Source organism: Plutella xylostella, chromosome 19 (genome assembly GCF_932276165.1).
Source record: "Plutella xylostella chromosome 19, ilPluXylo3.1, whole genome shotgun sequence".
Taxonomy (NCBI): Eukaryota; Metazoa; Arthropoda; class Insecta; order Lepidoptera; family Plutellidae; genus Plutella; species Plutella xylostella.
This window is the reverse complement of record NC_063999.1, coordinates 1,371,154-1,443,242: the sequence shown is the minus strand read 5'-3', so window position 1 is coordinate 1,443,242 and position 72,089 is coordinate 1,371,154. Positions and strand designations below refer to the sequence as shown.

At 36.2% G+C, this 72,089-nt stretch overlaps 1 long non-coding RNA gene across 1 annotated transcript; it reads left to right on the top strand.

Annotated features, from left to right (window-relative positions):
- Nucleotides 1-51,080: 51,080 nt before the first annotated feature.
- Nucleotides 51,081-53,538, top strand: LOC125490005. The gene is made up of 3 exons (XR_007267393.1): nt 51,081-51,794; nt 52,148-52,287; nt 52,532-53,538. It is a non-coding gene; the product is annotated as an uncharacterized LOC125490005 (long non-coding RNA).
- The last annotated feature ends 18,551 nt before the right edge of the window (nt 53,539-72,089 follow it).

Genomic DNA, 72,089 nt, shown 5'->3' with positions numbered 1-72,089 from the left:
GGGGAGGCCTTTGCCCAGCAGTGGGAAACTCTCTCTCTCAGCCTTCTGTAGTCCACTGTTGGACATAGGCCTCTCCTAACGATCGCCACCCCAAACGGTCACCCGCCATCTGCATCCAGCGGCTTCCCGCTACCTTCCGCAGATCATCAGACCAACGGGTTGGGGGGCGACCGACACGCCGTTTGCCGACACGGGGTCTCCACTCCAGAACCTTTCTACTCCAGCGGTCGTCGGCTCTGCGGGCTACGTGGCCAGCCCATTGCCACTTCAGCGTGCTAATCCTTTTGGCTATGTCGGTAACTTTAGTTCTCCTGCGGATTTCTTCATTGCGAATCCTATCTCGCAGGGACACGCCTAACATAGCCCTTTCCATAGCACGCTGAGCAACTCTGAGCTTGTGGATAAGCCCTTTGGTGAAGCACCACGTCTCGGCTCCGTAAGTCATCACTGGCAACACGCACTGATTGAAAACTTTTGTTTTCAGACACTGAGGTATGTTTTCAGTGAAGATGTGTCGTAATTTCCCGAACGCTGCCCATCCGAGTTGGATTCTACGAGCTACCTCTTTATCGAAGTTGGATTTACCTAATCGGATCACTTGTCCTAGGTAGGGATACTGATCGACAACTTCGATGGTGACACCTCCTACAGTTACGGGCGATGATGAAACATGTTCGTTCGACATGACCTTTGTCTTGTCCATGTTCATTTTCAGCCCAACTTGTTTAGAGGCATCATTGAGGTCTGTGAGCATTTCGCCCAGCTCCTCCAGCGTTTCCGCCATAATAACTATGTCATCAGCAAATCGTAGATGAGAGATATATTCGCCATTGACGTTAATGCCCAGTCTTTTCCACTCTACAAGCTTAAAAACATCTTCCAGTGCACAGGTGAACAGTTTCGGAGAAATAACATCTCCCTGTCTCACGCCCCTTTGCAACTGGATCGGTTTTGTGCTATGTTCGTGTAATCGAACTGACATTGTGGCAGCATTGTACATACATCTCAACACCTCGATATAGCGATAGTCTATATGGCACCGCTGAAGGGATTGAAGCATCGCCCAGAGCTCAATAGAATCAAAGGCTTTCTCATAGTCCACAAACGCTAGACATAAGGGTAGATTATACTCCTCGGTCTTCTGTATAACCTGCCGAAGCGTGTGTATATGATCTATGGTACTATAGCCTTTTCGGAACCCGGCTTGTTCGGGTGGCTGGAAGTCGTCGAGTCTTTGCTCGAGACGATTCGTAATAACTCTCGAAAACAGCTTGTACACATGGCTCAGAAGTGCAATGGGTCTATAATTCTTCAATAGGGCTTTGTTGCCTTTCTTGAAGAACAAAGTCACTACACTTCTGCTCCATGCCTCCGGGCCTGTGCCTTCGAGTATGACGGAATTAAACAGCCTCCGAAGTGCTATTAAAATCGGTCTACCGCCGGCTTTCAGAAGTTCTGTCGTTATTCCATCATCTCCCGGAGCTTTGTTGTTTTTTAGCTGTTTGAGAGCCATACTAATCTCGTCTAGACTGACGTCCGGAATATCTTCGGTATAGTGTCGGGTGAGTGGCGCTCGGCTGTCGTGAGCACCGCTGGTAATAGGGTTTTGTGTTGTGGTGTATAACTGTCCGTAGAATCTCTCAATTTCTCCCAGAATTTCGGGCACTGATGAAACGGTGTTGCCACTGTCGGTCTTCAGTTGGGTCAACAGAGTCTGTCGAACAGATCGATCTCTAGCAAAAACTTTGGAGCCCTTGTTTTGCTCAATTGCGTCTTGAATGCGCTTGCAATTGTAGCGTCTCATATCGCAACGTCTTGCTTTGGCGATCTGTCTGTTTAGACGTCTGTATTCGACCATATCAACTGAAGACTGCAACCTCATTTCTCTCCGTTCTCTTATGAGACTCAGAGTCCCATCTGAGAGTTTTTGAGATCCTCGGTTGGTTCGGGACGAAAAATATTTCGATCCTACCTCTTGGACAGTTTCCACAAACCTATTTTTTAAATCGTCAACTGTAACGCAATTCTCTAAACATATCAGGCGGTCGCAAAGCTCAGACTGAAAGCTTTCGGGATCTTGAATTTGAGCAGGAGTAGGACGGAGCGTGGACTTCATTAGACGGGAGCGTTCTATTTTGCAGTTTATATTCAAAGTGCCTCTTACGAGTCGGTGATCGCTGCCGGTCTTAACCCTACTGATCACTGAGACATCATTGAATATGTGCTTCTTATCCGTCAATATGAAGTCGATCTCGTTTTTAGTCTTCCCATCGGGGCTAATCCACGTCCACTTCCTTTGTGGCTTCTTCTTGTAGAAGGAGTTCATCATATAGAGGCCTTCCTTCTCCAAGAAGTCAGCCAGCATTTGCCCACGATGGTTCCTGACTCCAAATCCATGTGACCCCACTTTACAGCAGTGGGAAACAAAACAGGCTAATTAAAAAAAAAAAAAATATTTGAATCAGTAAAATTGTTTTAAATTTCTTCTCACATATATATTTATGAGAAAAAGTTAAGTAAGTACCTGTGGACTAAAAAAGATGGAAATATTGAGTGTGCTCATTAATAATATAGGCAATTACATTATAATAATTATTAGACCTCGATAGGATTATCGTTATATTTTTAGTTTAGATTGGACATCTCGAAATCTCCAATACCGTACATAACAATAAATAATATCTTAGGTAAAATAACTCTCCACGATCCCAACCACAAGAGTAAAGAAGTAATGTCACCTGGTATATGACCTACCTACTTCTTCTTCTTGTAGTGACTCTCCATCATTACCTAGGTACCTACTTAGTAGTTTAGAATTGAGAAAGACAATAATCCTAACTAATATTATAAATGCGAAAGTAACTGTGACTGTCTGTCTGTCTGTCTGTCTGTCTGTCTGTCTGTTACTCTTTGACGCCAAAACTACTGAACGGATTTGAATGAAATTTGGTATAAATACGGTCTAGACCCTGGGAAAGAACATAGGCTACTTTTTATCCCGGAATTCCCACGGAAAAACTTTTTAAGGCGAAGCGAAGCTCGCGGGAACAGCTAGTAGTCTATAAAATATAGTGGTGCGCCCTGGTCCATTTCTGCTCTACTTTAAATATTTATTTCACTATTCCTCATACATTATTATGCTAACAAATGTAACTAAGTTGTACTCAAGATGTTTTCCTTCGCTGAGAAAGCAAGTCATAAAATATGGCCGCCATTTTGAAAATACTTCCAACAGTAACATTGCTGCTCCGTACGGTCTCCGACAAATATCAATGATTCTTTGCAACTTGTATTTGTAAAACATTTGTAACTCTTTGGTGGATTGAACTATCGAGAGTGACCCAAGAGGTGCCAGGTTTGATTTTTTGGTGAAACTAGTTGTTTTAAAAATAGAATATTACAGGTATTTAAAAATATACATCACATAAAGTACCTACATGTCCTACATGCACAATCACAATTAAAAGTTGATTAAGTACCTACCTAATAGATTGAAACATAGTGATATTACCCGATATTCTTTTATTAGGCACTTAAAAAGCTTAACTATTAAATCTGCAACAAAGATTAAAAGATAACTGAGTCAGATGCGACATAATACTTAGCTCGCAGTTAAACTCTTAACACTTGTGTTTAACTAACACCTATACTCGCACATACGACAACGCTCACTCGTTATAATGAAACTGGTCAAAGAATATCCAATTTCAGATGTGACAGTAGGTAAGTACCTATTTAACTTGACCGCGCAGAGATTTCTGACATAGTGAGTTCAGCTACCGTACCACCACCAACATATTGCCAAAACAATCCATAAGCAGCGTCGCTCTCCTGTCACACATTTGATAAGCGAGCGACGACGTTTATGGTGTGTTTCTCGCAAATGTTCGGTGGTGGTAACTCCATTGATATGGATATCAAGACTATCGCTATTCACTCTTACCAAACGGTCTGATACAACACTGAGGCATAAGTATGTCTATAATACACTGCCGGGCAATGAAATAGTTCCACCTACAAAATGCCGACAAAAACCTTAATATGTCCTAAGATATAGAACCTAGCTTCATGAATTAAAAAGTTGAATGAAATATAGTTTATTATGCAAAAATTTTTAAATGCAAACTCTTTTTAATAGTGTTATTTTCGAAGCCATGGATAAAAAAAGATAAGAAGCAAAATTTTCGGGTTTGAAAGTTTAGGAAAACATTTGCTTCGTTTTTAGTTTTGCTTTTTATTTCATTCTTTTTTTTGTCGTTGTGAAATAATTATGAAATTGTAAAGTCTTGCGGCTCTCGTACCCGTAAATCATGCCTGTATCACGCGAGGATTGTGCGAAAATCATCACCATGGTGGAAATGGGAACCAGCCAAAGAAATGCGGCCAGAATAATTGGCGTGACTCATACTACTGTACGACGAGTGATCTAAAGGTTTAGGGAGACTGCATTAAACCTGAGAAGACCAGGTACTCAACAAGCCAAGGTGCACAACGGTCCGAAAAGATCGATTCACTGCGGAAATCATGTTAAGAAATCGACATCAGACGGGAGTAGCCGTTCAACAACAACTTCTAGAAGTTCGAAGGGAGCCAATAAGCGAGTGGACAGTCAGGAGACGTCTTGCCGAAAGAAGATTAAAGCTTTACAGGCCAGCAAATGGCCCAAAACTGGAACGGCATCATAAAGTTGCCCGATTGCGATGCGCCCGTAATCATACAGAATGGGGTGAGGACCAATGGGGCAGAGTGATGTTCTCAGATGAGTCATAATTCATGCTGTACCATCGTGATGGGAGGAAAAGAGTATACCGACCACCAGGAGAACATTTTTCACAAGTATGTTTTGAAGAAAAAGTGGCACACGTCGGAGGCAGCTTTCGCGTGCGGGCGGGTATCTCTGCAGAGGGTCGAACAGCGTTAGTTCCAATCGAGAACGGGAACCTAACTACTGTGATATACACCAATGAGGTCCTCAATGAATATGCTGGTCCGTTTTTGGCCAATATGGGCGAGAATGCAATGTTCATGCACGATAATACACGGGCGCCTACTGCTCAAGTTGTAAATGAGTATCTTCATGACGTAGGAATCCACAAAATGGAGTGGCCTGCAAGGAGCCACGGTTTGAATCCCATTGAGCATGCTTGGGACGAGCTTGACAGACCTGTGAGAGACCGAGTTCCACCTCCAATTACACTTCGTGGCTTGAAAGGCGCGCTCATCAAAGAATGGGAGAACATTCCTCAGCATATGCTGAGGAATCTGGTATTCAGCATGCCCAATCGCGTAGAAGCTGTATTGAGAGCACGTGGAGAAAATACCAAGTACTGAGTTATCAAAATACCACGTTTACACCTAATAAACGCATAATTACAGATTTTGTTTTATTTGCCAAATGCCTCATTTTTTGAAAAACATTTAATTTAAATTTTTATTACAATATTTAAGTTTTTACATAACAAAACATGTCATTGTGAATCTAGATGATTATTATTTTTACTTACTGAAGTCTGTTACCCAATAAATTTCTTATTTCTTATTTCTTATTTCTTATTTCTTATTTCTTATTTCTTATTTCTTATTTCTTATTTCTTATTTCTTATTTCTTATTTCTTATTTCTTATTTCTTATTTCTTATTTCTTATTTCTTATTTCTTATTTCTTATTTCTTATTTCTTATTTCTTATTTCTTATTTCTTATTTCTTATTTCTTATTTCTTATTTCTTATTTCTTATTTCTTATTTCTTATTTCTTATTTCTTATTTCTTATTTCTTATTTCTTATTTCTTATTTCTTATTTCTTATTTCTTATTTCTTATTTCTTATTTCTTATTTCTTATTTCTTATTTCTTATTTCTTATTCTTATTTCTTTTACATGGGAATATTCTGATGCGCAATTAAATATTCTTCAATATTGCAGAAGGCGTCATTAAGCTAGCATTTTCCGTTTAGGATTAATTTGGTGTTATATCAGTGGAACTATTTCATTGCCCGGCAGTGTAAATAGGCATCAAGTAGGTACTCTCTAATTTTTAATTGAAAAGAATTCTGACATTTTATAAGTGATCCTACTAAAAAAGTTCTTTACCGAAAAAAGGAAAAATTGCGATCCATTTCTGGGCAATAATTTTTTCTTAATATTTTTATACAAAAAGATAAATCTAAATATTTACTTGCTCAAGTAAACTAATACAAAAATAATAAATATTTCAATATAATAGCTGTTCCCGCGAGCTTCGCTTCGCCTTAATAAGTTTTCCCGTGGGAATTCCGCGATAAAAAGTAACATATGAGTTAATCCAGGGTGTCAGCTAACTCCATTCCAAATTTCATTAAAATCGGTTCAGCCGTTTTGACGTGAAGAAATAACAAACATACACACGTACATACATACATACATACACACATACACTTACAAACTTTCGCATTCATAATATGAAGTAGGATCACGACTCACGACCAATGTATCGAAATAATTTTAATTGCTTTATTTTATTCTTTAGCATGGCATCACTTCCTACTAAATTCAGGGATAATAAACCTTTTTAATCAATTTCAAAAAAAGATTGTCTATTCGGTAAGTACATATATGTTCGGTATGTATGTAAGATTATTGGAACTGCACCATATTGACATATGACAATATATTAGGGCTAATAAACAAATATTCAAAATTTTATAAATGTTTATGTACCTATGTATGTTTATATGCTTGTTGGTATGTATGTTTGTCCACGCATACCTCCGAAACGATTGATCCGATTGTCACTATTCTTTTTGAGGGTTCCGTACCTCAAAAGGAAAAAAAAGAACCCTTATAGGATCACACTTTGTTGTCACCACCTTTTTTCTCGGAAACGGGTAAAGATATCAAGCTGATATTTCGTATAGATGTACATAATTATGATGAAATTAAAAGGAAAACTACCTCAGGTAATTAAGTAGACTTGTACGGAACACTCAGTGCGCGAGTCCAACTGGCTCAGTCGGGTAAGCGCCCGCTTCTCAAGCAAGAGATGCGGGTTCGAATCTCGGCGCTGACATGTAGGTAACAATGAGTTCTTTGAATTTAAGTACAATGTATACCATCGCTCTTACGGAGAAGGAAATCATCTAGATGTGTGAACCCACCAACACCGCAGTGGACCAGCGTGGTGGGAAATGGTCCAAGCTTAAGAAGGCAGTATGGAGATGCTGGAGGCGCTTCCCCATGGCAAAGGGAGGATCCTCCGACCGTAGGAACCAAGTGTAGGTTTCATCAAAATCGGTTAGTGAGTTTTCAAGAAAGATTTTCATTCGACTTCTTTGAATGCTCGAATGCGCTCATATGTTCTCAGTCTCAGTGTAATTTGCTTCTATTTCTTGTCTACATCTTGTTATATTTGTTAAGTTTCTGTTAGGTTTTTCCTTGTTGACTTTTCGCGTTGTGATCGTTTGTTGATTTTTATAAACGTTATGGAGCCACAACCTGGCCCTTCCCGGGAAACAGCCCCAACTGACAGAGCACAAGAGTCAGACTTTCTCTCTCCCAGAAAAAAGCGTCCTCGTGGTTCTTTTTCGCCAAACGAAAAGACCATCATTCTAAATATTTACAAATATAATATAGAAAATTGGCCGGAAACAACTGATTGGACTGCAAAGGAATGTGCTAAAAAGACTTCCGAGATGATTGGCGTGAGTCTGTCAAGTGTCTATAAAATTATCAAAGAATATAAAGACACAAAAGAGTTTCAGAAACCGAAAAAGAGTGGTCCGCAACTATCTTTCATACATTTTGATGACTTTACTTTTACGACAATTCGACGAAAGGTTCACGCGTTTTTCTACAGGAAAGAAATTCAGACTATTGCAAATTTTTCACCTCTATTCAAATACGAACGCAACATCGGCCTGACATCGGCGTACTACGGCTACCGTTTCAAAAAGAATTACTAGTTGTTTTTAGATATATTTTCTACGACAGCGATAATTATATAAGATAATTGAGATTATCTTTAATTGTATTTTTCACTGTTTGTGATATATTTAGGTACGGTAATTATTTCTCACCGTAGGTAAATCCCCTTTTAATTTGGAGCGCCGCACTTAATAAAATGGATACAGGGACTAAAAAAAAATTATTATAGTCTCAGATGTCCAGACTCGTATTGAAAAAGTGCCCAGCCCAAAAAGGTTTGTGATCTCTGATTTGTCTAAAATTGATAACTGTCAGAATTCCGTAAGAATACTAATTACAGTGTAGGTATATCATATAAAATCAGGCAGTATATCCGTTTCAACATTTCCTGAATAATGAAATTCACTTTTAAGCTCAAACAGTCTTGGAAAATAAAGATCCGTTTATCTTTATTTTCCAAGACTGTTGTGAATTGGCAAGTTTTACGAGTAAGGAGGCTATTATGTCATCTTACAGTTGTTTCAAGTGGCTGGGGACTCGTATTTTTATGGCGAGATAGTGTTACTCTATTTATGCGAGTCTTATGGTGCTTGTTGGGTGCAAATAAAACATAAAAACTGTGTCGTTTTTTTTGTAATAAAACTGTGTTGTGGGACGGCAATAATTTATGGCGTGTTTATTTCGTCATTCATTTTAGATAAACACAAAACATACCTATTCTGATTTTTTATAAATAAAATTATCATAATTGTCATCAGATAAAAATCAACAACGTTAGCAAGGTGACTATCACTGCACATTAGCAATTAACAATATATAGAGATATATAAGCGGATACAGGGTCTAAGCAGCGTCGTTCGTGTTAAGTCTGACTGGTATTAGATTTTCGATTCTTATCCTAACTAATATTATAAATGCGAAAGTAACTGTGTCTGTCTGTCTGTCTGTCTGTCTGTCTGTCTGTTACTCTTTCACGCCAAAACTACTGAACGGATTTGAATGAAATTTGGTATACATACTGTGTCAACCCTAGGAAAGAACATAGGCTACTTTTTATCCCGGAATTCCCACGGGAAAACTTTTTAAGGCGAAGCGAAGCGCGCGGGAACAGCTAGTTTATTATAATTACTAATATGTCGGTGCGTGGTAATACGGTAGCAGGTCTCAAGTTATGTGGTCACTTACTAGAGTCAACACTGGTTGTCTCGTAAACATAACCTATTTGTGTTCCTCCAAATAAAATTATTTATATGTGCAAATAACCTGTGAAAGTGCTCCAAATCTAGAAAGTTTCATCCAAGGATGCAGTGAGAGTGTTATCCTGAAGTGTTCTTCAAGTTTTGGACATAAATCGAAAATTTTCGCAAAATACAGTGACAGATCATACCCTCAAAAAAAAAAAAAAAACTAAGTTTTAAAATGATTTTCAATCTAAAATAACAATGAGTTTGGACAATAAGACTAAACAAAACAAGCCCCCAAACCTGGTGCAACAGGTTTTCCATCCGGGTCTATTCAACACCAACATTCAATGCAACAAATCAAATACATCTGCCTCTGATCAAAGTCAACTCAAGCCAGCAGTAGATACAAACAACCATGAGAGTACCCCACTGAAAGCTAATACAATGACCCCCAGGCAGCCCACTTGGCAACGCTATCCCTCAGCACCCAACAAAAGACCATGTCCCTCAATGTCACCTCCGTCTCCCACCTCGGCTGTGACTACTCAAAACAAGTATGATTCTTTGCCTGTCGATATGGTGACGGATTCCCAACCATCCACCAACACCCATAATAAACCACCACCTATTATATTATATGGTATTGATGATGTCAATGAACTATCTATGCTACTAGAATCTTCAATCAACCAAAGTAAGTTCAGCTTCAAGATAGTAAATAAAAATCAGCTGCGAATTAGCTTCAGCAGCATTGAAGATTACAAAAACGCCCTTAATATATTAAGGTCCAAGAATCTTATTGGTCACACATTTACTCCCAGAGAAGAAAAGTGCTTTCGCATAGTTATAAAAAAACTTCACTTTACTACACCTCATGAAGCCATCTGCAAAGAAATACAAGCCACTGGAAACCAGGTACGTGGTGAAATAATAAATGCTAGGCATGGACCAGAGAAAAAGCCAACATCGAAATTCTTTGTTAACCTTGAACCTCATATAAACAATCAGAGAGTAAAAGAAATTAAATACATATTCCACCAAGCTGTTGAAATAGAGGATCCAAAGAAAGCCAAAACAGTTGTGCAATGCCACCGCTGCCAGCAGTATGGTCACAGAAAAAACAATTGTATGCGTCCGTTCCGATGTGTGAAATGTGGAGACAGCCACAAAACCACCCTGTGTCCTAAAAAAGACAGGTCCACTCCAGCCAAGTGTGCCCTGTGCTCTGGTGAGCATCCTGCCAGCTACAAAGGCTGCAGTGTTTACAAAGTTAAAATGTTATCAAAATATAGGTGATGAGCCTACAAGGTGAAACTCGTATCTATTGTCTATGTGTGTACTTTATGAATAAAATAGTCTGTTTAAAAACGTCAACCAACGACTTTCATTAGAGGTTATGGGCCACCAAATTTTGCAAAGAAAATTAAAGTTATAATGTTAATTGAAAGGATATTGTTAGATTTTTAGTTTATTTTACGCGTGTGACATCAGAAAATCAAGATGAGCTCAAGTTTTCTCGCTAGTGTACCAAAGCTCAAGGGTCGTGAAAATTATGACGACTGGGCGTTCGCCGTTCAAAACTTGCTAGTTCTTGAGGACACGGACAAGTACCTCAAGCAAGAAGGAGCGACGACAGATGAAGCACAGATAGCAGCAGATGCCAGAGCACGCGCTAAATTGATCCTGACTATTGACGCATCATTGTTTGTGCATATAAAGGAGACGAAGACAACAAAGGAGTTATGGACAAAACTAAAGGCTCTGTTTGATGATTCGGGCTTTTCAAGAAGAATAACCTTGTTACGTCATTTAATCTCCAGCAGACTAGAAAAATGTGAAAATATGACCAGTTACGTTACACAAATTGTAGAAACTTCGCAACGATTAAGTGGAACTGGATTCACAATAAGCGATGATTGGGTTGGGTCATTGTTACTGGCCGGTTTACCAGATATGTTTATGCCAATGATCATGGCAATCGAGCATTCCGGGATGAAGATCACCGCAGATTCCATAAAAACAAAATTGTTAGATATGGAAAATGGCGACTCATTCGTAGTGAACGGAAATGAAAACTCAGCATTCATGGCGCCAAGTTGGCAAAAGAAGAAACATGGTAAGGTTGGCAACAATAGCAAACATGGCGGACCGACTCCGAATGTCTATGGCCCGAATACGTTAGTGTCAAACTCAAATGACAGAACCAACAAAACAATAACATGTTACAAATGTAAACAAACTGGACATTATATGTCTCAATGTCCACTGAAAAACGACAAAACAGAGAAGAAAAAGCAAACAAATGCATTCAGTGTTGTTTTTCTGAGCGGAAACTTTAATAAGTGTGACTGGTATGTTGATTCTGGAGCCAGCACACACATGACTGCAAACGAAAGTTGGTTGACAAAACGAATGGACTCGACAAGTTTACCTGAAATCACAGTAGCAGACAATACAACAGTGCCAGTGTTATGTGCCGGCGACGTAGAAATCACGACGAGTTACGGTTACGAGGTCACTGTGAAGAATGTATTGTGCGTACCGACACTTGCGACGAACTTGTTATCAGTTAGTGAATTGATAAAGAATGGAAATAGTGTTGTGTTTGAACCCGACCGATGCCTGATAAGAAACAGTTTAGGTGATATAGTTGCTGAGGCGGAACTTGTCAATAATGTATACAAGTTAACCGTGCAAAATGAAGCCTGTTTGTTATCATCACCAACAACAGATGGAGAGACATGGCATAGACGGCTTGGGCACTTAAACAGTACAGACATGAACAAGATGAAGCAAGGTTTAGTCAGTGGAATGAATTATCCAGACAAATTTGTGACAAGTAAGACTAGCTGTCAAGTATGCTGTGAAGGAAAACAGTCAAGATTACCATTTCCGATTGGTACACGAGCCAAAGAAATGTTACAGATTGTGCATTCAGACATCTGTGGACCGATGGAATGCAAATCAATAGGTGGTGCAAGATATTTTTTACTGTTTGTTGACGACTACACCAGAATGACCTTCATATACTTCCTGAAGTGCAAAAGTGAAACACTGACTTGTTTCAAAGAGTTTAAGTCAATGGTGGAGAACTATCAAAACAAAAGAATAAAAATATTGCGAACAGACAATGGGTGTGAATATTGTAGCAATGAATTTCGAGATTTTCTGAAGCATGAAGGGATTATTCATCAGAAAACGAATCCATACACACCGGAACAGAACGGGCTCAGTGAAAGGAACAATCGGACCATCGTGGAGAGAGCTAGATGCTTACTTTTCGAAGCAGAATTAGACAAGAAGTTCTGGGCGGAAGCAGCTAACACTGCTGTATACCTTAAGAACAGGTCTATAGCTTCAGGTATGGAAAAGACTCCATATGAGATGTGGTTTAGTAGGAAACCTGATCTGCAACATTTGCGTGTATTTGGGAGTACTGTAATGGTGCATATTCCTAAAGAAAAGAGAACAAAGTGGGACAAGAAATCAATGAGACTCATACTTGTTGGTTATTCTGACAATGTCAAGGGCTATCGAATTTATAACCCAGTAAATAACCAAGTTTCTACAAGTAGAGATGTTGTTATTCAAGAGAAACCCAAGCGTCCAGATACAGTGACTGTTTCCCTAGAGAGCACAGATTCAGTGGGGGAATTAGAAGAGGAATCTGTGGTGAAACTGGGACCTTTGAATGACTCAAGTTCTTCTGAATCAGATAACTTGAATGTCGAGGCAGAAAACATAGAGTCAGAATCTTGTGCAGAAGATCTGAACATAAGACAAGACAGTTCAGTGCCGCAGGATACAGAAAAAGCTTCAGAGATACCTGCTACACCGGTTCAAGAAGTACCAATAGTAGATAAGCGACAAAGGAGAAAGCCAGATAGATATGGTTTCGCTAACATGTGTGCTACAACAGGAGATGACGAACTGACATATGCAGAGGCTATCAGTGGGCCAGAGCGACAGATGTGGTTGCAGGCCATGGCAGAGGAGCTGCAGTCATTTGAAGACAATCAAGCGTGGGAAGTTGTCGATACTCCCAGCAACGCGAGTGTAGTGCAGTGCAAGTGGGTGTTTAAAAAGAAATATGATTCAGACAATAAAGTGAGATATCGTGCACGGCTTGTGGCCAAGGGTTTTACCCAGAAGGCTGGTATTGATTACCAAGAGAGCTTCAGTCCAGTGATTAGGCATAGGTAACTGTGAGGCAGAATATATGGCTTTGTCGGAGGCATGTCGTGAAGCGATATATTTACAGAAATTAGAACTAGAAATAATTGGTTCTAGTAATAATTTTTTTTATGTATAATGATAGCCAGAGTGCATTAAAGTTGGCAAACAATGATCAGTCACATAAGCGGTCCAAACATATAGATGTTAGGTACCATTTCATAAGAGATGTTTTAAGAAATGAATTAATTGAAGCTAGGTATTTGTCAACAGCTAACATGCCCGCTGACTTGCTAACTAAAGGTTTGCCAGGTATTAAACATTATAAATTTATGAAAGATCTTGGAATTGTTAATTTAGAATAGCCAAGACAGAGCTGAATACTTTGTTTATCATTGTATGTTGAAATGTTAAGTTTATGTGTAGTTTTGCCTCCCCACTGTTTGTAATTTGCTGAAAATTTTGTTATTTTGATAAAGTGGGGGTGTTAAAATGTTATCAAAATATAGGTGATGAGCCTACAAGGTGAAACTCGTATCTATTGTCTATGTGTGTACTTTATGAATAAAATAGTCTGTTTAAAAACGTCAACCAACGACTTTCATTAGAGAAATCCACTCACGGAAATATGGTAGATCAGCGCCAAAGAAACCAACTCTCTCCGCCGAACCCGCCCCTATGCCTGCCGCAACTGCAGCCACTATTCAACCATCAATCTCGTATGCAGAAAAACTAAAATCACTTCCAACCAACAATTCAAAACAAGATCACCTATTTCAACCAACCGATTCAACCCAGCTTGCATCAATAGAAAAAATTATAACTCAACAAGCAGAAAAAATTGATATCCTACTCCAGCACATTAGCACTCTCATGAGTCTAATAACCACTCTCGTCTCTCAACTATCAAAATAGGATCTTTACGAATAGCAACGTGGAACATAAATGGGCTGGTATCTAGCCGAAATGAATTAGAATTACTCATCAAAAGTAATAAACTAGATGTTATACTTATATCTGAATCTCATGTCACAGATAAGACAATATTCAATGTTAAAAACTTTTCAACGTACTTCACCCCCCACCCTGATGGTACATCACATGCCGGCACCGCAATATTGATAAAGACCAGCATCAAACACCATGCTCTCCAACCCTATCAAAAACACAGTATCCAAGCCACATCCATTAGAATTGAAGATACTTCGGACTACTTAAACCTATCTGCAGTTTATTGTCCACCCAAGCATAAAATTAAAGAGGAGCTATTCACTGACTTTTTTAATTCTCTGGGAAGCAGATTTATTGCTGGAGGTGATTTCAACTCAAAAAACACCTACTGGGGATCCCGAACTACCACGACTCGGGGACGCGAGTTGAAGAAGTGTGTGGACTCAAATCATCTTACACCCATATCTACTGGTGAACCAACGTACTGGCCAACTGACCCAAATAAAAAGCCTGATCTATTAGATTTCTTTATATGTCGAAATATATGTCAACTTCATACTCTTGTCGAGTCATGTTTTGATGGATCCTCTGATCACACTCCTGCCATCCTAACACTGAGCTCAACTGTTATAAATGTCGGCTACAACGAGACTTTATGTAACAAGGATACAGATTGGGACAGCTTCCAAGATTACATAAATGATAATATTGACATGCACATGCCCCTTAAAACCAGTGAAGACGTTGAAACCGCATGCTCATACATCACTAACCTTACCCAAGTGGCAGCATGGAAAAGCTCACCTGAGGAGAAGCCTAATATACCTAAGCAGAATATCCCTCTTCATATTAAAAACAAAATACAAGATAAACGCAGATTGCGTAGAGTTTGGCACGCCTCAAGGCACCCAAGCGATAAAGCAGCTCTAAATAAAGCATCTCGTGAGTTAAAGAAGATTCTACAGGAAGCTAAAAATGCCACCGTCAAACACTATGTTACCTGTCTATCGTCCAATGGTAAAGGTGAACATTCACTGTGGAAAGCCACTAAAGGGCTGAATCAACCCCAAATAGCAATTCCACCAATAAGATCAGGAACAACCTCATGGGCCCGGAGCGATAGTGAAAAAGCAGAAGTATTTGCTAAACATCTCACGTCAGTCTTCCAGCCAAACGAAGGGGAAGAAGATACACTGATAGATGAAGTGCTAAATCAAGACTTTCAAATGGACCTACCATTGAAACCTACATCCCCGAGAGAAATCCATCGTAGAATTAAAGAGCTGGAAACCCATAAAGCACCCGGGTTCGACCTAATCACACCTAGAATCCTCAAAGAACTGCCTAGAAGATGTGTTGTATTCCTCGCATGTCTATTCAATGCTATCTTTAGAACTCACCATGTACCGAGTATTTGGAAGGTATCTCAAATCATACTAGTTCACAAAAATGGGAAGCCCACCGACAGAGTCGACTCTTATCGCCCTATCAGCCTGACGCCGATACTATCAAAGTTGTGGGAAACAATTCTCCTTCATCGCCTTTCATCTACCTTGGCTAAGGAAAACATTATCCCAGAACACCAATTTGGATTCCGAAAAATGCACGCCACAATTGAACAAGTCCACAGAGTATACAACGCGGTTCGGCAATGCTTCGAGAAGAAGGAATACTGCTCTGCTGCATTCATTGACATTCAATAAGCATTTGACAGAGTTTGGCACAAAGGTCTCTTGTACAAAATCAAGACACTCTTACCTCACTCATTCTATCCTATCTTATCATCATACCTCAGTAACAGACTATTTCAAGTCAAACATAAAGAAGCAAGATCAAGCCTCTATGAATGTAAGGCAGGTGTCCCAGTGGTCCCAGTTCTCTACAACATCTTCACCTCGGACATGCCCCAGACTCCGAGAGTAACTATAGCCACATATGCTGATGACGCGGCATTCCTATCCTGTGATCGTGAACCCGAAATTGCATCACTAAATCTGCAACTCCAGCTGGACCAAACAAACATTTGGCTTAAGAAATGGCGCATAAAGGCAAGTGCTCAAAAATCAAACCACATCACGTTCACACTCAACAGAAGGGACTGCCCTGGTGTCAGATTGGGCGATGCCACTTTGCCCCACTCCAACTCTGTGAAATACCTTGGATTCCACTTGGACCGACGATTAACCTGGAGCAATCACATAAAAAAAAGAGGGATGAACTGAACTTAAAATTCAAGAACTTATACTGGCTGCTGGGTCGACGGTCTGTTCTTTCAGTTGACAACAAACTTCTCATATACAACAGCATCCTGAAACCAATATGGACTTATGGTATTCCTCTATGGGGGTCAGCTGCCAAATCTAACATAATGTGCTTACAAAGGGCTCAAAACAATGTCCTAAAAGCCATATGTAACCCACCTTGGTTTATAAAAACAAGTGAAGTTCACGATTACCTGGGGGTACCGACAGTACAGGAAGAAATTGCTTCATATAAAATGAAATACAAGCTCCGACTGGCAAATCATCCCAACTCACTAGCTTCTAATTTGCTAGACCCATCTAACCTGACTCACAGGCTCAAGAGAGCAAATGTGCTGCATTAATAAAGGGGTACTCTGACAATGGTCAGATCTCTCTGAACGTCAATGATCTTTCCACAAATCTGATAAAAGTCTGGCGACTGATGCAGATGCAACAAGAAAAGGAAAAAAAAAAAAAAACTTACTAGAGTCATAATAATTATTATATTAAATTTTTAGGAATCAAAAAACGAATATCAATGATGTGTCACATCTAAACATGCACTCCGTCTGCTCTTTGCAAACCATAGTCACAGAGTAACAAATATTCCGCATCCGTTCAGGAACTGTGCACAGATAATTAGTTTAACTGACAAAGTTACGTTCTATGTCGCAGTGTTTCTGAACTGAAACTACGCCACCGTCGCGCGTGCTGTAAAATGCTTGCGATGTGTCGCATCTGTACCGCTTTTTCTATAATTTTACTAATACACTCGTGAGCAACGAAAAAGTTACACGTACAAATTGCCGATACAAAATGGCTCCAATATTATTAGAATTAGATCAATAACTGTATCGTTTTCAGTTGATAATATTCTGATGCGCTGTGGCAAATCTAATTCAATATTGTAGACGGATTTTTCATCAGAGTCAATGCCTGCCAAAAATACAATATACTTAAACAAAATCTAACAGTTAGGTAGCTAGTAACAGTACTTCTTCTTTTGGTACCATCTCCTATCGGAGGTCGGCAATCATTTGGCTTATGCTTTCCTTCGAGACTGCTGCTCGGAACAAGAACAAGGTGTTGGTTTTGTACCAGTCTTTCAGATTTTGGACCCAAGATGTTCTTTTTCGACCGGGTCTTCAACGTAACAGTATACAGATGTAATATTCCAGATGTGACGAACGAAACCGCATTATTAAGTCACGTGGCAAGTAAACACTTCCGGTGCCGGCATTGCATCATGGCGTCGCTTCCGGTCGCAGGGCGCGCGAAATCGTGCAGAAATATTTTAACTCTACAATCTTACTGTATTTGTAGAACTCAGTTTACAGAAAGTTCCATTTATTTCTATTTTCATGAGTTATATCGGCCATGTTTTAAAGAAATTGATGTTTTATTGGCATTATTGCACACCTTTTATGTGGACGAAACTCGTTGTTCAGTTTTTGATTGAAAATTTGTTGTGTGCAAACGTGTGTGTAAAGTTTTTTGATTTTGATTTGTTTTTGATTTAAACATTTAAAGATGATGTATTCAACATGAAAGTCCATTCGTAATGCATTGTTGTCGAGAAATCTTTTAAATTTTTGTAAATATTTCATCGTCCATATAGGTTCATCACACATAATTTAAATTGTTTATAGATAAACACCCAACTTATTACTAAAAACCAATTTCATCCAGCCAACTTTCGAGTGACGAAGATCAGTGGTCATTAAGCGGGGTTAACTAGACACACTGACTACAGTGGGCTAAGTGCGACATACAGCCGTGTAGTTTAGGAGTAAACTAATTTAGACATGTTCAGGTATTCAATTGTACATATTAACTAAACCGATCTACATAATTGCACAGGTTCCCCGTAGAGTCTGGTTCAGCTCAACTCGGAATAATCTAGGTCTTGTGTATCACATATTCTAGAATTACTTGGAAGGAGTTATTGCTATAACCATAATATTAACACTATCTACATCATTATACCAACACTACGTTACAAATAAAGTGATTGTTTTATTTACCAAAATATTATAATTTACCATTACCAATTACCACACAAGCTTTTCATCTCTTATCAACGGTAAATTATAATAACGGTATTTTATAAAAATTAAATTAAATAAATAAGTTATAAATATAGGTACATGGTGCTACATTTTAAGCTGAAAACCTTAAGCATCTAACGAAATTCTTCTTAGTGTTTCGGCGACAAACACTAGAGTTAGAGTAGGGTGTCACTGGTGCACTCTTAATTCACCTATGGTCAGCAATCTTCCGAATTACCTGAAAATATCTATTGTGAAATTGGTGTGACTTAAGTAACTATATTTTATTGGATACAATACGACTTAAACAAGTCGATAAAAAAACTCATAACGTCACAGGAATCAAACGCACAGACAGCGTAAACCGAAAACAGTAAGGAGTAAATGTATACCACCTGTAAAAGTGGTACACATTTATACCTTCCTAAAATATACAATTCAATTGTTTATGACACTATACAGTTATGTTTATGTAGCCAACTGTACCTAAGGTAGGTAGGTAAGATCACAGATCAGACATCGCAGATGAGTGTTGGCTGTCAGGGCACGTCGCCGCGCGCCGCTGCTGATCTCGCGATCCAATCTGATCCAATCCGCCGTAATCTAGTTTGGACCGCTCCTAGTACCTACCTCTTGCATGTAGAATATTCTAGATGTGCGGATGAAATACGTGGGTTTATGGGGAAGTTACTCGCTCCCCTCGTCCCCGCGCACACTTTTCTGTCGCGTATAACTCACAAAATTACGCTCGTGTGGTCTCACCCTAAGAAGGAATGTTACATCATTCGAGGTCATTCTGAGCATCTTTGACTCTGTGTCTTTCGAAAAAACGCGGGGAATAGTTTTGGTTCTACATAGAAAGTTTTTTCGTCACGGGACTTTTTACTAAGGATTAGTTAGAATTTGTTAAGGGATTTCCTAAAATCTTAGAATACAGACTTGAATATGAAGGGGAGTAAGATCAGAGCCCACAGTCAAAAAAATTATACACTTAGGAAAATACATATTTGCAGGATATTAATTTTGTATTCAAATGACTGTCAAACCTCCTATGAGGATGAGGATGTTCGCTGATAAATTTCAAATTGTAATAGGTAAAAATAAACTACATTACCCACTGTTTCCCTGACAATTTAATAAATTTATAATAATAATAATATGTGGGGACATCTCACACACGGCCATCCGACCCCAAGCTTGGCAGAGCCTGTAATATGGGTATCGGACAGCTGATATATTTACACAAATACCTACATAGATACGAGTAGATACATATTAAATATAAATATCAACACCCAAAACCCGAGTACAAATATCTGTCTTTAAAAAAATATCTGCCCCAGCCGGGAATCGAACCCGGGACCTTCGGCATAGCAGTCAGGGTCACTAACCACTACACCAGTCAGCCGTCGAATAACGGGCCAGTATAAAAGATTTAGTATAATTCCTAAGGAAAACAAACTTATTTCCGCTTATGAGAAGCTCGCGGCAAATACCTCATAACTTAACATAAAAGTTACACAAACAGAGAAAAGTACAGTGGATGGATTCGTAAAATCAACTTTTCCCGAATTTAGCTCTTCTGATTCATGAATTAAGGACGCTACAACGTGCAAAACATGGACATAGTGAACCGAACGCATTGCTGTAAGATTTTCAGAGTTAGAATTTTAACAAAAACAAATACCTATCTTATTCTAAGCTTTTTATAACCAGCTGTCTGCTGTTGGTCGTATCTCAGTCAATGCCAAACCGCCTCCCGTATGTTACGTCCGCCATTTTATATTGCTTCATTATCATCTCACGTTATAACACTTTCATTAAAAAAAACACTTGTTCAGCGTGTGTTTTCCTATCCCTCTCTGTACCAAGCTGCGGTTGTCTAGATTTGGCTCGGCTCTAACAGTCGGCTATCACTATCACAAATCTCTTCCGTTCCTCGTCCCAGTCTCAGATCTGGTTAGAGCAGATTATGCGGATTCTGTATTGCAATCAAGAGCTTGTACGCTGCTGTCGTCTTAGAGTAACAATATACGAACAAGATGGTTTGTCAAACACATATAATATATAAAAAAAAAACACGCACTCACGCCTTGTACTAATGTACTCCCTTGCGGGGTAGGCAGAGGTGCATTGCTGCACCCACTTTTCGCCAGAGTGTTATGTTAGTCCCAATGTAATAGGGGGCGGGCCTATTGCCATTTTATGAGCACATCCAAGACCTGAGAACAAATATCTGTGTTTAAACAAATATCTGCCCTAGCCGGGAATCGAACCCGGGACCATCGGCTCAGTAGTCAGGGTCACTAACCACTACGCCATTCGGTCGACATATAATATAATAATAATAATATGTGGCCACAATCTCACACACGGCCATCCAACGGGTATCGGACAGCTGATATATCTACACAAATACATAGATAATACATAGAACACAAAGCGAACGCATTTTGTTTACTGGCAAACCATTTTTAGTTCAACCTAAATGACAACTGTTTTTCCTATGAATAAGGTTACAAATCTTCTCACGTGACGAAAAAAATGTTCACGTCTTGACCTGCGCATCTCGAACCCCGTGCTAGGCCATCTGAACAACTTTCTGAGCCACTCGTTTTTGGCTTACCACTTCTGCAACATTCAGTAAAATAAGAATTAGTTACTTACTAACAATAATGCGGGTTTATTTTATTAATTAAACAATATTATAATATATTTATATTTTATCGTAAAACCTCAATCATCGCCAACTAGAGCGTAAACTTTATACAAAATAGGTTTTATTCAGTACAGTCACAATCACAAGTTAAAGTTTTAAGGGTGAGGCCAGACGAGCGTAATTTTGTGAATTGTGAGTCGCGTATTAAGATGCGCGGGGTCGAGGGGGGCGGGGAAGTTACTCGCCCGCGCACACTTTTCTGCCGGAATACGCGACTCACAACTCACAAAATTACGCTCGTCTGGCCTCACCCTAAGTAGGTATGTTTTTAATATTGTTTTGTGAAACGCTCCGCCTCTTTTGTTCCAGGGAAGTAATAATTTATCCGTGTGTAGCTTAGAAATAATAATGATCTGAATGGCATGTACCATCATCTATTATTTGCAGCCTGTACTTTCTTCGAGGGTTTTTATGTGTTAGTTGCGAATTAATGTAGCTCAGAAACAAAAATTGGACGGTCGAATGGCGTAGTGGTTAGTGGCCCTGACTGCTATGCCGAAGGTCCCGGGTTCGATTCCCGGCTGGGGCAGATATTTGTTTAAAGACAAATATTTGTACTCGGGTCTTGGGTGTTGATATTTATATTTAATATGTATCTATCTATGTATTTGTGTAGATATATCAGCTGTCCGATACCCATAACACAGGCTCTGCCTAGCTTGGGGTCGGATGGCCATGTGTGAAGATGTCCCCACATATTATTATTATTATTAAAATTATAATTTATTTATTGAATGGCATCTTTCTTACTTGTCGGTCTTCCTTATACCTTTAGGAATATACCTATTTATTTATTTATTAAACTCTTTATTGTACAAATATCACAAATAAAAGTACAAAGGGTGAACTTAATGCTTAAAGCATTATCATCATCGTATTAAATGTTGTAATTCTTGAATTAGATCTGAAACATTCGTTTGTTCGTGACTGTACAGTAGGTTTTTGATAGGTAATTAATGCTTTAATCCATAAGTACGTGGTTTGTGACCACAGAGCAGAAATTTCACTGTAAACTGCATCACACTCACTTACCACTTGTGCCAAAACGGAGTGTTTACTACACTGTTAATTATATTTTACATATTTCATCTAGTATTTTATCCCCAGATGAAAAATAAGGGTGTTATAAGTTTACCGAGTTTGTGTATCTGTAATAATATATATAAATAAGTGTGTGTGTGTGTGTGTGTGTGTGTGTGTGTGTGTGTGTGTGTGTGTGTGTGTGTGTGTGTGTGTGTGTGTGTGTGTGTGTGTGTGTGTGTGTGTGTGTGTGTGTGTGTGTGTGTGTGTGTGTGTGTGTGTGTGTGTGTGTGTGTGTGTGTGTGTGTGTGTGTGTGTGTGTGTGTGTGTGTGCATCTGTATGTGGTACCGTAGCCAAAAAAAATATACTCTATGACCGTAGCTCACATACGGCACCACTCTAGGCAGTCAGCGACTAAAGCTACTCTGACCTGAGCTACTATAAAGTTCCCCCCTGTATTCATCAAACGACCTACCCAGAGGACCACTTCTTTTCTATTTATAAAGAAAAACTACTTGAAAGTCGTTAACAGAGTAAATAAAGGCTATAGAATGTGTTGTGGACCCGTAAACCGGATCGTAAAATCGGTTCGACACATTGTATGTTTAATGCCTTGTTTATGGGTAGACGGTAGATGCACCTGGATAACTTTAAAATGTTTTTTACTGAATACAGGGATGATATATAACAAAAAGTGATTTACTTTTTCCTCCCTCCTAATCCTTACTAATATTATAAATGCGAAAGTAACCGTGTTCGTCTGTCTGTTACTCTTTCACGCCAAAACTACTGAACGGATTTGAAAGAAATTTGGTATACATATGGTCTAGACCCTGAGAAAGAACAAAGGCTACTTTTTATCCCGGAATTCCCACGGGAAAACTTTTTAAGGCGAAGCGAAGCTCGCCGACAACAGCTAGTATGTTTATAAAGGTTCAAGATTCTGAAAACAATAAAATCGTTCATGCTTATTGCTATTCCGTAGCATATTTCGCTACCTCCTTTCATAATCACGTGTGAAAAGCTTCTTAAGTAGGTTGCACGTTCACGAAAATATAACAATAAGGTTAGGGTGAATATGAATAATATTCCATTGAACGAGCCTGCCGTGTTCTCACCTTGTTTCGTTCAGGAACAGCGGAGGTAATTGCTCAATCTTTTGTTTGGTGGAAAATTTATCAGTAATTATAAGTTTCTGAACGTTTTAGTTTGCTTTTTTTTCTAGCGTGTGTTTTGTACAGTTTTTTGTTCTATTTTGTTTACTTAGATGTGTGAATCCAGTCAGAACAGACATTAAAATAATACCTAATATAGTTCCAACACGCCTGCCAATTTTAATAGGTTTGGGGCATTATGTTTTATAGTGTAATAAGAACTGTTATATATATAAAATAATGTTACATAGGTACCTCCTAAATAATAAAAAAACGTGGAACTGATGGCAAGAACCATACTGTCTTTGAGGAGGCCTATGATGTCACAGATAGTAAGGTGTGTGTGAATTACCTATGAAGTATATTTTTTTGGATTTCATCACTTTTTAATAGAAAATATAGTTATTAAATAAGTTACCTTTTTAATTTTGTATATTAAATTAACATCTTAAACAAACAAGTTAGCATGGTTAACTACAGTTTATTTAAACCATGATTACACTATGATTTACAACAAAAATACCTCACGTGTTACTGAGCTGTTAATAACTTTTACTTAAAATTATTTTGACGTGTTTTTTTTATGAAAAGCTATTTAACATGCTCAGCGTTTCGTTTTGGAAAAAGCTTAATTAAAAAATATGTTTGCTTTATGGATTTTGGTTGTTGCAAATAATTTAATATTGTATACTCAGTTCAGTGAATTGATTGGCTAGCTAATAAATACCGAGTTGGATTGTGTTATGATCAATGAAATTTAAAACAAACTAGATGGAGTGTGAAGCGTCCATAGTCGAGCGGGCCTCAGCAGTGATCGTAACTGATCGCTGAGGTTAAGCAACAACTGACACGGTCAGCCATTGGATGGGTTACCAATTTCAAGTGGTGCTGTTCTGGACGCTTCCGTGCTTCGGACGGCACGTTAAGCCGTGGGTCCCGGTTGCTGCTTCGGCAGCAGTCGTTAAGCCTAGTCAGAGGCCTTCGGGCGGCTTGACAACATCTGAAGGTCGGGTTGCCCACTTACCCGACAACTCTCTCAGCACAAGCTTGCTTGTGTTAGGGTCCACCAACCCGCACTTGGCCAGCGTGGTGGACTAGGCCTAAACCCTTCCTTCATTGGAAGGAGACCCGTGCCCCAGCAGTGGGGACGTAATGGGTCGTGATGATGATAGATGGAGTGTCAGTGCAAAAGAAACGTCTTGACAAATTAATACGCACTTCTCTACTACTGAGCTCTTATTTTGAATTAGTTACGTTAGAACATTTGTGACTGTATTCCTTGGGTCAATAGTTGATAGGTTAAACTTTTTTAAATGGTTTGACTGTGAACAAAATGCGGACAGTTTTATACTTTGTTTTTGTAAGTGACACACCATCTTGTCCGTATATTCTTAATCTAAGATGCTGTGTTTAATAAATACAGAGACCTACCTACTGTACTACCTATTGTATAAATACAATACTCTCTATTGTATTGTATGTATATGGTGTACTGTATTTATACAGTTCTAGGTATCTTCAGCGTTAATGTGCCAGTTGTAAGTCGTTTACCGGTAAACGTAAAATACCCCTCATTTTACGCTGAGGGTAATGAGAATACGTATCTCTCTTAAAAGCAGGAATACTTGTTGATCTAGGTATTCTTGGAATTCTGTGCGCGTGGAAGTATTCCGATTTCCAAACTCCATCTCACTCCGAGTGAACAACTTTGTTTGATGAAAAACTTATTGACCTAATTATAACCTAACCAACGGCAATATTAAACACCCCTAGTTTTGAACGGCTTAGCTAATTTTGATGAAGTATGGCTAAGAACACTCGGAGTAACTTATAGCATGTCGTATATAGGATGTGTCGTGTCGGTAATAAACCGAATAGCTAGACTAAGATTTATCACCGTTTAGATAAAAAAAAATATCCGGTCGCATTAGCAATGACTTCATGAAAATTGCATAAATTACTTGCAGACAAATAATAAACGCTCAACAAAACCTTATTTATTTCCTATTGGAACTTATCAAACCTTTAAAAATTATCTTTAATTGACTCTTCAACCAAAGTAGCGACTTGGTTTCCACTAATAATTAAGTAGTAACAAATCAAAACAACTTCAGTAAATACAGCCTTCAAAGTCAAAGTACAAAAAAGGACTCAAAACTTTTATTTCAACCAACGTCATGTACTGCTTTTAACTCGATAATTTCGATCCTGCAAGTATTGAATTTAAAATGGCTTCCACTCTAAGGTTTTTACTCCACCGCCGACGGTGAACGAGTAGCGATATTTTATAAAATCGGTTCAGCCGTTCAGAAGTTATGCGACCTTTAGTGCCAATTTCTCCATAGTCGGTTAGAGCATAACCAGGTACTAGTGGTTGACTTTTGACACATCTGTCAAGAATTTTATATGGAGATGACATAATAATTATTGATGAACCAATCCCAGGTCGGTTAGATAACCGACTATGGAGAAATTGGGGCTTAGTGTGAATTTCGGGGGATTTCAACGATGGTTAGGTAAATGAAATATGGCATGAAAATCCAATATTATCTACTGGCTTCCTCTTATCCCAAAATTCCCATGGGTTTTGAAGGCACAGCGGAGCCCGCCGGCAATGGCTAGTTTACAGTATGCATTTATATTGTTTACACGGATTCAATAGACGATAGTCCTATCTATACTACTATCCAGGTACGTAATGTGCCAATAGAGCGGGTTGCTCAAGCTAGGAACTTGGGTTTACTAATGGATGGACAGTTAAAATTCGAGGACCATATTGTAGGGGTGGTAAGTAGCTGTTTCTACCGGCTCAAAGTACTGTACAGAATACGGGACTACCTCAGTGTCGAAATGCGGATCACATTGTGTGAGTCACTGGTGTTGTCCAGACTGAACTACTGCGACGTTGTCTACGGTGGGTGCCTCCTCGGTAGATCTGAACGGCTGGTGCAGAGAGTTCAGAATGCGCTTCTGCTTCCGTATCCCCCCCAGGACGCACGTGACGCCATATCTGAACAACGCTAATCTGCTCAAAATGGCTGTTGTTTGGTGTGGCCAAGCGTGAGACCCCAAAATACTTGTATGAAAAACTGCAATGGTCGTTCAATTCATACAAGTATAAGGTCCGCTTGTCCGTGCCACCGCATCGATCAGCCGCCTTTCGAGGCAGTTTCAGATATGCAGCGTCCAAGTGCTGGAATGACCTCCCCCCTCCTTTAAAAAGGCTACATGGTAGGTACATAAATACCTTTAAGTGCCAACTTAAAGGTTACCTGCTGAATATGCAAAAATCTATCTAAAATTTCAGCACTTGAATATAACTTATATTGTATTTATTGTATTGTATTATGTATTATTATGCTTGTATTGTATTATGTTATGTCTATGTCTATGTAGGTATGTATAGTATTTGTTACTTAATGACTGTTTCTTATTTATTACATGTATTTTATATTGGGTAAAGTCTCGATTTGTAGTTTCCGTGAGTCACATAAAGGGTCCCTGCTGAAAATCAGCGCTGCAGGTACATTATATACTTGCAGCAATTGCTGAGCTCGGGGCCTTTTTGGCGCTGCGCTGATGCACCATCTACACAGGCTGGCCAATATTTAAGTTATTTTTATTTTTAAGAATTTAGTTTAGATTTTATTTTTTATGTCATTATTTTTTTTTTTGGTTTTGGTTTTATTAATTTTATATTCAAATTGTATATGATGTTTTGTTGTATATGTTTTTTTGTTTTGTTGTATTTTTCGGTGTATTTGTGCAGCACCAAATAAAATCTTTTTCTTTCTTTCTTTCTTTCTATACCTATCGGTATTGTACGTATCGGACGAAACGGATTTTCATAAATATGTTTAGAAACGGCGAATTTCAATACAAAGAATACTGAATGCGATGCGTGCGATACCGACAAGTGGAAGCTTACCTTTACCCAGCCTCGACTGTAAAAGCGTAGGTAAACCGATTGTAAAATAAACCGACCCTCAATGTTGTGAGTACATAATAGAATTTCATGAGCTTAGAAACAGTGAAACAGCAGTCTCTGAAAACAGACACCGTTCTACCGGTGCGCGGTCAAAGGTTACTTTGAGGTTGTAACTAATGGCTTTTGTATAGGGTGGATTTTTGTCAGTGCTCGAGGGAGGCCTGGTATTGGTTTCCATAAACTATGACCCCCTTATTATATTTTAAAACGAAGAGGAGATATTTCTGATTTAAACCCGGCTTAAGACAACCGTTTTTTTTGAAAACTCGGGACTGCCGGTTTTTAAACCAGGACTATATTAAGTCAACGTTTTTTGATAAGGATGGCAACTTTTAACTATTATAGTATGTACCTACCAAGGTGACACGACACGACAACAGAATCATTCATCAATTTACCACGTCAATTTCGACAAACAATACACCATTCTTTACAGAATGACTACAAAAATAGTCCGAAGTGATTTGAGGGCAATTTGGAGTAGTTTACAAAGAGTTGTTACATCGTCAGACCTAACTGTAACGTATGAATAAGGAAGGAGGCCATTTACCTAGCCCCAGCTGTTATGATTTCTGTTTATCACAGCTGGCAATAAATAATACATCTAACTTGCAGTTTCATAAAGTACCCAGGACATTTATTTAGTACAGGGGTTTTTAGGAACAAATGTAATGAATGTAAAATATGGATTCAATAAAAATAAGAACCTAGGTAGTTGCATTAACCCTAAGTTTTCAATCAAAGTTTTTTACTATCCGGTCTCAACAGTTTTTTTCTTAACTCACATGTAACGAGGTAAAAAAAACCTTTACAAAATAAAATAAAAAAGCCTTTATTTCTACCATAAAATATTAACATTAAATTAACAAGTTAGAGTGTTATGGCCCTCATGTTACAAGTAAATCACACTTAATATCATGCTATAATCAATTCGCACTTATAAATTTATTTCACAATTAAAAATTATAAATTTTTAAAATTACAAAATAGTTTTGTCTAAAATTTTAAACGTGAAAGTGCTTTTTTATTACTATCGAGGGCTTTTAGTCACGGTGTGTATTATTTAGTGAGTTTTAGTTACTCTTCGTTGGTTAAAGAAAAAAATTTTGCCCACTAAAGTAAATTCTTGAGCACAATAAAGCTGCATGCAGACGCCACTCGTACACTTTATGATGCTAATACTATTGTTGCGTCTCAGACCGGAGCTCATATATTATGTGCAGGAAAGCATAGAGAAATATTCCGCATTCGGAAATATATAACCGGGCATTTTACAAATAAAAATAATGTGCACGCGTCTTTATGCAGTCGCGTGATAGGTACTTTTGTTGGCCGTTTTTGAAATGTTTGCGCTGTTGACATTTTTCTTTATTGTGTGGTAACCTTTTTAAAGTTTTGTCCCTTTTTGGTTTAGGTATATAAAAATAATGAATAAAATATTTTTTTTAACTGATTTCCAAAAAAATATAATTATACACAACTTAGTATACAAACTTACTAGGCGGTCCCAACCTTGTATGTAATCTAGGTTAAGCTTTAAAAGAAATAAACGTTATTTATTGATTTATTTTATTTACACAAAGTTACGGCTATAGTAAACCATAATACTTTGTGTAGGTATAAGTATTACTTTTGCAACAACCTCCAGATTGAGTAGTAAACCCAATAAGAAGATATTATAGAATTTTCGATTATGTTTAATAAGAACCTCATACTTACTGTACAAAAAACATACTTTGAGTAATAGTAGTAGTAGTAGTATAACTTTATTGTACATAAAACACTTAAAATAACATTTAATACTTAAAATCTATAATACAATAAGGGCGGCCTTATCGCTAAAAGCGATCTCTTCCAGGCAACCCTACGAGCTAAGAGAGACAATTTTTAATATAAATGAGGAAGTTGTATAAAAATATAAACACTAAAGAGAAAAGAAATTAAAACCTACTTATTTTATTAATAAATACTTAAATACATACATACAAAATAATATATTGCATAAAATATTTATAGTTACACATGACAACTAGATAGGTATTTGAGATTATAGAGTTCTAATTATTTTCCGGTGTGCTGGCGAGCTAGAACAGCAATTTTTAATTTATAGCCTGGCGCAGAAGTATATAGTATAGGTATATGGACCCGTTTACCGACTAGGATATTAAATATAAAAGCGAAATTACAAGGGTTTAAAAATATTAATATAGAACGTATGAGTTTAACTTAATCCCTGAGAAGGTTTATACCGCCATGCAGTGGAAAAAGAGTCTTGAGAGTCGTGGTACTCGTGGTGGCATAAAGCATAAGATTTCAGCTCTTATTCGAGAGACCGTGGGTTCCAAACCTGGCATTATCCAATAAATTCTTTACAAATAGGGAATTTAAGTACTAAAAATAATACTACGTACATGGTTAAAGAAAAAAAAACGCGCACTCACGCCTTGTACCAATGTACTCCCTTGCGGGGTAGGCAGAGGTGCATTGCTGCACCCACTTTTCGCCAGAGTGTTATGTTAGTCCCAATGTAATAGGGGGCGGGCCTATTGCCATTTTACGGGCACATCCAAGACCTGAGCACAAATATTTGTGTTTAAACAAATATCTGCCCCAGCCGGGAATCGAACCCGGGACCATCGGCTCAGTAGTCAGGGTTACTAACCACTACGCCATTCGGTCGTCACTACGCCATTCGGTCGTCGAAACTGTATGTGAAAACCTGCACATTTACATTTCTAGATTCGTACCATTGTACTCATTCAAAAACGATGATACGGCTCGCGACCTATGCGCGTTATCTATGACTACCCTTCGGGGATTACAGTCGTGAGCATTAATTTGGTATCTACATATCACACAACAAAACGGTACGGTGTTGCTATCTCAATTCGTCAACTGGCGAGCCTAAACTGGCGAGCGCGCGCCAGTTGGCAACTTCTGATTTTTTATATCGTCAACTCGCTTGCCCATGTAAAGACAAGTATGGTCAGATGCAAACGGATTGAAACTAACAAATTGGGTTTGATGTTTGTCTATCCCCAAATGTACAATCTAGATTCAAGTAACAAAGAAACATTTCGGCTGTGCCATTTCAAAACACAGTAAGCGCCAACTTTAAAAAAAAACGGGTCTTTGATTTATGCATTATTTTAGTTAGGCGATTGCGCACAAAACTGCATTGTCAGAATATCAAATAACCGCTTAGAAACGAAAAAAAAATAATCTAAAAACCTAGTAACTCCACCCTGCGATATCAAAAATGTCACGAAAACCATTTTAAAACATAGTAAGAGCCACCAACCATTTTAAGACATAGTAAGTGAAAATGACTTACTGTGATTTAAAATGGTCAATGGCTCATACTAAGTAGGTTTTGAAATGGTCAGCAAAGGTCAATTTTCGCCCCAATTTAGTCAGATTTTAGTGCCACAACATGAGGTTCTCTAATCTCTAGTAACAATTACTTTATGCTCTATGTTAAGATAAGACTTAGACTTAGTCATTAGGTATAATTGATCACGAATCTTAATCTACACATTCATGAATATGAAATGCAAAGTTTAATTACATCGTATTTTGACTAAAACTAATTTTAGGGCAACTTTAGAGTTAAGTTGCAGATATATTTATTCTTTGATGAACAGACTTAGGTACTTCTTCTTTTAACCACTGACAAAAAGAGGGGTGTTGTTAGTTTAACATGTCTGTGTATCTATGTATGTATCTGTGGTAGAGTAGCCCCTAAAAAGCTAAACCGATTTTCTTTTTTTTTACATTTACAAGGAAATTGCATAAGTGTGAGTACTGTGAATATGTCAACTTTAGTTAACTGACCGTCTAGTATGTAAGGGTTTTGCAATTTTTTAAAACGAAAAAAGTTTAGGTTTCCTTTTGTCATCTGTCAAAAGTTTAATCATAGTTTCCGTTAGAGGCGCCACTTTTTATGCGAGAAAACGTAAACTTTTATAGTTTTCGTCAAACTATCAAGCCTGTACTAGACGGGCTGGCCTGTACTCAGATTAATAATTCACAATCAGACGGCTCGCGTTACCGCGGAGCGCAATTTACATTAGAAGAACTATTTGCATTAGAACTCAAACAAAACTAGAAACCACATTTGCTAAATCTAATTTTAGCTTTTATATAAATTATGTAGCGCCACATATTGTGCCGAATTATTAAAAGCCATTTGCATTTTGTTGAAAACAATAATTAACAATCAAAATATAAATGAACTATCAATGCTCTCGTGAAAATAAGCCTTTGTGGAATTTATATTTTAAATAATTATTTCAAAATCTAAATAAAAAGTTCTTTTTGGTTCTTCCTCCCAGAAACATCTATAGGTTTCAACTGTGGTATTATAAGAAGGTAAAGGGGGGTACATAACTCAGCTCTTCATTCTAAATAACATATTGTTCATCGATTTTTTTGACTTTGTGAAGAACCTTTTCTCAGAAAATGGTTACAGAAACTATACAAAAGTCCTCAACATATTCGTGTAACTTGCCTTGTACTTAGCACATTTTGAGTCGATCACTTAAGTTTTCCCAAATCGCTTCCGAGCGGCGGTCACAATCGAACTTTTCACATAAAAAGTTAAAATCGGACCGCAAATGGCTCTCGATTTTCACGCATTTCTGCGTAGGTCGCGTCCAGCGTCACGCCGTGGGCCGCGTCACGATGCTCACTATAGAAATGTACTGATGCGGTCTCCCTCACACGCCGACGTTGGCGCGTAGAAGTAGTGAACATCGTGACGCGGCCTACGGCGGTGACACTTGACGCGACCTACGGAGTAAATAGGAGACCCGGGCCTTACCGTAGTTTAGGTTCAAGAGGTATACTCTACAGGGAGAACTCTCCATAGCAAAAAGTCACGTGACCAACAAAGTTTCTATGGAAAATATATTTTTTTTTCGTGAATTTTGAAATTCTGATTTCAGTTTCGGGCTTTGATATACCATGCTGCACATGTAGGTTTCGGCTTAGTATACTCTTTTTGCAACACCCTGTATACTATTGAACAAGGGCTGTCGTGCAATCTGCATGTTTAATACAATGAGATAGAATATTGGCTCGCGCAGCAGCGCTCTGCAACTTCGTTTTTCGTCATATAGAGTGACACCCCAGATTCTGATCCTTTCTGCACTGCGTTAAATGTTGTTTTTTAGAAATAATTTAGGCAGTATTGCCTCGCGAGGACATGATCGTCGCTCTGGGTCGTACTTGGCTCAAAGGCTCTCTCTTGCTATTCAAAGAGGTAACGCTGCAAGCATTATGGGTACTTTTGGGCCAGGTATGACTCGTGGCGGATTATTAGATTAATTTAATTTTACTTTTTACTTTGACGAAGCTTGTTACGCTGACGATGACGATGTTCTACACAGAATGACGAAGCTTGTTGCGGATTGAAAATGTTTTTTTTTCTTAATTTCTGTTAGTATTGTTTATTGATGGTGTAATAATTTGTAAGTGTAAATATTTTAAATGTATAATTATATTTAATAACTAAATACCTACCTACTACAATAGATTAAATAATTAATGAAAATGCAGTATTGACAATATCCATGAGTAATTAATTAATTAAAATTTAGGCATTGTTTACTTTTTTGCTTATATGTATACTATAGTAATAATTATAAAGAAAATTAAAATATTTTTTTTATTTTTATTTATTTATTACAAAATACTTACACCACTATTACAGAATTATTCTAATGCAGTATCCTGACATATCTATGTGGGACACATCTTACGAGCACACCAGTAACAATATATTTCGGGGTCTAAAACAATTTACCCCAGTTTTCCCAAGATAGGTACATTTTTCTGGCACAGCTAAAATGGCCTACACGACACCTGAGCGCTTCGGTTAAGGGCCCGTACAGGGTGACGTGCCGCGCCAATTTTGGGTTTTCAATGCTCTTCACACAGCACACGCAGTGACACGCACACATGTAAGTTTGCACAGTGGGTCGATAAACTTTTACTCGCCAACTTTATTGACAATTATGTTCAAGTACATTTTGGGTGATTTTAGGGTAAGTAAGTATAATTCTTACTTACACTGGTAGGCACCAGGAAAGAGTAGAAATTAATAGGGGTGCCACTTTACTCTATACTCGGAACCCGATTAGCTTTCTCAAACAAATGTGGTATTTACTTGTAGAAAGGTAACTAAAAGTATTAAAGTGTAGATAATAAGTTTCGGGCATCCTCCAGCCAACTGAACCCCGACGACAAAGCAAAGTAAATACATAGTGTCGCAAAAGGGCTATACTAAGCCAAAAGGGGATGACTCAAGGGGTGATTCTGAACAACTTTTGTTCTACGAGATTTGCAAATTCGCGAAAAAAAATATTCGTTTTCCATGGTAAAAAGTCACATGTCCAACAAAGTTTCTATGAAAAAGGTTTTTTTTTGTTAATTTCCAAAACTCGTAGAGCAAAAGTTCAGAATGACCCCCTGTCTTACTCCTTTTTACCCGACTGCCGAAGGAGGAGGGTAATGTTTTTTTATTGTATGTATGTATATAATTATGTATGTTTGTCTGTTTCTTTGTTCCCTCCTGTAGCCTAAACGGCTTGATAGATTTTGATGTATGAGGTATTGTTAGAAGCGTATTGATGGCGCGATGGCTATAGGCTATGTGACGTTCCATTAAAATGTACATAGCGCCCTCTTGAGGACATAACGTGATGATCGAAAAAATAATAATTCAACTTTGCCGTGTAAGGTATCAAATGAAAGGACTTGATTTTCACATTACAAAAATATGCATATTGAAGGTATTTAAATAACAACACCAAAATTATTGAAATAAAAAATGATCATGAACTACCTACCAACGTAAAATTTCATAAAATAAAAACAACTAAAAATTTACAAATAAAAAAATACAATTATAAAAAACTAAAAACCTGACTGTACGCTAAAAACATGAAAACGAGTCCCAATGTTAATGGAAAGTATCGCAGGCGGGGACCAACTTGACCGCCACTCAAGGCCGTTTTCTAAGTAACATTCAGCTAAATGGTGAACCCTCTGCTGGTATAATTTGTTTATATACCGCTTTTTCAATACCTGTAAGTACATTTTTTGGCAGCATAATATTTTTACTTAATTTTAGGGTTTCGAACGTCAAAAGAAAAAAAGCAACCGTTATAGGATCTCTTTGTTGTCCGTCTGTCTGACTGACTGTCTGTCACCGCCCTTTTTCTCAGAAACGGGTAAAGATATCAAGCTGATATTTCGAATAGATGGGGAGTACCCCAAAAAAAATATTATGGTACTCCCTGTCCCACACAAGTAAATTGGGGCTTATATTTTTTCCAGTTATTTTGATGTGTATCCTTTTTTTTTCTTTGTTGTTTTGTATAAGTATGTGTTTCTTTTCTTTAAATCTGTATTTTTTTGTTGTTGCTGTCCATGTGTCGAAAAAATGTATCTTTATCTTCAAATCACGCCATCTATCGTATGTTTTTTTTGTGGCTACTGTCTATAGAAGAAATTCCGTCATTGACAATTTTACGTTACGAATTTATTTTTATTTATTTTATTTTTATTTTTACATTTTCGTGGAGAATCAACAGCATTTTGTTAATAAATAATTATTACTTATGAACACATAACAACTTGATGCCATTAACAGAATGAACTTAGTAAACCCAGTAAACCTAATACATCCAGAGCAAAAACAAAATCTCTTTCTCTCTCTCTGAAAAACATACTTAATAGCCCAAACTCAATGCTTTTAGCTATTAACATCTTTGAAATAAAATTGAGCCACCACCGTGTTACTGCCCTCATCAGATCCTCACGAGACCATACCTCAACCAGCACCAAGAGACTGTATTTATGATCCCTAACCTAATGTTCGTGCGTATTGTCATCACTTAGATCCATTCGCTATATTCCTGCTCCGACCTCCTCTTCCTCAGACCTTTACGAGACTGTAATGTCACGAGAATATTGCACACTATCTAATTTAATTTAATGTATTGAATATACTGGAAGAATTATGCTTCCTCAATTTCAAATCAAATTATGTTGGTGTCATAAAAGTTGAAAAAGTGCAATGACAACCAATGTGCAGTGATTTTGTATCTGTACACGATAGGCAGCGTTCCCACTACGCCGGACCGGCAGATCTGCCGCGCCGGTAAATCTGCCGGAAGAGCTAGTGGCTGTACAATTTATATGAAGCTATTCACATTATCCCGGGTCCGGCATTTTTGCCGAGCCCGGCATTTCTACCGAACGTTTTGTCACTACGAATTGCCGGTAGAACGACCGGGCCCGGAGTAATGTGAACGAGTTTGTGCCGGTATCTGTCCCCCGCTCGCCCCGCCCGTGTTCCACTCACGTCATTCGGCTCGCATGTTCTGGTAAAAGTAGACGTTTAGCATGGATATTCAAGCAGAAACTTTAATTACGCTTGTCCAAGAGAGACCTGTTCTGTGGGATAAGACCGAAGACGTCTATAAACACATTTTGCCTTCTATTAAGATACCACCACAACACAACAATTTCGTCGTCCATTGTGCGCGCAGGTCCAAATTCAACTGAGGACTGTCTGAATTTCTTCCGGGATCCGATGTAATGTGAACACTCTGTCCGGTGTCCGGTTTTCGGCAGATCTGCCGGTCCGGCGTAGTGGGAACGCTGCCATAAGATCGCGAGCTGTCAGTGCTGCCTAAGCCGACGTGACCCTTCTTTGGAGGCCAGCGGCCAACTGAGTCAAACGTCACTTGTGTTTATGATTTTATAACACAGAAAGCCGCCATAGATATTTGTATGAAGATTTGAGGGAAAACATTGCTCAAGTTTGGGATTAATTTACACAAAATAAGTGTGTGTTTATTAAAAAACAAGGTATTTAGCGCCTAGTCCAAGCCTTTAACTTTATAATATGATAAAAATCATATGAAAATTCTTAATAATTACGACACAGTTGTTACAATACGGGAGTGTGATTGACTGGTTTTTCTTGATATTCTGAAATTAATTTACAGTTATCCATAATCATTTACTTAAATTCGAATGATTCAGCACCTAGCTAGACTCTTCAACTACCTGTGTGATTTTTTTCAAGGCTGTAGAGCATCATTTACTACATAATTCTATGACAATGCCAACCCTCGATTCCCTATTGCAGACCCTTAATAGGACCATTACAACATTCAATTGTCACAGGTCCGGGGTCAATGGCCGGGGAAATAAGTGTTTATGTCCCAAACAGTTTCCAGTTAGGGGTTTAACCATGTTTTCGTGTTAAATACAGCAGTGTTTGGTATATTATTATAATCAAGATTTTTAGGATTGTTAAGTAAATATATTTTTTCTGACAACGCAATGATGCTGTAATTGAGACTACTTCTGGGGGTCTAGTACAGGTTTGATAGTTTGTAGAAAACTATAAAAGTTTACGTTTTCTCGCATACTAAGATGCGCCTCTGATGGAAACTATCATGAAATTTTGACGTATAATGTATGCAGATTACAGGAGAAAACGTAAACTTTTCCGTTTTCATAAATAGCATAACCCGTACTAGAGGGGCTGAATACTGTGCTGTGCTGTGCTGTATGCGATGTCCAGTTGTGAGTAATAATCATAATGATCTAGGTATCTACTTACCTCAAATTTCATTTAAATTCCATAGCACGCATATCTAAACGTTATTTTAGTAAACAAGCATTTTTATATTAGAAAGCAAAAAAAAACTGTGTACGCATTAAGTACTTATAACAAATGAACCGGGCTGAAAATAAATTAGGCAAACAAAATAAAAGTAAATTATGACTTGTTTTTAGCCGATGGTAGCTAGAAAATACACGTGGAATAAACATAAAAATACCTTTATTGTTATCAAACAGGGCCAACAGAAAGGGACTTGATGGATGGCAGTCGGTAAATAAAAGGACTGGTTTTTTGAACGGTTCCGTAACTTTGAAAAAAGGAGTGTTTACAATAATTCACTTTTAGAGTCAATATTATAATATGAAAACACCGTGTGGTACATATTTCCTTACAATGGTAAGTGTTTGCGAAAAATAACATTACATCAGCTGTCATTTGTTTTGGTCCACTCCAATTTCCAAAAGTCGTAGATAAAAAGCTGTTCGTATAGTGACCCCCTCTCGGCTAACGATATCACTTTTGCAAAAAACACAAACACGCACTCACGCCTTGTACTAATGTACTCCCTTGCGGGGTAGGCAGAGGTGCATTGCTGCACCCACTTTTCGCCAGAGTGTTATGTTAGTCCCAATGTAATAGGGGGCGGGCCTATTGCCATTTTTCGGGCACATCCAAGACCCGAGAGCAAATATCTGTGTTTAAACAAACATCTGCCTCAGCCGGGAATCGAACCCGGGACCATCGGCTCAGTAGTCAGGGTCACTATTCACTAACCACTACGCCATTCGGTCGTCTTTTGCAACACCTTGTATAAGTCACCTGTACCTAGTGGCTAGCATGACTGTAGAATGCATTGCCGTTTAGCACTCCTCTTGACATAAGAAATAGTTGTCTAAGAGCTTAATGCCTAAACTTATGCCGTTAAACTTAGAATAGTACGGTTTTAGTGCATGAATTACTCCCAGCCCACAGCGATATGATATAATCTGAAATATGGTACGTATTATTATTTTATGGAGTGAAATAAAATGAGATATTATTTTAAGGACACGTAAATATCATAAGGATAAGGTTATTTCAGGATTTATCGAGTTAGGTAAGTTTTAACCAAACAGACGTATATAGGTACTACTGATTAGCTACGTACTTGTCTATATGCATTTATAACATTCATAATTATACTCAGATAATGAAAGGAGATAAGCACATAATTAACATAATATTTTAATTAATATTTTATCCTAAAAGCCTCATTTATAATTTCTCACGAGTTCAAATCCCTAAGGCAGGATGAAAGTCCAATAAAACTCTATAAAACTTATTTTTTTTTCAAAATTAAGAAGCTTAGTTTCCAAGGACTGTATCCTTTTAATTTCTTACTGTAAGATAAATACAAATACAAATACAAATACAAATACTGAATAATAATGAATACAAATGACCAGTAACACTGTATGGATGCTTTTTATTCATTTCCGTCCTTTATTTCAAAATTATTTTCAATTTCAGTTAGGTACCTATTTAGGATGGGCCTTTTACATGTATAATATACCTCTAGATACACATCCCTGAAGGGAAAGCACGGGGTGAAAGATGCAAATATAAAAACGTGACTAAAATAGCGTCACGTCTTGATGTGCGCGTCTTGCGCCCCGTGCTAGCCCATCGAGAATGGTCACAAAACTCGTCACACACTCTCGTGAACAAAACAAATTATGTTTTAAAGAATGACAAATTCTGTACATACGAAAGACTCACCCTGTGTTTACGAAACCATCGGCAGGAGGATCATTGATAAAAGTCTTCCTGTGGGTACAGTATACGGCAGATAAATCTGACCCCTCTCAGAAGCATTGATACTATGAGAGGGGGGTCAGGTTTCTCTGCACATGACCGTACATGTTATACAGAAACGATATTTTCAAAGGAATGCTTCTCGAAAGTAATAATATGAGATGGAAACTCACAATAATATCATAAAATCTGCATGAAAGTTATGTAGTGTGACTACAAAAGAAATTTCGTTTTAGTTTTATTGTGGAAATGGACTAAAATATTTATTTATTTATTTAATCCTTTATTGCACAAATTTATAAGTGTACAAAGGTTGGACTTAATGCTAAAAGCATTTTCTACCAGTCAACCCACAGGAAGTACAGGAGAAATTATGTTAAAGGTGTGCAAAAAAAAGAAAAAAAAAAGAAATTGCAATGTCACTCAATAATTATTGTACCTAACAATAAAATAAAATACATAAATAGAAATAATATAATAATAAACTATAAATACATATATATGTATATCGAAGAAATATATTAATATATACCTATTATTAATTTAATATATTCCAGAAATACTGCAAATGTATCCATGGGGAGACAGGGACCTTGTGATCGTAATAGAAATCAGATAATTTGACTGTATTTTAATATGACTGTCTTCTAATCAGTGGATCTTAGTTATCCGAATTTAGCCTTAGTAAACTATGATTCTGATTTTTAAAGAATTCAGTATAACCCCCTTATTCATTAAAAAACTTACTGGACGCTTTAGCTAAATGCACTGTTTTGTCACGCTCTGTCAAAGAACATATTGTGCACTCACACCTAATCATTTTCTGCTGGGGTCATCGTCGAACCTACCTGTCCTCGGAGAATTCTGTGAATCAGACCTGTACCTGCGAAAACAATGGAGGATTTCGCAACGGCTGGCAGATATGTACTGGTCTCGCTGGGTAAAAGAATTTCTGCCGGAACTGATACCTAGAAGAAAATGGACGGATGAAGTACCACCTATAAAAGTTGGTGATCTGGTGGTGATAGTGGACGGGAACGCCCCGAGGAACATGTGGCTGCGAGGCGTCGTGGAGGCGGTGCTGCCGGGCAAGGACGAGCGAGTGAGGGTGGTGGACGTGCGCACCCGCACCGGGCTGATGAGGCGCCCCGCGACCCGCGTCGCAACTATACCTGTAGGTTAGGAGTGCTGCCTCAGCACTAGGGTGGGGAATGTTAGCGACGCGTTACAATATGTACCTACCAACCAGTCACCCCACACACACACGCATTGTTTAGTTGTAGTAAAATAAATTAGTTAAATACCTAATTAAACCTAAGTAGAATCGTTAGGTACTGTTTCATATAAATAAGATGTCTATTACCTACTTACTGATACCTACTGTATGTATTTTGTAATTTTGTATGTATTTACCTGTGCATTATTTTAATAAACATACGTTTTTTCATAAGGCGTGCGACCGGTACCTACGTCATACGGGTCCCGCGCGGTGCGGGGGGATGGCACCGAGTCTATATAAGGCCAATTTTCTAATCACACATGTGCTCACTTACATAGCGGCCACTGGACGCACGCCTTCGTCAACCTTAAATAGTTGTTTTACTCCATCCTGCAAGTTACAACCCCTACAGAAACTATCATGAAACTTTTGACGGATAATGTATGCAGATGACAGGAGAAAACGTAAACTTTTCCGTTTTCATAAATAGCATAACCCGTACTAGAGGGGCTGAATACTGTGCTGTGCTGTATGCGATGTCCAGCTGTGAGTAATAATCATAATGATCTAGGTAAGTACTTACCTCAAATTTCATTTAAATTCCATAGCACGCATATCTAAACGTTATTTTAGTAAACAAGCATTTTTATATTAGAAAGCAAAAAAAAACTGTGTACGCATTAAGTACTTATAACAAATGAACCGGGCTGAAAATAATTTAGGCAAACAAAATAAAAGTAAATTATGACTTGTTTTTAGCCGATGGTAGCTAGAAAATACACGTGGAATAAACATAAAAATACCTTTATTGTTATCAAACAGGGCCAACAGAAAGGGACTTGATGGATGGCAGTCGGTAAATAAAAGGACTGGTTTTTTGAACGGTTCCGTAACTTTGAAAAAAGGAGTGTTTACAATAAATTCATATTTAGAGTAAATATTCATCATCATCAGCCTATAGCAGTCCACTGCTGGATGTAGGCCTCTCCCAAAGCACGCCACTGGATGCGACCTTTAGCTTTCCGCATCCAATCATAACCAGCCACCTTTCGCAAGTCGTCACACCATCTAGCCGGAGGGCGTCCCACAATACGTTTGCCTAGTCGCGGCCTCCACTCCAGAACACGTTCACCCCATCGGTCATCGGTTCTTCGACAGGATGTGAGTAAATAGTATAAATATTATAATATGAAAACACCGCTTGGCATTGTAAGGAAGTGTTTGTGAATAATAAACTTATATCAGCTGTCATTTGTTTTGGTTTTTCTCCAATTTCCAAAAGTCGTAGATAAAAAGCTGTTCGTATAGTGACCCCCTTTTGGCTAACGATATCACTTTTACAAAAAAACACAAACACGCACTCACGCCTTGTACTAATGTACTCCCTTGCAGGGTAGGCAGAGGTGCATTACTGCACCCACTTTTCGCCAGAGTGTTATGTTAGTCCCAATGTAATAGGGGGCGGGCCTATTGCCATTTTTCGGGCACATCCAAGACCCGAGAGCAAATATCTGTGTTTAAACAAATATCTGCCCCAGCCGGGAATCGAACCCGGGACCATCGGCTCAGTAGTCAGGGTCACTAACCACTACGCCATTCGGTCGTCTTTTGCAACACCTTGTATAAGTCACCTGTACCTAGCGGCTAGCATGACTGTAGAATGCATTGCCGTTTAGCACTCCTCTTGACATAAGAAATAGTTGTCTAAGAGCTTAATGCCTAAACTTATGCCGTTAAACTTAGAATAGTACGGTTTTAGTGCATGAATTACTCCCAGCCCACAGCGATATGATATAATCTGAAATATGGTACGTATTATTATTTTATGGAGTGAAATAAAATGAGATATTATTTTAAGGACACGTAAATATCATAAGGATAAGGTTATTTCAGGATTTATCGAGTTAGGTAAGTTTTAACCAAACAGACGTATATAGGTACTACTGATTAGCTACGTACTTGTCTATATGCATTTATAACATTCATAATTATACTCAGATAATGAAAGGAGATAAGCACATAATTAACATAATATTTTAATTAATATTTTATCCTAAAAGCCTCATTTATAATTTCTCACGAGTTCAAATCCCTAAGGCAGGATGAAAGTCCAATAAAACTCTATAAAACTTATTTTTTTTTCAAAATTAAGAAGCTTAGTTTCCAAGGACTGTATCCTTTTAATTTCTTACTGTAAGATAAATACAAATACAAATACAAATACAAATACTGAATAATAATGAATACAAATGACCAGTAACACTGTATGGATGCTTTTTATTCATTTCCGTCCTTTATTTCAAAATTATTTTCAATTTCAGTTAGGTACCTATTTAGGATGGGCCTTTTACATGTATAATATACCTCTAGATACACATCCCTGAAGGGAAAGCACGGGGTGAAAGATGCAAATATAAAAACGTGACTAAAATAGCGTCACGTCTTGATGTGCGCGTCTTGCGCCCCGTGCTAGCCCATCGAGAATGGTCACAAAACTCGTCACACACTCTCGTGAACAAAACAAATTATGTTTTAAAGAATGACAAATTCTGTACATACGAAAGACTCACCCTGTGTTTACGAAACCATCGGCAGGAGGATCATTGATAAAAGTCTTCCTGTGGGTACAGTATACGGCAGATAAATCTGACCCCTCTCAGAAGCATTGATACTATGAGAGGGGGGTCAGGTTTCTCTGCACATGACCGTACATGTTATACAGAAACGATATTTTCAAAGGAATGCTTCTCGAAAGTAATAATATGAGATGGAAACTCACAATAATATCATAAAATCTGCATGAAAGTTATGTAGTGTGACTACAAAAGAAATTTCGTTTTAGTTTTATTGTGGAAATGGACTAAAATATTTATTTATTTATTTAATCCTTTATTGCACAAATTTATAAGTGTACAAAGGTTGGACTTAATGCTAAAAGCATTTTCTACCAGTCAACCCACAGGAAGTACAGGAGAAATTATGTTAAAGGTGTGCAAAAAAAAGAAAAAAAAAAGAAATTGCAATGTCACTCAATAATTATTGTACCTAACAATAAAATAAAATACATAAATAGAAATAATATAATAATAAACTATAAATACATATATATGTATATCGAAGAAATATATTAATATATACCTATTATTAATTTAATATATTCCAGAAATACTGCAAATGTATCCATGGGGAGACAGGGACCTTGTGATCGTAATAGAAATCAGATAATTTGACTGTATTTTAATATGACTGTCTTCTAATCAGTGGATCTTAGTTATCCGAATTTAGCCTTAGTAAACTATGATTCTGATTTTTAAAGAATTCAGTATAACCCCCTTATTCATTAAAAAACTTACTGGACGCTTTAGCTAAATGCACTGTTTTGTCACGCTCTGTCAAAGAACATATTTTTCTCTGTCAGAGAGTGACAGAACAGTTCAATAGCTAAAGCGTCCAGTAACTTTTTTATGAATAAGGTGGTTAGTCTTCAAGAAACAAACGGGTCAATACCCTAACACTTCACTTTCACGACATTTACAATTTATTTATAGCTTCAAATTTTGTGTAAGAGAAAAAAACCTTTCACCGTACACCGTACACCAATTTATTATATTTTTGATAAGTCTCAGAAAAGTGTTGGTAAGCAAACAAAATTCGCTTTACTTAAATGATGTAGCATTTTTATATATCGTCTGAAGCTTGGGATTATACCTATTGTGAAAATAAATGTTGTTTATTAAGGTTTTTGTTTCGTATAATATGCAATTTGTAACGCCAACTTTTTTCCTTCAAAAGTATTTTTTTCACTGTTTCAAAGGACATGAGTGATTTTACATCTCGAATTAAAAATAAACTTGACACGTAGAGCTGTTTACAGTAATACTGTTTCCAGACAAGACATCCTACTATAATGATTGATGATTTGTTGCTTTCATTTCAGGTACGAGAACAAAAAAAGGTATGTGCGTTAAAACTTTTTTGTCCACTTTTTTGGGGTGGCGGTGATCGCTGCGTTTACCTTAATAAATAATCTTCACAGAGTAATCCATTTACCACGGGCCATATTCAATATTATACTTAAATTTGAGAGAGTTGTTTCAGTGAAGATTTTCTTAAACTGGCAATTCAATCTTTTCCTAAGCCTGAGACGAACGAAATAGCAAGTAATACTATAAGACGAGAGTGGTAGACGGGCGTTGAACCCTTGTCGGGTATACTATACAATCAATATATCAAAAACCAGCAGTCATAATTTCCGTCGTTTTGAAGTATAAAGTGGCCATTATAAACTAGCTATTAAAGTAGTTGAAAAATACCAAATAAGGTGTTTTGTATACTGTATCAGTATTTATAGGGGGAGACTATGTTATTTAGGTAGGCCTTACCTAGACCTCCTATTATCTCAAGCACGTTCTATATATTTGTTATTAGTCGCTTTGGAAATAATAATATTGGTAATAAATCGATTTATGGAGCTACATGATTCAGATTCATCATTTATTCAAAACTAAAATTTTAGAATTATTTATTTATTGCCCAGACAATGCGTTTACCACCATTTCACAGAGTCTCGGTCAGTGAGCCGCAAGACTTTTTAAATTCAGTTATTTTGGTGTGAGATATTTTGCATTACTGCCAGGTTTCTGACATTTTGATACGTGCCAGTCGAAACATAGTCATTGAACTAAAAACGGCACTTTTGAGACTGAAATGAGGCTCTCCTGGGAGATGTTTCTATTGAACTACGTTTGAAGAAGGTCCCAAGGCGTGAACAGTCCGAGTAAGATTAACTTGTTTGTTTTCTGTGCTAACGTCATGACACAAACGTCAAACGTACTGTACAGAGTGTTAAAAAAGGGTATATTAAGCCGAAAGGGAATAACTAGGAGTGTTCCAATAAAAATAAAAAAATAAAAAACACGCCTTGTACTAATGTACTCCCTTGCGGGGTAGGCAGAGGTGCATTGCTGCACCCACTTTTCGCCAGAGTGTTATGTTAGTCCCAATGTAATAGGGGGCGGGCCTCTAAATCTAATCTAATAAATACTCTGTTCTAATAAATACTTTTAAAAATTATCAAAATATTTACTGCATGGAACCTCTGATTGTTACGAGAGTTTTTAGTTTGGGAAGTAGAGCAGTTCAGTGTGCGATATATCTTACGGAATCATTGATAAAATTCAAGTTTTGCATTGTACCTGTACAATTGTACATCCGCCAGCAATGGAAAAGTTACGGAATTGGAACGGCAATGGCAGCTGGAACATTTTCATTGCTCGTGTTTACCAAAAGTTATGTAATGTTACATGTAAGAATACATTTTAACTTTATAGACAACGCATGATTGTTATTGAAAAAGTTAATTTTACTTTCTTGATTACTTCGGATCAAAGGATGAAGGTTCAAAGCAAAAACTGTTTGAGCGCAAATAATTACAAGAATTTAATTAAACTTTAACAACAAGTAACTGTTCAGAATCATTAGCTAAAAGCTAAGATATTCTAACTATGTCGCGGATAATACGGTAATGCCGTGTTTAAAATAATCTATTATTTACTTAGAATGTCACCGGAAAGTAGAATAATTTTCTTATCTAAAAGTTACCTATTTTATTTCCGAAACATGAAAATAGAGCTCAGCGAGAATATACGTAACATACGAGAAAGTTTTGCCTGAAAAAAAGCGTGTTGCGAAGAATTCTACAAAGTTGAACTAATAAGACACAATTATGAATAAACTTACCTCTTAGGTGACCATATAAATTTTTAAAGTATTTAAATTTACGAGTAAATATACGTATTACCTACTACGTATCCATAAAACGATGGAAGAGTTAGAAAAACAGTGAACGGGAGCTATCGTACAACCTTTACGTCTAATGTAACAAGATAGAGGTTAGCGGAGCGAGAATTGGTTTTCCGAAGCTAGAGTGACTCTTATACACCCTGGGCAGTCAGCGACTAATTTAAATCTGACTGCGTAGTGCTTTCACTACCGTACATTTACCACAGTAAATATCAAATAGTTGTTAAGCGCTTGTAAATACCTAAAACGGACAAAGTTAGCCTAGTGCATTTACACGATTGAAGAAGAAGAACTTGGTTCTATGTGAGAGAAGAATCGTTTACTTGGTATTATCATACATATTCCAAAAATGGTTTCTAGAATTTCAAACAAAAAGTATAAAGAATGTAAATGCTCCGCCATAAAATGTGTCAAATGGGAACTTAGACGGTGCCATAGTAGAAATAAAGTTGGAATTAAGTTACCATATATTTGCAGTTTTTGCAGAAATATGTGTCTGGCTGGATGGTCGCACGATCTTTCACAATTTACCGACACTGTGAAATCCATTTTTAGTCGATGTTTTTGACCTCCATTTTAAAAATGGCTGTTGTTATATTTTTGTCTGTTTGTGTTAAATAGAGAGTACTTAACCCTTACGTAAGTTTTTTCATAATATTCTTAATAGCTGTAGAATACTATCAATACGGATCCTGAAATGGTTACTTCCTAAATTTGGAAATAAATAATAGCAATTTTATTTCACTTTCTGAAAATAATCTTTACTGGATTCCACCGCTCATAAAATAAGATTTAAGTTTGCATAAGTTATCACATATCTCCGACACAGATGTTCGAAACTGCTGGAGTTCCTTAGTTGCGTAACTATTACAAGTCACAGAATAGGAAATGGGGTGCATTTTTCGTATCATGAACTTTTGCAGCTGAGTTAGGAATCCCATTTCATGCTTACATAAAAGTTTATTTCTCGCATGAATAACCTATTTGCAATGTTGAAAATCTATTCATAGGTTTAACGTGTTTTTTTTTACTATTTAGTTTATTCTTACTATACAGGTTCTTGCAAGAAGAGTATAGTTACTAAGGAAGCGAAGTTGTAACGTTTCGCCCTACCGCCTGCCTACTTAACTCCTACCTATTGGATTTACTAAGAAGATATTTGAAAACCACCTAACAAAACTAACTTGAGTGAAATAAGAGTGAAACAAATACTGCTTTGAATTGGCCATGAAACATCCAGGGAAGCCCTACGCTGTGTTGTAACCCAATAAACGAAAGAATAGTGAATTAAATAAAACTATGACCTAGAACTGATTACATACATCCTACCTGTCTATAATTATTGACCTATATACTACAACTTTAATGTACAACTTTTATTTGTACGATAAATACATATTTACAGGTAAGTACATAAAGATGATAAAATAGGTAATAATGTTTTTTGGTGTTGGTTAATAAGGGAAGCCCCTCCATACGCTTTGTAGGCCTTGATCACTACACCCGATTGAATCGATATATAAGACTCTAAAATAGATAAATAATAGCAAATATTCAATCGGAGCCCTCGTGGAACACAACCATTGACTTGGACATTCCTCCGACCAACTTATTAATCACTTCCCTTGCTCCTAACCTTATATATTTACATGTTTTATATTTATTTCATGTAAATAAATCAACATGAATACATGTTGTCAAAGCTAAATGGGACAATTTTATTTATAATCATAAATTAACTGAAACTAGAATAGTTCAATAATTTATAGTAGGTATAGTAACTTTATTAAATCATGAATTTCATAATAGATAAGTATTAGATAAATACATATGACTCTAATTTTGTAGCCAAGTGGGAAGTGATTTATTATTTTAAAAGATTAAATATATAATATGGAATATTGAATATTCTTTGATCTTATTGGAATATAGGATAATTGTTATGAAATAGTGAATATTATATAAACTTATTCAAATATATTATAAATAGTTGTAATAAATATATCCTAGCTAACTTTATTCCTACTATATCCGTGCTATCTTTATTTACATTAGAATTTATTGATTTAACAAGGAAACAAACACTTCTATGGGTAAGAATTTACATAACTTTCTGAAAATATGGAAATTGGACAGGAATCTGATCTACCTTCAAGCTATTTGTATTTATTGAGCAATATAGGACCAGAAATGATTTAGTTTAAGTATCTAGATCCCTTATTTGTGATATCTTGACACTTAGAATAAATTTCTCCGTCAATCAATTCTTTCCCTGCGCTGTTACTTGTTTTTAAACTCAAAGTCAAATAATGTTCTCTGCCATATAGATACTACAATAAATCATCTTTGAAAAGTTTATTTAAGTATGTATCTACTTTATTTTTTTGAATAATTACTATAGATAGCATAGATTCTACAGAAGTATTTATTTACCTAATGAAAAATCAATAATTTGAACAAAGAACCATAGAACAAATTTGAAGGTAGGTGTATTTTTTTATTTGATAAGAATTTATTATTTTTGAAATGAGATCTATTGTCAGGTTTTAGTTATTTGATAATCATCATCATCATCATCATCACCAGCCCGCTTTTGCCTATTTGTATCTATCCAGAAGTCCCTATTCTAAACTAAAATAAGTTGAACCAAAGCTAGGGAATGTGTAATGTGTAGGTTTTTCTCTAGCTAGCTAAATACTGAATGAGCGAGGTAGAAGACCTTTAGTGTACCTATCTAATCCCTATACCAGTGTGATGGAAATTGCAGCCGTGGGTTAGCGTCCATCAAGAAATAAAGTGTATAACATATATGAGAGATAAAAAGTGAATAGAAAGGGGACTTAGCTTCGCACACGGTGTTCCGCCTCGGCTCCACGCGCCTGGTCCTCAAGCTCCCACGGCACCGATCACTCCCTCCATCTGACCGCCTGCTCACCACGGCTGCTCACAAAAAAGTGAAAAAGAGCCCACGCGCTGCTCGCTTACGTGGATATTATCCTCTACCCTCAACTCGCCGATATCAATATTAAGGCTCACCTACACTCAGAATAATTATCTTGATTATTCTGTGAATCGCAATCGGTACAACAAAGCTTGGCACAAAGTTAGCCGACACCCTGAATGATTTCATAGACTACTTTTTCAAAAATCCCACGGGAAAACCCTTCCAAGGCGCAACAAATCCCACGGAACATCCAGTCGTAGTTTAAATTCATTATTTGCGAAATAGTTAATGTTTCGGCATCGATGGAACATTACATTCAACCCCTTATATTTTTGTAGTATCGCAAGTATATTATAATTGAGATATGGAAAAAATATACACAATAATATACACTACCCATTTTCGCAAATATCAAATTCATTGAATTTAAACGATGAAAAGTTAGTAAAAGGAAATTCCGATTATCACCTCAATATGTCTGTGTGTGTGAGTGTAAAATGACTCAGATGATTAGCCAACAAGATCCCCAGAAATTATCAAAAATCAACGACCATCCCTATTATTATTTATTATTTACATAACTATTGATCGAATACTTAGTAGATTATTCATGCTCCAATAAACCGGGAACAAGGGGATACCCTGTCGATCAGAAGGATCCAATGCTAAATGAGAAACCACAGAACCTTAAATTTATTTTTAAGAATTTTGTAGCATCTTTAACACGCCCTCTTAGAGCACGAACTCTCCCACGCCCTATGTTTTCGACGATGCATCATCAATAGAAATTAATAAAGTTCAAGTCTCATTCTAACAATCCCCAGGAACAATGTCCACCAATCTCCGAGCTTGATGTAGAGTGTAGAATTATTACTAATCATTTTACCAAAACTAGAAAGAGAATTATTATTGTGAACCATTATTGCATTCATGTTTACAACTGATTCACAACTTTTCAGTCCCCCTCCAATTCAGCAAAATGACAAAATTTTGAGTTGAAAAATATATATTTTTTTCTTTAAGTAATTACATGTTGAGTATAGAATATTATGAAGATACTGTTCATACAACAGTATAATTTGACTATGCTGTCCTAACCTAACACCAAAATCTTCATAAATATTCTCTTTTGTATAGTGTCGTGTCATTAAGGTGAAATCGGAATCTTTCCTTCAGTGCAGGAGAACAGCCATGATATTTTACTAAAGCCACTTTCACAAAACTATATGTTTGTAGGTATTATTTTTTCAATACATAGGTTCTTAGATATTCAATTCACCACAACTCTCATCCTCTTTCTCTGATTCACGCCACTCTAATAAACATCAAGGCCTTCTTCCTCCCCACTGATTAAATCAATAAAATATCATGTATCTAATTATTAATTTTCTTTTCTATCATTTACCTACCTAAATTGAAAAGAAAATACATCTAGTTTATTTACACTTCGATCAGAATGTGTTTTTGGTGTAAAGTGTATTTGTTTTCCGTCATGATCAACTTTTGTTATGTAGATATTTTTCTAAGCAAATTGTTTCAAAGTAATTGTTTTTTTTTTTTGTGTAAAGTGTAGTGTGTCGTGTGGAGTCTGTAAAAGGTACTTTGTAAAAACATCTATAGCCTGTATAGACGTCTCATGTGTTAATGCGTGCATAGCTAACTTCAATAATAAATCGACTAAAGCGTTTGTACCACGTTTGTGCCCGAGTAGAACCGCCTTTCTTCGCCAATTTACTACAAAAGCAAGACTAAGAGTGTATGGTGTGTAAATTACTTGAACCAATTTGCACACTACTAACTGACGGTCCGATACCCATATTGCAGGCTCTGCCTAATTTAGGGTCGGATGGTCGTGTGTGAGATATCCCCACATATTATTAAGTTAGTAGTTTTAAAAAAAAGTTAACTATTTATTTATAAAAATCTTTTTTTTTTTTTTAAGATTTTACTCAGTATTATTTCTTTTAAATTTTTATTAAAATACTTATTACATAAGTAGCAATAATTCTTGTATCTACATTAGTTGATCATTTGGAAAATATATGTGAAATAAAGGTAACTTTTGGTAGAAATTTCTTTTTTTTACCTAAATAAGTACCTATATAATAGGTAACTACTCAATCAAGTTTTACAGAAACAAATATACCAAAGTTTCCCTTATAAATGTGTGTGTGTGTGTCTGAACGAAGTATCAATAAACCCTTCATTTCCCAGTTGTATTTGTCATGATTATAAATCGCATTCAATTATCAAATAATTAAAACTTCATTCTTCATCATTCTATAATCAACTATTTAAGACCTGGCCAGGTACCTTTAACATTATTACCATTCAGACTTTAAAATGACCTTTAAAGTACTTTTCTTCCTTCCACATTCTTTGCTCTTTCAGTTTTTCGAAACATTATAATCACGACATAATCCCCGGGAAATGGCTATGTAAATACCCTACCCTTTTGTTTTCTCTATAAACGAAAATTATATCAGATCAATCATACAAAAATTAAAGTTCCTACTCTCATGTAACAGACAAATCTACCCCAATATTCCATCGATACCAAAACATCAAAATAACGCCATCTAGTTTTTTTTTCTACAACCTATTACACTAATACACTATTTATTTTATCAAATATGTCTAACTACTACTTCTACTTCAACCATTTTCTACCCTCAGTAACTACCTAAGTCGAAAATAATGTTACTAGGTAACTAAAAATATTTCTGAGATATTACAACTCTCCTTCACAACCCCTATTTGAAAAACACGGTCTCCATTATCCTTATTCTAGGCTGTTTGTGTAAATGTGCCTTACCTGTCTAACTGTCAAATTTATTAAAACTAAACTGTCAATGTCAACCTGACATAACCTTAACCTGTTTTTTTTTTTTCGCACTAAACAAAACAAAAGCATGCGTCGTTGTGTTCAACAACATCGATCGCACGAAGAAATCTAAAGTTTACCCGATTAAACTTACGAAACTCTAAAATAATGAATGAATCTTACAGGTAAGTGTCATTATTCTTTCAAATACCCTGTATGCATGCTACTACACTAAGTCCTCATGCCCAAATTATCGTGATTCAAAATAAACAACCTCTGAATTGTTAGTTATTTATACATACAATAGCTCTGTTTTACGGATCTTGTGTTTATAATAGATCTATTGTTATAAAAATCTAACTCAGTTAATTATCCCCCATACAGTTTTGAATTAATACTGACAAAACTAACCAACTTATTTCAACTTATTGTCAACCCCTCACCTTTTAAATAAGTATCCTAATCATTTGCTCTTCAACTCCTATATTTAAATAATTTTATTTGAATTATACCTATATCATTATTTGTTTTATTTCAGGACCAAACATAACAATGCAAACCCAACTACACTCTTTGTTGAACTAAAACCCATGATAAACCACTGATCAAACCATCCACTGTGACAAAACATTCACAATGCCTCACTACTTATAGACCAAAGTTAATGTTCTTCGATAAGTAAGTACCTATCTCTTTTCTACATCATGTTGTAATACAGTTTTATTTAAACTACCTGTACTTAGATTTTGTTATACTGCTATGAAAATCATACCCCTGTAGATCCAATATTGATGACCTATCATTGCTATATACCTACTTAATTTATATTGAACTAAATAGTCTTTTCATGAATTAATTACTATAATTATGTAAATCCTCATAATACCTAGCTTTTTTAATTAAATTCTATTCTTCTTTTCAGGATATGACATACTTTTTGAATGCTGATGATGATGATGATGTTCTATATTTGACAACCAAACTCTGAGACTATACATATACTATGAAGTAAACATCCTGACTCAGGTGAAGAAGCGGATTGCAACGGCACTCAAATAGGAACAACTAAACTACCCACATAATTCTTAACTTACAAAGAGTATATTGATACTAAATGAGGTCCTAGCCTACTTCACCTGGTCTAACACTTTATCAACAACAGTAACTTGCTACACATTAATTGTTTTCTAAATTTATTGTTATATCTGACCGCTATCCTTTCATCATATATTTCTTTAATTTTTTTTTTATGAGATTATTCTTAATTTTCTTTTCTTTATTAACTGTAACTCATACTTGTATTCGTTTAGGAAAATGTCTGATAATATCTGCTACTAATTGGCTCTCTGAAATCTGATAATTAAACATTTGGGCTTTTCCAGTTACTCTAAGTTAGGATGATAGCATAGATAGTGTTACAGTTCTATCCCAACTCCTATGATCAATGTTGTATAATATATCTACTTTTTCAAACATTCAAGTATAATAATTTAAGAGCCTAGTTATTAAGCACCTAGTCGATGACAAGCAAAGATCCGATCCAGAAGCACAATCAACCACATCAACAAACCAAAGAACCCGCACAACAAAACTCATACAATCAATACCAAACCGAACCAACCCAGCCAAAAGGATAATTAATAATTATAGACTAGTTGCTATAAGTACCGATTCCCCCGCAACCAGGCCAGTCCAGCCCAGCACCAACTACACAAGCTCCGCCACGCAAACTCCTCGATCCACCGATGCAGCCGACTGCACCTCCAGACCGAAATCCCCATCCATCATCTACGTGGGCCAGAATTTCTTTATCTAATCTAATCATTTCAGGTTGTTCATAAGGACTAAAATGCGCCGCGTTTTCGTTACATTTCTTTTTTTTTTATAAATTTTTATTTAATAAATCTACTGCTTTTACCTAAAATAAGACCATTTTATCATTATTTTACCTACAACCCCTATTCACTAATAATTCCCTAATCAGCTACATAATCAGAGAGACCGTTCATAATGATTCAGAGCAACACTAATATGACCTACCTACTATGTTTTATGTTATTCTCTTTAAAGGTAAGTAGGTACCTTAAGTAACCTATTAAATTTTATAGATAATGTCCTGAATAAGAATCCATTATATTATACAACTTCTGATGATTATATCCTCTAACTCCACGAGAAACATAGTCTTATACACAAACAACCCCTGATGATGATAATGATTATTTCCCCTTACTCCACGAGGAGCATATCTTAAATACATATACAACCCCTGCTGATGATGATTATTATTTCCTCTCCATGAGGAGCATAGCCACATACAACCCCTAATCTTTTGTAATTTTTTAATGAGCTACATAACATTACTACAACCCCTACTTATTAAGTACATTTTAATAAATGGATTATTTCCATTTCCTCATCCTAAGTTTATCAACTACCTACCTATCTTCACAAATGCTTCCTTATTACGTTCCGTTCCAATACAAAACCTAGCCTCTTGCGCTTCCTATTTCATGATAAATACCTTTCGTTTATAAGTTCGATCACTCCACGGCAACAAATTGTGATTATATCAAGGATATAATCACTTTCCTACCCCTAGTATGTAACAAATCATTACGAACAAAACGCAAGAGACTTATTATAACGTAACCATATTGAAAGTATTAGTAAAGTGAAAAATTATAACTTGCAGTGATTTCGTCATGAATGTAAAATAATGCACACAGCACACTGCCAAATATTATACCAGAGTTTAGTTAGTCTGTGAACGCAATGAAAGTTATTCTGTTAAAAAAAAATAACCTTTTGTCTTTCATTGTTTGTGATGCAATACTGCATAAAGTTTTTCCAACAAAAAACAAACTTTTGGAACTTTCTTCTAGCCATAACATTAATTAAAAGAAATGCCTTTATGTGAAAACCGCCATATTGAGTAAATATTTACTTACTAATCGCAAAGGCAAACAACAAAACTTAATGTTTTTTCGAGACAAACGTAAGTTACCTATGCAAAGAGTGTTCAGTATTGTGATTTATTTGTAAATAAGTACTATCTTAATCAGATTGACTTGTAAACTTTCAGATTAAAGAACAGAAAACTAGCTGCCTGACATCTAACATGAAGAGATGATGCAAATTCCCTAATATCCTGGTCTTTCGGTACCAAATTGTAACGTTTCGCCCTACCGCCTGCCTACTTAACTCCTACCTATTGGATTTACTAAGAAGATATTTGAAAACCACCTAACAAAACTAACTTGAGTGAAATAAGAGTGAAACAAATACTGCTTTGAATTGGCCATGAAACATCCAGGGAAGCCCTACGCTGTGTTGTAACCCAATAAACGAAAGAATAGTGAATTAAATAAAACTATGACCTAGAACTGATTACATACATCCTACCTGTCTATAATTATTGACCTATATACTACAACTTTAATGTACAACTTTTATTTGTATGATAACTACATATTTACAGGTAAGTACATAAAGATGATAAAATAGGTAATAATGTTTTTTGGTGTTGGTTAATAAGGGAAGCCCCTCCATACGCTTTGTAGGCCTTGATCACTACACCCGATTGAATCGATATATAAGACTCTAAAATAGATAAATAATAGCAAATATTCAATCGGAGCCCTCGTGGAACACAACCATTGACTTGGACATTCCTCCGACCAACTTATTAATCACTTCCCTTGCTCCTAACCTTATATATTTACATGTTTTATATTTATTTCATGTAAATAAATCAACATGAATACATGTTGTCAAAGCTAAATGGGACAATTTTATTTATAATCATAAATTAACTGAAACTAGAATAGTTCAATAATTTATAGTAGGTATAGTAACTTTATTAAATCATGAATTTCATAATAGATAAGTATTAGATAAATACATATGACTCTAATTTTGTAGCCAAGTGGGAAGTGATTTATTATTTTAAAAGATTAAATATATAATATGGAATATTGAATATTCTTTGATCTTATTGGAATATAGGATAATTGTTATGAAATAGTGAATATTATATAAACTTATTCAAATATATTATAAATAGTTGTAATAAATATATCCTAGCTAACTTTATTCCTACTATATCCGTGCTATCTTTATTTACATTAGAATTTATTGATTTAACAAGGAAACAAACACTTCTATGGGTAAGAATTTACATAACTTTCTGAAAATATGGAAATTGGACAGGAATCTGATCTACCTTCAAGCTATTTGTATTTATTGAGCAATATAGGACCAGAAATGATTTAGTTTAAGTATCTAGATCCCTTATTTGTGATATCTTGACACTTAGAATAAATTTCTCCGTCAATCAATTCTTTCCCTGCGCTGTTACTTGTTTTTAAACTCAAAGTCAAATAATGTTCTCTGCCATATAGATACTACAATAAATCATCTTTGAAAAGTTTATTTAAGTATGTATCTACTTTATTTTTTTGAATAATTACTATAGATAGCATAGATTCTACAGAAGTATTTATTTACCTAATGAAAAATCAATAATTTGAACAAAGAACCATAGAACAAATTTGAAGGTAGGTGTATTTTTTTATTTGATAAGAATTTATTATTTTTGAAATGAGATCTATTGTCAGGTTTTAGTTATTTGATAATCATCATCATCATCATCATCACCAGCCCGCTTTTGCCTATTTGTATCTATCCAGAAGTCCCTATTCTAAACTAAAATAAGTTGAACCAAAGCTAGGGAATGTGTAATGTGTAGGTTTTTCTCTAGCTAGCTAAATACTGAATGAGCGAGGTAGAAGACCTTTAGTGTACCTATCTAATCCCTATACCAGTGTGATGGAAATTGCAGCCGTGGGTTAGCGTCCATCAAGAAATAAAGTGTATAACATATATGAGAGATAAAAAGTGAATAGAAAGGGGACTTAGCTTCGCACACGGTGTTCCGCCTCGGCTCCACGCGCCTGGTCCTCAAGCTCCCACGGCACCGATCACTCCCTCCATCTGACCGCCTGCTCACCACGGCTGCTCACAAAAAAGTGAAAAAGAGCCCACGCGCTGCTCGCTTACGTGGATATTATCCTCTACCCTCAACTCGCCGATATCAATATTAAGGCTCACCTACACTCAGAATAATTATCTTGATTATTCTGTGAATCGCAATCGGTACAACAAAGCTTGGCACAAAGTTAGCCGACACCCTGAATGATTTCATAGACTACTTTTTCAAAAATCCCACGGGAAAACCCTTCCAAGGCGCAACAAATCCCACGGAACATCCAGTCGTAGTTTAAATTCATTATTTGCGAAATAGTTAATGTTTCGGCATCGATGGAACATTACAAAGTGTGCAGCATATATATATATTACATCATCATCATCACGACCCATTACGTCCCCACTGCTGGGGCACGGGTCTCCTTCCAATGAAGGAAGGGTTTAGGCCTAGTCCACCACGCTGGCCAAGTGCGGGTTGGTGGACATATATATATTACATAATATTATATCTAAAAAAAAGTTTCTATGGTTTTTTGTTTCGCATTCTTACTTAGGTCTTATTTAGGTTTCATTTCCGGCCTAAGATATTATAACGTGCTGCACACGTAAGCTTCTGTTTACTATATACTCTTTTTGCAACACGTTTGTGGTATAACCTAAAACCTAATGTTTTTCTTAGACTAGAGCTAATACTAGGGTTTGTAACCATGGTTAAAGGATTTGGTCATAGTCGTCTCTGCCTATCCAGAGGAAGTATCACGAAGTCAAAACGACGTAACATTTACGAAGTACATACCTAATTAGTGTCTAATTCAATACATTTATCAAAGATAATATATAGAAAATAACGATGATTTTTCAAAAAAATTGTAAGAATACAAAAATCGTTGTCAAAAAAAGTTTGCGATAGGGGGCCAGGAAATAGCTTGATAAACACTGTTTCACTTTATTTCAATACATACGGAGTAGATTAATAAAAGTAAATGTAGGTTCATTTATTATATTCGAAGCGTATATCAATTTTAATTAAAATAAAGTTTTAGCTAGATGAATATTTGAGCTTTGTAAATCAAAATAAAATATTAGGTCGAAGATAAAATGGCTGGGAAATGCACATAATATCTTCACCAGAAGCAAACTATCACGTAGAATGGAGATTCCTAAACATAAAACAGCTAACTTTAAAGGAAGTTTCAAATATGCAGCGTCAAAAATATGGAATGATTTACCACCACCATTGCATGAATTTATGTCCTATCTATCTTTTAAAATAAAATTGAAAAAAATACTATTAGAAAAACAATTATCTGCGTCTAAGGAAATTTACAAGCACAAACATAAAAACAAGTCTGCATAATATAATATATTATTACATACAATCATACCAAAGCACACATTCTCACAACACACACGCATACATACATACATTCACACTGACACACACCACTCACATATAATGTTCTATTTATTTAGTTAACACAACACCCAGGGACGTGCTGAAAAACAGCGCTGTCACAAAACATCTGTTTACGGCAGCAAATGCTGAGCATGGCACCTTTTGCCGAAAGTCTGTATTTACATATAGGAATAATTATGTTTAGAAATAGGATTAGTACTAGTGATTCTTTCCGCATGTTTGCAAATGTTTCGGCAATAAATATTATTTTCTTTCTTTCTTTCTTTCTTTCTTTCGAAATATTACATTGTGATACGAGTGCGGAAAGTGAGTCCTTACAGTCGAGTACGTTAGTGCAATCGGAAGGCTACCAGAGTTTTTAGATTACAATACAATTTTATTTTTATATATATGTTGTATATTATTATGCACTCACGACTGTGATCCCCGAAGGCATAGTCAGAGGTGGCTCACAAGCGAGCCATACACTTTCCGCAGCACATTTGTACTCACGTGATAGGTTGCGAACCATATCGCCGTTTTGGGATACGTACAATGTAGGTACTTAGGATACACATCTAGAATCTAGATGTGCAGGTTTCCTCACGATGTTTTCCATGACCGTAACAGCACGTGGTATTATTACCATTTTATTTTTAAAATGAAAAATTAATAATTTGGTATGATGCCGACGGTAAAATTTGTTCATATTATTTTGTCTACAACCAACTAATTATTTGAGCAGACAATTTAAATATTTTCTTGCCATCCGGCCCAGACATTATTCAAAACACCACAAGAATAATTTGGTTCCGGATATTAAATCAGTTTTAACAGCATAATTACATTTCCTGCTTAGAAATTGAATAATGTTTAATTACGGAACTTTTAATTAATGAATAGAATATTCAATTAATTAAGCCAGGTTTAAATAAAACAAACAACATACTTTCTTCTTAGAGGTAGTCATAGACAAAAACAAGATGTAGTAACAATTTATATTAATTAATGGTATGTTAAAACACTGTTTATTTAAAATAAGATAGGAATATTATCTCTCTGCATGTGCCATAACCTAGCTCATTCAAATTGTAACCCTATAGTTATTCATAGAAAAGTTATAGAACGTTCTAGTTATTGAACTGTTTTGTCCCTATCTGTCAAAGAACAATTTGTTAGAGAGGGATAAAACTGTTCAATAGCTTAAACTTTCTTTAACTTTTGAATATTAAAATAAATAAGGGGGTAAGAATATGTGGGGGCATTCTCATAATTTAAGCGTTATGTAAAATACCTGTGCCAGGATACCCAGATAGGCCTAGGATAGTACTCAACTATTTTTTTACCAGTCAACCTGAGGTCAGTGGTTGTTCAGGGTGTGAAAAATATAAAATATGGCAGAGAAACACTCCTTTGAAATGACCTTATAGTGTTTACAATATTCTAATGGTAAAGCGCGTAGGTTGCTACGACGTTGTTGTTTGCTACGCCGTAGCCTGCTACGACGTTTCGTAGCAATTATTTTCTTATTATTTGTTTTAGGGTGAATTCATCCAAACATCACGTTACACGAGAATAACTATACCGGAATTAAAATTATACGCGAGTAAATATCTAGGATAAGTACATTTGCATTCTACCAAGTTATACCATGATTAAATTGAATGAACGAGGAACGAAACTGTAATGCAACTAAAATAAAAATAGCTGCATTTCAAAGCATGCAATAGAAATGACATGCCAACTTAGTTTGAATGGATTATAAAAGTATGAAATTGTTTATGTTTTAATATTTTATTCGCTGTTGTTATTCTGAGACTTTGCCTTTTAACGTACTTTTGTTTATGTTTTGACAGATGTGTTTATATGTCATTATGACGGTTTTCTAATCAGCTGATGTGCTGCCGCCATTACAAAATTACTCTCGGATAAGCTCGTTACACGGTCAATTTTGGCGGTATAACATTTTATTCTTGGGATAAGCTAGTTATCTTGGTTTCAGGTTTGGTAGAATGCAAAATCTGCTTACTCGCGAGTAACTGGTACTTTACTCGTGAGTAAACAGTTACTCGACGTTGGCCGAATCCGCCCTTAGTGAAAAAGTAACAAATATACATCCTTTAGTTACAAAGAGTAACGTTTATAATATTAATATTAATTGTATTGGACGGACAATATCCGTATATTATACCCAATGAAAGACTAGTTTCGCATCTCAAAATAATATTAAAATCAACTCGTTCTCCAAATATTTCTTCAAAGACCCCGTCAAAGTGATGAAATATCTTAATCTTATAATTCGTAAACTGGTTTCCTTTTGAAGTCTAATTTAATGAAGCCGAGTGAATAATTTGCAGGTTTACCGGGTTTTGAAAATATAACTGTAATGGTTTTGTGGGTAGAGCGATGTCTCTTGTGACAAACGATTAGGAAAAATACGACGGCCTGGTTTTTTTGTGATAACAAATAGGCCATAATATCATATTATGGTTTCCAATTGACCAAAAATACTCAGTATCACTAGCTGCTCAGTTCAACCTTTTGTCGTTGGATGCCTTAAAAAACACTATTCCATAGTATTAAACGAACGTTCTATTGGGGTTCATAACCCTGCCTGATATTTATTTGTACTAGGGTTTTGGTTTTAAGTATCTCTGTCCAATTTCAGGTTGAAAGTCTTTTTTTTCAAAAAAAAATCGTAACACATGTTAATGCTGTACATGCTGTACATGTAAATTTTCCAGTGATTTCACATAAAAAACTTAATAAATTCAAAATGGTCCTCTCTAACGTTACACCAAGTTGAGTGTAAATATTCCACCTGCACTGAAGACAATCATTTAGCTGAACCCCGGCGCTCCCTCACTCCGTCTTCCAGACGTTAGTAAGACTGCTTTACTACTGGAAACACAGAATAAAAAAGTGGAGAAGAGGCGGGCTCAGAAAACTGTTTTTTTGTGGTAGGGAGTTTTCGAGTGGAGACCACAGAACGAAAAAAGAATGCGAAATGCGAAAATGTTATTTTGTTTTGACTTCGCGATAGAGACCAGAGGCTCTATCGCGAAGTCAAAACAAAATAACATTTACGCAGTAGTCCAATGGACAGATGTTTAAACAGCGTCAAAAAAAAGAATTGTTGACTTTATTTCTATCTCAAAATTTACCTTTTAAAGAGGCATTCTTCATTGATTTTTGACCCAAATATCATAGAATTGTTAACTGTTAATGAGAAACTATAAGGGTCTACTAGGGTCTTAACGATATTTTCCAACATAATAAATTAAAATTCCTATCTTACTTGGAACAATTTCTTCTGAAAACGAAAACAACAAATGTTTTGTTTTTAGTAGACTTCTCATTCAAACCATTGTTCTGAGCCAAGAGCTACTGCCACGAACATACAAACAGCGCTGTCAAGTTAATTTTACTACTACACTTTAGACGGTAACTAGTTACTACATTTTGAATGGAAATAAGATTTCAAAAGTTATACCTTCATGGGAAAGATCACAAACACACCAGCATTGTACACTCACGGGCAATGAAATAGTTCCACTGACAAAATTACAACACCAAACAACCCGATTTTTTTTTAAAGATTTCATTTGAAATTTTAACAAACTATTACCGTTTTTAGTTGGTAATATCCTGATGATCTGTTATAATGTACTTCAATGTTACAGGAGGCGTCATTAAGCTAGCCTTTTCCGTTTAGGAGTAATATGGTGCTTTTCTCAGTGGAACCTTTTCATTGCCCATGAGTGTATAATCATTATAACGAGACAATAATGATTTTATTTGCACCAAGAGCAAAAATAAAAAAAATATATTTAAAAATCCAAACGTTTGGATGGAAGAGAATGAGTAAAAAAATTGATAAACATAATAATACCTATATACTACTAACACAGTACATACATAACACCACAATAACCGTCTATAATGGAAATACCAATAATGAAAGTTCAATAATAGTTTCCAAATTATTCCATAGAGAAACTTCTAGTCCCGGAGATCTAGGTTAATCGTTCATGTCTCTGTCTAAATCTAGAACATTAAGTTCCTGAAACTACTTGGAAGCACCTGGCTAAGTGATGAATTAGGTACATGTGGGGTGGGAGTACATAATGTGCATGTGTTATACTGTCTTTTGCAAAAGTAGTAAAGTGTAGAAAGTTTTATTTTGGATTTTCTAAACAAAGTTCTTGAGTCACCGCCTTTTGCCTCTGTGCTATTTTTCACCTTGGTCGCACCCTTTTTTAACTTTGTGAGTATAGCTAAATTATCATGTTGTCAACATTGTGTGTCGGTAAGACCATTTTTTTCATTGTAATGCTTTTGCTTGAGTGCATGTTGTAACGTGTAATTATGTAGGTAAGTTTTAATAAATAAATTTATCTGTGAATAGTCTAGATCCAGCTAGGTTCTTGTGATCTAACTGATGATGATGAGTCATGATGCTGCAACGACTGAAAATGCTGTTGTTAATATTCTTCAAACAAAACAGTTATTAACATAAATCTTTTGAAAGAGCGTTTTCATTCCACATTCATTCTCTGCTGTTGGAATTAGTCAGTGATGACACCAATGCAACATACTGGGCATACTGTCATCATGAGTAGGAATCATGGTTGATTGTCGTTTATATACCTTAGTTGAAATATTAAACTGTATGTTTGTTATAACTATTCTTATATTAAATTTTGTTATCATATTGGTCGATAACGTACATACCTATCAGTCGGCTGACAACTTATGTCTAAAGTATAAGGATTGTTCATAATGCTTTTAGTGATACCTTTTGTTAATTAATTAAGTAACAATTTGAAAATTTTATTATAATTTATTTTGTGTACAAATAAAGTGTATTATATCTATGTTATACACTCTCCTGGCGCTGTAAGTCTTATTATTATTAATTAATTGGGGGCTACCTACCAATTAAAGAAAAAAAAACTCTACACCTTCTATCCGTTGCAACGTAAGTGTTGTCAGACTATAGTATAGATAATTTATAATGTTTGCAGAACGTGTAAACCAGCGAAGTTGTTGAAACCACCTCGAAGGTACAAGTTTAAATGACGTCCCTGAATAGCAAGCAGCACCCGAGTGCAGCTACTAGTATTTAATAAAACGAGTACAACGGCTTTGTTCTTTGTTTAAATGTCCTTCGTGCATGCTCTGTGCCAGTGAGGACTAGGAGTTACTGATATTTGGATGCTCTCTAGAGGCATAGGGACAGGGTGTACCGTGTTGAAGTGTACATCTAAAGGATAGTGACACAACTCCCCAGGAACAGACATTTACAGGTACATTTTAATTTATATCTTGGTCACTATAAATATTAAAAACGTACCATTAACCTATGAATAAACAATTCATATAAATAAACCGCCCACCGCTACGTCTTGGATTCTCCAACTTGTCAAAAACCTAGAGGGTTGATGATGTATCTGTATTCTCAAAAATAATAAATTCAGACTTTCAGCAAAAGATTCTGATCAGTTTCATAATTAACTTGCAATCGGAATTATATCTGAATTACAGTAAGGATTATTTGCACCAAACATTTAAATCTCAAAAACAATCAAACGTATTTAAATCTATTGCACGCTTGCTGTGACAGTATAGTGTCAGAGTTATACATCAATATATTTAAATACGTTTAAATATTGCTGGTGGATTATTTATTAGGATCTATAGGATAGCTAGCTATATTCCTAAAAAACCCTTCCTTCCGGGACGTGATGGGTCGTGGTGACGAACTATTTGGTGCTAGCATAACAAGTACAGTAGTATCGTTATTCTATGGTGCTAGTCACCCGTATTTAACTTGTAATCGGATTGCCGCATCCAATGCTACATCACTCCGCGTTCTCACCATCCCTATATGAGTATGTTAACATTTCTCCGGCGGTTGGCATCCAGCGCAGTGGTGAGGGCGTCCCGGAATTTTTATTAGAGAGCACAATACTTTGCGCCCGTCAAAGCCTTTATTACCCTCGCATTAGTGTCATATTCCTTTGAACAAAACGCAGAGTTATTGGGCGCCCTATTTGTCACTACAACTATCACCCAACGTTGGAATAAAAGTAAAACAACGGTGAACGCTGATCCCCCTTTAGTCTTGTTTATGTTTCTTTATAAAGTTTGTTTGCAACAATTTGTTGGGTCGTTGGTAGTACGTTTTTGGTTGCGTTTTTTATTTGTTTTTGGTCACCCTGTACCTGTGTGCATGAATATGTTTGTTTTTTTGTGAAACTTTTTTTCGTTTTGTTCAGCTTTGTTTTTGTAATTCTTTCATTTGAGTGAATTTTGAATAAGTTCTTTCAATAAATATGAATACTAATGTTGAGTACCTATTTATACATTTATGCTAAGCACGAATAGTTTATATTGCTCAAAACTTTACTTACCTTAATATCGAGGTATACAAAGTCAACAATGGGTAGGTACCTACTAAGCAAAAATTCAAATTTTATATTAAAAAAAACGACTTTATACCTACATAACGGCAGAAATTGCGCTTTACCTAACAATTTTTATGTTAATTTTCATTATCATACAATCTATTTACCACAATAAATCAGTCCAGTACAACCAAACCAACCCTCTAACGAATAAAATATCAATAACATCCTATAGAGAGAATATAACCAATGGCCTAGAATCACCTTCAATGTAATATAATCCAATAATGCTTTACCCAACACCCATATTGTGTGAGACTACAAAAGCTTTTATACAAAACGGCCGTTGGAATTAATAACCATCCAACGTTTGATAATAGTAATTATTTGAATTTGGGACCCATTTCCGGTTCTGCTAGTGTTGAACAATGCATGCCTTTGTAAAGTGCCCGTAATCATTTATTTTATTTTAAAAATACCACCTATATTATGTATAGTCATTCAGAACAAAGGGTTTAATGAATACCTACACTTGCTAGCAATGAAAATGGCCCCAATTTTTTAAACATTTAATTGAAAATTTTATCAAATTGTTTAGGTTTTCTTGTTGGTTATTTTCTTATGTTCTGTAAAATCTACTACCATATCGCCGACGGCATCACAAAGCTAACCTTTTCCGTTTAGGAGTAATTTGGTGCTATTTAGTTTCTCGCGAGTGTATCATTGATTATTTGGCTATAAACTGTTAATTTGTTTAAAGTTGAAAGTTATTCAATGCAATTTTATTAAACGCATAGTGCAATTAAGTACAGTCGCGCATATTGTACCCTAGAGGGGAGTTGCAATTAACTTTGAAATAATTGTTTATTTTTAACATGTTGCTTTCAGCTGCACTGTGCTGTGTCACTGGCAACGTTGTAATTTTATTTGATTAAATTAAAATTTACATTCCTTGACTATCTTTTACTATTATTTTATTGCCATTATCTATAGAAACACGCTATTGCCTACTATAATACATATTATAATAATAGTTACTATATAGTTATAATAGTTATAATATGTGGGGACATCTCACACACGGACAGCTGATATGTCTACACAAAATACATAGGTAGATACATATTAAATATAAATATCAACACCTAAGACCCGAGTACAAATATCTGTCTTTAAACAAATATCTGCCCCAGCCGGGAATCGAACCCGGGACCTTCGGCTCACTAGTCAGGGTCACTAACCACTACGCCATTCGGTTGTCGGTAGATATTTTTATTAGAAAAAAATGCCTGCCCCGTGGGTAGCGTACATGTTTCACATATTTATACACATTGCAGGTGGATTCACTCGCATCGAACGCACGGTGGATGAACTCGGTATTTCAGGTAAATATTTTCTTGTGCATACCTTCGGTTATCCTGTTTTGCTTTTCCAGAAACGTAAGTTACTGATTCAGGAGTGTAACTCGCAGTACCGTGCACAGCTGGGCAGATTATAAACCTACTAGCTGTGCCCGCGAGCTTCGCTTCGCCTTAAAAAGTTTTCCCGTGGGAATTCCGGGATAAAAAGTAGCCTATGTTCTTTCCCAGGGTCTAGACCGTATGTATACCAAATTTCATTCAAATCCGTTCAGTAGTTTTGGCGTGAAAGAGTAACAGACAGACAGACAGACACAGTTACTTTCGCATTTATAATATTAGTTAGGATACTGTACTACCACAAAAAACTTTAAACACAGTTTAACAAGTGTTTAAAACTATGTTTGGCAGATTTTGTAGGCGTTTGACAGCGCTGAACACCTGTTAAATACTGTCAAAGTTTTGTTAAGGAAATTTCACACGGGTTTTCACAAACAAGATGTTCATCTTAATCTTTGGAAATTCTACAATGTAGATTGTACATTTGTCTAGTATAATCTGTATTAGGTAATCCGTATTAAAACAGCAATGCATCATATATTATCCTGCAGAAATGTGCAGCTTCTTATAAAACCGACCGTACCTCATACCTAGCTAATACTTATCCTATCTAAATACATCTATCTTCAGTAATCTTAAAAAAACAGGCAACTGATAACTTAAACTGAACATTGCAGGAACTATTCATAGTTTATAAGACTTCGAGCAATTCTCGCAAGTTGCTCCAGAAACTGCTAAGTTGTCTCGAGTTGGGAATTTGTTTGCTCCTTCACCACTAAATACTTCCAAATTAATAAAACTCTAAGTAAAAGATCTTATGAAACTCTGCTCGGTGCGGCAAGCACAGTCTCTACTTAAACCAATCCTATTAGAGTCTGGCAGTATCTGTTAGCACATTTAATACCTAGGTACCTTGGCACCTAAGTATTATACAACCAGGTATATTTTCTGCTTTAAATTTATAACGTTTTAAATACATTGAAGACTGAACTTATGCAAAAATTTGTGTATGGGGAGTATTTTTTGGTGATTATCTCAAGATTATTATGAGAAAAGTTGTTAAGAATGAAGAGTCATATGTGACCTACTTCCGGATGTACCTACGTACATCAACAAAAGATTCACCCTGTATATTTTATGTATTTTTGTATACCTACCTATCTAGTTCCCTGTAATGTTTACATCAAAAAGTTAGTAAGTATAATACTTTTTAATTCTGAAACTTTCGCTTTCAACATCTTGTTTGTTACTTTCTCACATCTTGATTAATCAAATTCCTTCGAAGTAGAATTCTGAAAGTTAATGAGAAGGTTTGACGGGACGTGTCGGCGGAAGTCCTTTGATCTTTGTCGATTAACATCGAGCCGACGGTAATAGCGGCGTGTACAGATTAGCGAGTTGTGTGAGCTTGGCGAGATATTCCATAATACGATTTGTCAATTTGGTGCATCATGTTTTATAATATGTTTCCGTTGTGGCTGTGGGTAGGCAAGGCATTACAATAACCATATTTTCTTGTAAAATCCTACCTTCAGTCATCTTTTTGTATTGTATGCGGGGACCTATTAATGGCATCAAGTTATTATTAAGTTATGTTGTTAAGTTTTTAGAAAATGGTGTTGGTTCTCCATGAAAATTTTAAAATAAAATAAACAAACAAAATATGTGGTGTGTGTCTGAGTGTATGTCAGTCTACACGCAAAACAAACTAGAGGGCTAGCACGGGGCGCAATAAAGACGTGTCAAAAGTTTTGCATCGCGCTCACTCATATCACGCAGCCTCAAGAGCGAGCGCGATGGAAAACTTTTGCCCGTTTTAAATGCACCTCGTGCTAGCCCTTCTGCTGTAACTAAACCTTCTTAGCTTGAATTGTGTTCCTGAATTGATCGGTACCTAAATAAAAAATATAAGTTGTATACTAAAAGTTGTACATTATTTTAGTTTAATCTAATATGAAAATTAACCTACATAAAATATACCTATTGCTTTGTGACACATTTTTGCATCTATACTTATTATTAGAGTGTGCAGCTGTTAAACTCTTAAAACAGCTACAGCGTACACATTTTCGTGCAAATTAACTATTTATATCTCTATAAGGTCCTCAGGCTAGTGGGTCGGAGGGTATCCCACTCTACGCTTGCCTGGCCGACTGGCTGTGGTCTCCACTCGAAAACACATTTATGCGACTTAATTTACCTAAGAATGTCCAAAAAAAAAAGTCTCGTAGTCTGTACGCACATCGGTGCTTTTCTCCACTTTGATGTGGAACTTTTTTCAAGTAAACAGGCCTTCGTTTACTGCTTACATGAAATTTCTTTCTCGTAGGTACTTCTTTTGAAAGGGTCGCTGGATAAGGTGAGCGTTTAGTGTGGAAAGGTTCTAAGCGGAATGTCTGTTGTTGTGTTTAAGAGGAGATTAGGTTCACTAGCACTTACTTTGTAAAGAAGGATGTTCTCGGTTCTTGTGATTTTATTTTTTGTATGTAGGTTAAATGATTACTGCCGCATTCTACACGTATACAGCGCATTTTCAACCGTCCATCTAAAATGGAATGGTGGTTTCTGAAGTAAATATAGACAATAAAGTAATTTTAGAAAATGAAATTCACCCACTCTTATAGAGTCAATTTTTAAACAAAAATTTCAGGCTTCGACACCACTAATATTAAAATTTTACACTTTTATAGTCTAGTGGCGGTGTTTTATGATGATATAAACCTACCTACCTATTTCTAAAACAAAATCATAACTTTTACTACGAAAATATCAAAGCATATGTCCAAGTCATCTTCAAAATGCACTTTATAGAATTGCATTTGAACTTGTATTTACGTTTACAAAGTGAGAGCAACTTAACAAGATTGCCGGCGAAAGTTGACAATTTCCAAATTGAATTCCCTCACTGCGACCGCGCCGGACTGGCTTTAACTTGCAGGAAAATACTACAAAGTACAGATATGAAATCTTAACTAATATTATAAATGCGAAAGTAACTGTGTCTATCTGTCTGTCTGTTACTCTTTCACGCCAAAACTACTGAACGGATTTGAATGAAATTTGGTATACATATGGTCTAGACCCTGAGAAAGATCCCGGAATTCCAACTGGAAAACTTTTTAAGAACTTTTTAAGCTATTAGATGATAAAAGTATTTAAGATAGAAAGGTATTTTACCCCCGACAAAATAGAAAGATGTTATTAGATTGAGTCAGATTAAAAATGTTGTGTGTCTGTAACTGTATGTAGAAAAAAGAAATGCGACTTCCTGTTGAATATCGGTTTAGTTGGCCAACGCAACGTTGAGATAAACTGTACTTTTGACTGTAAATTTAATTAATGTTTTATTCACCACGAAGGGAGCACGAAAATTGCCTGACCGGCTTTGAGAACAAAATACTAAACAATATTTATGATTTAAAATTGATAACTTTAGAACGTTGTATAAGTAGGTATCTAATACTTTTATTTCTTAATTACTCGTTACTTGAATTGAAGTTTTGAGGATTACCTAACTTATTGATATATAAGAGTACAAGCATTCTAGTATTTGTCACTGACACGCTAAGTGCCAATTTCTCCATTGTCGGTTAGAGCATAACCAGGGAGTAGTGGTAAATTTTTGACACATCTGTCATGAATTTTATATGGAGATGACGTTTAATTTATAAATCAATCCCTGTCGGTTAGATAACCGACAATGGAGAAATTGGCACTAAGAAAATGAATTGGTATCTTGGATGTAGAAAATGCTTCGGAGATATTTTGAATAACGAAGGAATATCTCACTGTTTGAACTGGCCATTAACGAACCAATTATATGCGAGAAGCTTAAAGCTCCCATCACAGTATAAGCTCTACACCATTCGGACTCGCAGATAAATCAAGACCTCTAGCTTTTAATAATGTTTCAGAACATTCCTATTACAATCTTTGATGTTTTATTTGCATAGATAGATAGATGAAATATAGAAGAGTGAGTATTATTTCATTTTGTTCTTTTTGTTTCTGTTTTTATTGTTCAGTGCGTCAAATAAATGTTTCTTTCTTTCTTTCTTTCTTCTACTTATTTTAAATGTACACCTCACATTTTTTCCTGATAAGTTGGTATATTTTTACGTCGGCTTCTTCTACAAAGAAATAACCCTTTGGCCCTTTGACCATGTACACATTCGATTTAGAATAAAATAAATATGTGGGGACATCTCACACACAGCCATCCGAAACCAAGCTAGGCAGAGCCTCCTGTATTATGGGTATCGGACAGCTGATATATCTACACAAATACATAGATGGATATATATTAATTATAAATATCAACACCCAAGACCAGAGTACAAATATCTGTATTTAAACAAATTTTTGCACCAGCCGGGAATTGAACCCGGGACCTTTGGCTTAGCAGTCAGGGTCACTAACCACTACACCAGTCGGCCGTCAATAATAATACCGGTTAAGAACATTCTGAATCTCGAAATAATTTCAAGTCTACCGCATTTCCTTAAAACGTCAATGTGAATTTTATTTGAATGGGAATATATTCAGTTTTATCGTACGGAAACGAATCGCCTGGATTACTTTAGATTTCCACTCTGATTTACAGTTCTACAGTATCTCTATCTCTTTTCTTTACGTTCCCGTGACACAATCGAGACTGGGAAAGAGATATATTGTAAGGAAACATATTTTAAAGCATCTCTTACTTACGGTTACTACATATACAACGAGTGGTGACTTCAAGTTCAAGTAGAGAATGTTTTAAAATTCCCGGGTCTAACTCCCATGTAGGTATGAGCATTACTCTCGTTCATATTTTATTTATTTTCCACCCAGGCCACATTTACGTATTTACAATCTAGGCACGCGTTTTTAAGGCTATACGTTAAGCAGGTATCTAGATAAGAATTTGACATGTTACATAAAGCCGACACCACACCACCGTTTCGACCCCACATCTAGACTAGACTAGACTTTTGCAGTGGGCGGAGCGCCTTAGACTTGGGACCTAGGTCGACCTAGGTGAAAACTACTGTGAATCTACCACTGTTGGTGACCCTAAACACACAACACAAGATAAACAACCACGCAAGGGCCCTCTTCCAACCCACAAGGTTTCCACTCGCGTCTTCGACCAGTGGCTCTAAAACTACAGGGCCCGAAGTCTGCAAAATTTTATGGATGGAAAATTACATTTTTGACAGTTAATTGTCATCCTATTGATTGACATCTATAATTACCTGTAAACTATAGACAGGTACATTGATTTTATAGTATGAATTGCTAAACAAATATGTATGAACCTATTTATTTTACTAAATAATACACTAATAATAATTTGAATATTATAATGTACCTATGTAATTATAATTAGTTCCCATTATAACGTATTTACCTACCTTCTCTAAAATATTAATAGCATCATTAGCCATTACCAGTGAAATGTTTACTAAACCCCAATACTATTCATAATTATTTATGTATCAAATGTCACTATTCCTAGAACTAAATATTGGAGTGGTGATACTGCATGGAAAATGCAAAATATATTTTATAATAATAATTGTTTCGCTTTTGGTTCCATTATGTATTAATTATTACTTAAAAATAAAAATAAAAACTAGCTGTAGGTTATGTGATTCGATGGATGGATACAATTTCCAGAGCCAACTTAAGTACTAACTTAAATTAAAAGTTTTTAAACATTACCTAGGGAACATAATATTTATAAACGAAATGTGCATCCCGAGTGATGTTTCTCCTGTATTTATTACCCACCTTTAAACAAATTACCTAGGCCATAGACTAATGTATAAGTCTATGCCTAGACTTACTATAGTGCCTCGTGGGTATAGCTGACAAGCTAATACTAAAAGAACAATTGTAATTTTATTATCATTGAACCTTAAATACGTCGACCGAATGGCGTAGTGGTTAGTGACCCTGACTACTGAGCCGATGGTCCCGGGTTCGATTCCCGGCTGGGGCAGATATTTGTTTAAACACAGATATTTGTTCTCGGGTCTTGGATGTGCCCGTAAAATGGCAATAGGCCCGCCCCGTATTACATTGGGACTAACATACACTCTGGCGAAAAGTGGGTGCAGCAATGCACCTCTGCCTACCCCGCAAGGGAGTACATTAGTACAAGGCGTGAGTGCGTGTTTTTTTAAATTTTTTTCTTAAATACGTATTTTGTAAATGAATATTGAATAAATGTATTCAGTATTTCTAAGCGATGATATACGCAAAAGTTCTGATAGACATAAT